Source organism: Salvelinus alpinus, chromosome 4 (assembly GCF_045679555.1).
Source record: "Salvelinus alpinus chromosome 4, SLU_Salpinus.1, whole genome shotgun sequence".
Taxonomy (NCBI): domain Eukaryota; kingdom Metazoa; phylum Chordata; class Actinopteri; order Salmoniformes; family Salmonidae; genus Salvelinus; species Salvelinus alpinus.
Window position 1 is genome coordinate 40,038,208 of NC_092089.1, and position 50,976 is coordinate 40,089,183.

The 50,976-nt window shown below is 44.3% G+C and overlaps 1 protein-coding gene across 1 annotated transcript; it reads right to left on the minus strand.

The window, feature by feature from the left end:
* Positions 1–520: 520 nt before the first annotated feature.
* On the minus strand, positions 521–42,525 carry lars2 (leucyl-tRNA synthetase 2, mitochondrial). The gene is made up of 21 exons (XM_071397022.1): positions 42,380–42,525; positions 37,856–38,118; positions 34,587–34,718; positions 30,307–30,398; positions 30,127–30,187; positions 29,899–29,988; positions 29,086–29,229; positions 26,427–26,534; positions 25,255–25,414; positions 22,128–22,232; positions 21,127–21,242; positions 20,619–20,902; positions 17,343–17,441; positions 14,544–14,681; positions 14,181–14,284; positions 10,399–10,581; positions 10,022–10,191; positions 7,807–7,884; positions 7,620–7,731; positions 3,313–3,440; positions 521–906 (listed from the first exon to the last, which is right to left on the minus strand). The coding sequence occupies exons 2-21, from the start codon at positions 38,105–38,107 to the stop codon at positions 727–729; spliced, it is 2,736 nt and encodes a 911-aa protein (XP_071253123.1). The 5' UTR covers positions 38,108–38,118; positions 42,380–42,525; the 3' UTR covers positions 521–726.
* Positions 42,526–50,976: the final 8,451 nt, after the last annotated feature.

Consider the following 50,976-nt stretch of genomic DNA (forward strand, 5'->3'; position numbering starts at 1 on the left):
CACTGAGGCCAGAGGTCCTGGTTCTGGAATGCTCATCAGCACTTCTGTTCGAACTGGAAGCCACTGATGGAGAGGCCAACATGAGTGGGACCTAATCACATCACAATATCAGTATTTATCAGTGGACTCTACGTGGCTTAACCCTCACTCACCTGTTGAATAGCTGGGGAGAGATGTTAGAGACACACTGGAGCCATATCACCTCGTAACTATGCATGACCGTATATTAACAAGGTGACTTCAGATTGCAAAACAACCCTCTGCACTGGAGTAGAGTCTGGTGTCACCATGGTGACAAGGGGAAAGTGATACACATGTAATCCAGTCTGAAAACACTTCCAGTTTCATTGTATGATTCCTGGTATCACAACTGACAGGCGGATGTCCAATTTCACTCATCAGCTTTTCATGATGCTAGTTTCAGCACTATGTTCTGTAGGTTCTATAGCACATACTGTGTGAGCACAAACACCACACTTTCATCTTCAGCTTTATACATTTCACAAAAGATCAGACCAAATGCAAAATATATCATTTTATTCACATCCTAAAGATGTTTTTCTTTTTTAAACAAAAATGTCTGTTCATACTAGTTATTGTTTTAATTTTCAAATAAATAGTCTTTCATCCCTCCGTTCACATGATGTCCCCGCCTTCAAGTCTGTGAGTGGCTGCGGTCTTCTGATTGACACGACAGTCCACCAATCAGCATCCAGGATTGAGTGGTCACTCCTCTATGAGGAAGTTGATGAGGGCGGTCCTAGGGGACAGAATGGCCTTCTTGATGGTCCGGTCTCCTAGGAGACGCTGTCCCAGCTCGCTCCCCAGAACCAGCGCCTGTACATGCTCCGTATCCTGGGCCACCTGTCGAGGCACCAACACCGTCCCACACACCTTGTTGTTGATCTGAGAGGTGAAAGGGAGAGATGGAAGGGAGGAGGAGAGAAAACCCAAAAGGTTAAGAGCACAAACCTGATTACTTTGACCTCCTCCCATAAAATATTCCACATCACTAGTTAACATTGAGTGAGAGCAAACTTTGGTCCAGACACATTAAATAATGTACACTGACTGAGACAACTCTTAGTGGAGGCTGTGGCTGCATCGAAAGCGCTCGAATTACATCAGGGACTATAGAACATGCATATGCCTTTCCTCCACTCCTTTCAGTAAACTGTGTGTGTAACCTGAGCTGTCTAAAAACAACCAGCTTGTGGTGAAAATGGGCTGGGCAGTCAGATCCTCTACAGCTGAGTAGGAGGAACCTTTATTCCTCATTTCCAGTCTTTGTATGTTTGTGTATCAGTGTGTGTCTGTTTGGGTCAAGCCTAAGCTTTCTCCCAATTATGAGTGTGTGTATTATGTGTGTGTGTGTATGGTATCTGTATATTTGTGTGTGTTAAGATAAGCTCATAATTAATCAGTGCATGTGTGCACTTTTGTGTGTGTGTGAGAGAGAGCGAAAGAGAGAGTGCACGTGTGTGTGTGTGTGTTGGCCTGCTCTGTGGGCCAAACCCAGGCCTCAGTCTGTCATTAGAGTCCCAGTGAGATTGAGGTTAGCGCTGCTAGGCTGGGGAAACACACATCAAGGCCTCAGATTGTCAGAGTCCCAGTGAGATTGAGGTTAGCACCGCTAGGCTGGGGAAACACATCAGGGCCTCAGACCAGATCCCAACCAACACCAGCATCATCATACAGGTGCCAAAGGATCAATGGGAGAAATAGTATACGTTTGTGTGTCTGTGTGTGGGGGATGATCGTGTACCGTGGAAAGGTAAACAGTTGTGTGTCCTTAATGTGTGTTTGAAAGGATTACAGCTCCCTCATGGGACAGGCCATGAGAGGAGGAAACCATCTACTTCAGATGAGCGCAGTCTTTAGCTGGCTATTATCCATTATCGGAGTCAATGTTTAGACATGTGTGTGTGTGTGTGTGTGTGTGTGTGTGTGTGTGAGGACTCCGATTCCCCCCATCAGGGCTCTCTCAGAGACTTCGATCTTTGAGCAGCTGGCTCTGTGACCCCGCCCATCACAGCTGGACTGCCTGCTGATTGCCTAGGCATCCTGGGCTGCACGCACACACACACACTTTCCCTCTCAAGCCATATGATCATAGGCTCTGTGTAAATTACAGACAGTGAGCGCATGAATGGGGCTATGGCTGTTTTGGTTCAAGGGAGTGCGAGTGCAATTTTGAGTATTTACACAAGAGTATGCCTGTGAGTGTGTGGGAGTTCTATTTTCTTTCAGTCTGTATCATTTTCTGTAGGGGTGTGTGCCTTGGCATGTGTATGGGCATGTGTGAGAGTGAAAGGGGATTGAGTGTGTGAGAGGTGTGTGTGTGTGTCAAATCAAATCGATGTTTATTTGTTGCGTACACAGATCAGCAGATGTTAAAGCAGGTGCAGGGAAATGCTTGTGTTTCTAGCTCCAGAAGTGGAGTAAGTTTCTAACAGTACAACACTAACACACAAACACACAAATAATCCCCCCCAACAAGAAGAAACGAGCATGTCATAGTTCGGAATATAAACACGTGATGTGCATAGACAGTATGAACAACATACGTAAGGCCAGCAGGCTAGTCTTTTCTTCTTTTTTAAATTTTAAATTTTAAATTTTATTTTATTTATTGGTGCGTGACTGTTATTGAAAGTTGTATTGTCAATCCTGTTTTGTATTTAACGCCACTTTAAATGTGTACATGACACTGCAACAAAATTTCCCCATGGGGACAATAAAGTAAGTAAAAAAAATAAAATAATAATAAATAAAATTAAAATAAAAAAGTAAAAAATAAGTAGGAAGGTATGTACAGCAGTAGTTATATGGATGAGCTATGTTGAGAATACAGTATGTACCTATAAAGTAAGTCATCAACTAGCTTTATTTCTCAGCGATCCAAATAAATGATTTCGGAGCAATACGATTTCAGAACAATAAACATTATAGTGACCAGTGTTCAATGACTATGTACATAGGGCAGAAGTCTCTAAAGTGCAAGGTAAACATCTGTTGTTCTGTCCCTGAGCAAGGCAGTTAATCCACTGTTCCCCGGACGCCGAAGTCGATTAAGGCAGCCCCCCGCACCTCTCTGATTCAGAGGGGTTGGGTTAATAATTTTATTTTATTTTATTTGACCTTTGTTTAACGAGGTAGGCAAGTTGAGAACAAGTTCTCATTTACAACTGCGACCTGGCCAAGATAAAGTGCGGAAGACACATTTCAGTTGAAGGCATTCAGTTGTACAACTGACTAGGTATCCCCCTTTCCCTTGAGTACCGGGTGGTAGTGTGAGTTTGACAGCCTCACCCGTACAACCAGCTCCAGGGTGTCAGGGGTCTCCAGGTACAGAGGGTCTGGGGTGGGCCAGGGCTGCTGCAGCACGTCTCCTCCGTGGGAGAGGAGAGGGCTCAGGGGGTTCCTCACCTGGCTCAGCCCTGAATGGAGGGGAAGACAACAAGTCACAAACTAGCAATCAACCAATCAAATTTGATTTTTATAGCCCTTTATTGTACTTTACAGACACCCAGCCTAGACGCTCCAAGTGTCAGCCACTACAAAACTTCACTTCACTGACTGACCATCTCACCACTGTGAGCTCTATGGTCATGCCTCAAGTAATAGGGGACATTCATACTTTTGAAAACTCTATGGAGCATTACAGGAAAGCTGTCAAGAGCTCCCTACAGATTGAGGATTAACAACAGTCCTTCTGTTTGCCCACCCACCGCCTCCTTACGCTAATGTGGGGGGGATCCACAGGGGGCTTCCATGAAGGATATTAACTTACTCTAGTCCTTTCTGTCTATGAGGGAGAGATAAAGAGAAAGCAAGCGAGAACCACACACACATAGTTTATCTTGTCCATGTTCATCCCTCAGATTCCCTGTGGCTATCAGCTGGAGGATGTTGCCTTTTCCTGCCTTTTCCCAAAAAGCCTCACTCCTCCATGCCCCTACTCCCAGTCCCCCACTCCTCCCAGCCCCTAATCCCAGTCCCAGCCCCCTACTCCTTCCAGCCCCTAGCACCTACTCCCAGCCCCCTAGCTCCTACTCCCCAGCCCCCTAGCTCCTACTCCCAGGCCCCTAGCCCCTACTCCCAGCCCCCTAGCCCCTAGCCCCTACTCCCAGCCCCCTAGCTCCTACTCCCAGCCCCCTAGCCCCTACTCCCAGCCCCCTAGCTCCTACTCCCAGCCCCCTAGCCCCTACTCCCAGCCCCCTAGCCCCTACTCCCAGCCCCCTAGCTCCTACTCCCAGCCCCCTAGCTCCTACTCCCAGCCCCCTAGCCCCTACTCCCAGCCCCCTAGCCCCTACTCCCAGCCCCCTAGCCCCTACTCCCAGCCCCCTAGCCCCTACTCCCAGCCCCCTAGCTCCTACTCCCAGCCCCCTAGCCCCTACTCCCAGCCCCCTAGCTCCTACTCCCAGCCAGTGGTGGAAATTATTTAAGTAAAAATACTTTAAAGTACTACTTAAGTCGTTTTATGGGGTATCTGTACTTGACTTGATATTTTTTACACCTTTTACTTTTACTTCCTGTGAGAGACGGAATCTAAAACAAAAATCCAGAAAATCACATTGTATGATTTTTAAGTAATTCATTTGCATTTTATTGCATGACATAAGTATTTGATACATCAGAAAAGCAGAACTTAATATTTGGTACAGAAACCTTTATTTGCAATTACATTGATCATACGTTTCCTGTAGTTCTTGACCAGGTTTGCACACACTGCAGCAGGGATTTTGGCCCACTCCTCCATACAGACTTTCTCCAGATCCTTCAGGCTTCGGGGCTGTCGCTGAGCAATACGGACTTTCAGCTCCCTCCAAATATTTTCTATTGGGTTCAGGTCTGGAGACTGGCTAGGCCACTCCAGGACCTTGAGATGCTTCTTACGGAGCCACTCCTTAGTTGCCCTGGCTGTGTGTTTCAGGTCGTTGTCATGCTGGAAGACCCAGCCACGACCCATCTTCAATGCTCTTACTGAGGGAAGGAGGTTGTTGGCCAAGATCTCGCGATACATGGCCCCATCCATCCTCCCCTCAATACGGTCCAGTCGTCCTGTCCCCTTTGCAGAAAAGCATCCCCAAAGAATGATGTTTCCACCTCCATGCTTCACGGTTGGGATGGTGTTCTTGGGGTTGTACTCATCCTTCTTCTTCCTCCAAACACGGCGAGTGGAGTTTAGACCAAAAAGCTCTATTTTTGTCTCATCAGACCACATGACCTTCTCCCATTCCTCCTCTGGATCATCCAGATGGTCATTGGCAAACTTCAAACGGGCCTGGACATGCGCTGGCTTGAGCAGGGGGACCTTGCGTGCGCTGCAGGATTTTAATCCATGACGGCATAGTGTGTTACTAATGGTTTTCTTTGAGACTGTGGTCCCAGCTCTCTTCAGGTCATTGACCAGGTCCTGCCGTGTAGTTCTGGGCTGATCCCTCACCTTCCTCATGATCATTGATGCCCCACGAGGTGAGATCTTGCATGGAGCCCCAGACCGAGGGTGATTGACCGTCATCTTGAACTTCTTCCATTTTCGAATAATTGCGCCAACAGTTGTTGCCTTCTCACCAAGCTGCTTGCCTATTGTCCTGTAGCCCATCCCAGCCTTGTGCAGGTCTACAATGTTATCCCTGATGTCCTTACACAGCTCTCTGGTCTTGGCCATTGTGGAGAGGTTGGAGTCTGTTTGATTGAGTGTGTGGACAGGTGTCTTTTATACAGGTAACGAGTTCAAACAGGTGCAGTTAATACAGGTAATGAGTGGAGAACAGGAGGGCTTCTTAAAGAAAAACGAACAGGTCTTTGAGAGACGGAATTCTTACTGGTTGGTAGGTGATCAAATACTTATGTCATGCAATAAAATGCAAATTATTTACTTAAAAATCATACAATGTGATTTTCTGGATTTTTGTTTTAGATTCCGTCTCTCACAGTTGAAGTGTACCTATGATAAAAAATTACAGACCTCTACATGCTTTGTAAGTAGGAAAACCTGCAAAATCGGCAGTGTGTCAAATACTTGTTCTCCCCACTGTGTATATACACACACACACACACACACACACACACAGTATATATTGTGCCGTGTGGTTTGCTTAAAATAAGGAATTTGAAATGATTTATACTTTTGTTACTTAAGTATGTTTTTGCAATTACATTTACTTTGATACTTAAGTATATTTAAAAGCAAAAACTTTTACTCAAGTAATATTTTACTGGGTGACTCACTTTTACTTGAGTAATTTTCTATTAGGCATCTTTACTTTTACTCAAGTATGAAAATTGGGTACTTTTTCCCACCACTGCACCCAGCCCCCTAGATCCTTCAAGCTCCTACTCCCAGCCCCCAGTCCCCTAGCCCCTACTCCCAGCACGCCAGTCCTCCCAGCCCCAGATTACCAGTCCTACTCCCAGCCCCCAGCCCCCTAGATCCTACTCCCAGCCTTCAAGCTCCTACTCCCAGCCCCCAGTGCCCTAGCCCCTACTCCCAGCACGCCAGTCCTCCCAGCCCCAGATTACCAGTCCTACTCCCAGCCCCCAGTCCCCTAGCCCCTACTCCCAGCACGCCAGTCCTCCCAGCCCCAGATTACCAGTCCTACTCCCAGCCCCCAAGATCCTACTCCCAGCCTTCAAGCTCCTACTCCCAGCCCCCAGTCCCCTAGCCCCTACTCCCAGCACGCCAGTCCTCCCAGCCCCAGATTACCAGTCCTACTCCCAGCCCCCAGTCCCCTAGCCCCTACTCCCAGCACGCCAGTCCTCCCAGCCCCAGATTACCAGTCCTACTCCCAGCCCCCAGTCCCCTAGCCCCTACTCCCAGCACGCCAGTCCTCCCAGCCCCAGATTACCAGTCCTACTCCCAGCCCCCACAGCCCCTATTTCCAACCCCCTAGCACCAGCCCCCAGTCCCTCAAGAGAGGGCTTGTTTCTGCGTATTTGACAATAGGGGGATGTTCTACTGGACAGTGCGGGGGCACACTTCCTCTTCTGGCTATTTTTATACCATCAGATCACATGGGTCAACCTTTGTCCTGACTCAGCATCAGCTACATTGTTCATGTGATAGGGCTGGGGATTCTCAGTTTGGGTCAGGGGATATTTAGTCACAATCACATTCTGGAGGAGATTCCTGTGAAATTACTGTGTACTGAACTCATAGACCTCGACTTTGCATAGCTTTTCATGCCTATTTTGGTTCATCAACTCAGATTCTTGAAGTATTCACATGGGTACACCACACACAAACAAATGATCTCAATGGACTGTGATGACATCACCAGGGCGTTGCAGAGCGTTGTGTGTGTTAGATAAGAGGCCCCATCAACATGACACCCTGAGGTAACTTCCTGTTGGATTCTTTCCAAACCCACATCATCATTCCAGACGGTCCTCTCATCTCCTCTCCAGTCAGTCTCTGTCTCACTAGGAGTGTAGCAGACTATTCCTTTTCCCTCTCTGGAATGGGATCATCATAGAAACACTCACATGACAACACATGTGACACCACATCATGTGACACATCATTCATCTTTTGATGAAAACAAATATTCATATTATTGTCCATTATTAATTAATTCATTCATTAATTCCCACAATGTGTGTGTGTGGCCCACCTGCCCAGAGTTCGGAGGCCAGGTGTGGGGCCATGGGAGCGGTCATCACACACAGCGTGGCGAGAGCCTCCTCAAACTCCACACTGTGCTGCAGCACGCGAGACGACACGTTCTGAGAGTGACAGAGAAAGATGTCAGAGGTCAGATTGAACGCACACGCACACACACACACACGGTATCTACTCACAGAGAGTGTGTTGGTGAGTCCCATGAGTCGAGAGATGGCTGCATTCAGGAGGAAGTCTTCTGTGAAGTGACCTGTGACCTGGAAACACAAGACAGGTTGGTCACAGTGGCATCATATCCAGCCATACTGTCATACTGTGTGTGTGTGTGTCTCTCTCTCTGTGTGTGTCTCTGTGTGTGTGTGTCGCTCTCTCTGTGTGTCTCTCTCTCTTTGTGTCTCTCTCTCGCTCTCTCTGTGTGTGTGTGTGTGTGTGTGTGTGTGTGTGTCTCACTGTGTGTGTGTCTCACTCGCTCTGTGTGTGTGTGTGTGTGTGTCTCTCGCTCTGTGTGTGTGTGTCTCTCTCTCTGTGTGTGTGTCTCTCTGTGTGTGTGTGTGTCTCTCTCGCTCTCTCTCGCTCTCTATGTGTGTGTGTGTGTGTGTGTGTGTGTGTGTGTGTCTCTCTCTCTCGCTCTCTGTGTGTGTGTGTGTGTGTGTGTCTCTCTCGCTCTCTCTGTGTGTGTGTGTGTGTGTGTGTGTCTCTCTCTCTCTCTGTGTGTGTGTGTGTGTGTCTCTCTCGCTCTCTGTGTGTGTGTGTGTGTGTCTCTCTCGCTCACTGTGTGTGTGTGTGTGTGTGTGTGTGTGTGTGTGTGTGTGTGTGTGTGTGTGTGTGTGTGTGTGTGTGTGTGTGTGTGTGTGTGTGTGTGTGTGTGTCTCTCTCTCTAGAACAATGTTTCCCTGTGGTAAGGGATAGTATCAGGGAGGACCTCCCAGCTGCCTGTGATGGTTCATGGTGATGAATGGAAAACAACAATAGGACCAGAGGATAAAAGCTTTTCCTCCATGTCATCACTATACATGGTTCTGATAACTGGTTGGCTCACACTGTGTTTAAAAACAAGAAGGCTGTGCATGTGAACATTCCACAGTTAAGTCTTCTGGGAAAGAGAACCCTTTTTGGCACGGGCCTTTGGGAGAAGGTCAAAGTCAGAGGGTGGATCAAAGGATGGCCGTGGCTTTGGGGGGGCTTAGGGTGGGCCGGGTCATACACACGCGCACACGCACAGGGCCCTTGAACAGCACGGACTCTGAATCAAACCCCACCGGCCACACTGAGGGAGTCGGAACAGAAGACGGCTATTTATAAAAGTGTGAACGCGTCACTATTGGATATCAAATCAATTTCCATTCAGACCTGAGAGTGGTCTCAGGTTACTATATAGATCCCAGGATGAAATGACAACAGCAGCTTCTCCTGTTATGCAACGCTGAGGCTAAAATGCACAGTATGGACGTAGCCTATAATTCCTCATGGAATACGATAAGGTGCTATAGTTAACACAGCGTCATCATCTTTTCTTATTTGTATATTATTTTATAAAAATAAAAATAAACCTTTCATCCCCAATTTCGTGGTATCTAATTGGTTGTTACAATCTGGTCCCGTCGCTGCAACTCCTGTACAGACTGGGGAGAGGCGAAGGTCGAGAGCCGTACGTCCTCCCCGAAACACAACCCAGCCAAGCCACACTACTTCTTGACACAATCCCCGCTTAACCCGGAAGTCAGCCGCACCAATGTGTCGGAGGAAACACCGTACACCTGGCGACCGTGTCAGTGTGCACTGCGCCCTGTCCGCCACAGGAGTCGCTAGTGCGCGATGGGACAAGAACATCCCTGCCGGCCAAACACTCCCCTAACCCGGACGACGCTGGGCCAATGTGTGCTGCCTTATGGGTCTCACAGTCGCGGCCGGCTGCGACAGAGCCTAGACTTTAGGATCTTTAGCGGCACAGCTAGCACTGTGATGCAGTACCTTAGACCACTGCTCCACTCGGGAGGCCTCCAGTGTAATATTCACACACCACAAATAAAGGTAAAATACGTTTTCTTTTTTTTTTATAAGTGAAACCTGCAGCACTAATTGAACATTTGATGACAAGCTCTGCAGTGGGAACATAAGAGAGAGACTAATACTGGTATGACAAATACCCATTTCAGATGTCACACGTAAGAAGACCTGTATGATACAAATGTTCAATGAATTTACATATTCAGGTATAATGTCTGAGCATGATAAGGCAGTTTCAGTCGTCTACAGTGACTGCAGTTAGTGACACCTACTGGTAAAGGTGGGTAGTACAACACAAACAATAGAATAATGAAAACAAGACTTCTCTGCGTTTAGGAATGTTCAGTAACATTCTAAGGGTGTTGATATGTAGCGTGGATATTCTACCTGTTCCACGGCAAAGTTCTTGTTCTCCCAGATTTTCCTGGCGTCTGCCTGCTCCTTCCTCTTCAGCAACGAGGGGTTGGGGACGTCCCCATCCTGCCGAGCACTCCTCAGCTTGGTCACCAGCCCCCACAGACGAGACTGCCATCGCAGTACCCCGGGCAGAGCGTCCGCTGAGGGGACAACACAAATACACTTTACACCACAGACAAGACTGCCAAAACACATTATAAACATCCGTACTGGACCATTAAAAACCTTTTAATTAAACTCCCCCACAACATACAGTAATTTGACTGCAAAATAAATAATGCTATGCCACAGTCTATTGTTGGTTGGGTAGAGGTGGGGGTTGGGGTCACAGGGTGCGTGTAACTCACTCTTGACGTCCCAGAGGATGTCCTGTTCAGGGGGAGCAGCGTAGAGGATGTAAAGACGGACAGTGTCGATGCCATACTGCTGCACCACCTCCTGAGGGTCCAGGCCGTTGTGTTTCGACTTGGACATCTTCTCCCACGTCACCTGCAGCCCGGCCTTACTACCCACCTGCACCGGCTCCTCACCTGACACGGGGGACAAGGCAATGGTTAGCACTGGACACCTCTATATATCTCCAGCATACTAGCCGTTGTCTGAAATGACACTCTATTACTACTTTTGTACTGCACAATATAGGGTGCCATTTCAGATTTGCCTGCAGGTACATGTAAAAAGCAAATACTGACAGTAGAAGATAAATAGTTTTTAAAGAAAGCCTCCTGAGAAACAGACAGATAGAAACAGACAGAACGATCTTTCAGTCAATTCCTTGATCAGTCTGTTTACTCAGAGCTAGAACTCATTTGTGTGTGTGTCCAGTGTGGAAGCCCTCAGAGAGTGATATAAAGCCTCACCTCTATGAACGGAGCCAGTGTCCGTGTTTACCCAGTTGCCAAGCAACGGGAAGAGGAGAAAAGCCACACAAAAAAAGCCACAAAAAAATTCTGAGAAAGATCTGGCTTTTAACCCTCTAGTCTAGGAGTCTACGCCCTGTCTTAGCCCACGGGGGTGGGGGAATTGTTTTAAGATACCAAGGATCATTTAGCTATTTGATTTAGAATTTTAAGAAGGTATCAAAAAAATATTATATATATTTTTTAATGCATTACTGCTAGCTATTAGCCAATAGAAACGCAGTGAATGAGTCACTACATGGAACAAGAGATAGTAAAAAAACAAAAAGGAACTTTGTTCTGATGTGTCTGTCCTATATCTGAGAGATACAAGCAAGATCAGGTATTTACAGTGCCTTCGGAAAGTATTCAGACCCCTTGACTTTTTCCACATTTTGTTAGGTTACAGCCTTATTCTAAAATGTATTAAATTGTTTTTCCCCCCCTCATCAAACTACACACAGTACCCCATAATGTTTTTAGAAATATAATTATATTAATAATTATTATTCATACCCTTTAAATCAGGAATTTGTTGCTGCCAAAGGTTACAGCCTTGAGTCTTCTTGGGTATGACACCACAAGCATGGCACACCTGTATTTGGGGAGTTTCTTCAATTCTTCTCTGCAGATGCTCTCAAGCTGTCAGGTTGGATGGGGAGCATTGCTGCACAGCTATTTTCAGGTCTCTCCAGAGAAGTTAGATCGGGTTCAAGTCCTGCCATTCAAGGCCATTGTCCCGAAGCCACTTCTGTGTTGTCTTGGCTGTGTGCCTTGGGTCGTTGTCCTGTTTGAAGGTGAAGCTCCGCCACAGTCTGAGGTCCTGAGCACTCTGGAGAAGGTTTTCATCAAGGATCTCTCTGTACTTTGCTCCGTTCAGCTTTTCCTTTACCCTGACTAGTCTCCTAGTCTCTGCCTCTGAAAAACATCCCCACAGCATGATGCTGACAACACCATGCTTCACGGTAGGGATGGTGCCAGGTTTCCTCCAGACGTGACGCTTGGCATTCAGGCCAAAGAGTTCAATCTTGGTTTCATCAGACCAGAGAATCTTGTTTCTCACGGTCAGAGTTATTTAGGTGCCTTTTGGCAAACTCCAAGCGGGGGGTTGTGCCTTTTACTGAGGAGTGGCTTCCGTCTGGCCACTCTACCATAAAGACCTGATTGGTGGAGTGCTGCAGAGATGGTTGTCCTTCTGGAAGGTTCTCCCATCTCCACAGAGGAACTTTAAAGCTCTGTCAGAGTGACCAGAGGGTTCTTGGTCATCTCCCTGACCAAGGCCCTTCTTCCCTGATTGTTCAGTTTTTTTGGCCGGGCGGCCAGCTCTAGGAATAGTGTTGGTGATTCCAAACTTCTTCCATTTAAGAATGATGGAGGCCACTGTGTTCTTGGGGACCTTCAATTCTGCAGACATTTTTTGGTACCCTTCCCCAGATCTGTGCCTCGACACAATCCTTTCTCGGAGCTCTAGAGACAATTCCTTCAACCTCATGTCTTGGTTTTTGCTCTGACGTACACTGTCAACAGTGGGACCTTATATGGACAGGTGTGTAGCTTTCCAAATCATGTCCAATGAATAGAATCTACCACAGGTGGACTCCAATCAAGTTCTAGAAACATCTCAAGGATGATCAATGGAAACAGGATGTACCTGAGCTCAATTTCGAGTCTCATAGTGAAGGGTCTGAATACTTATGTAAATAAGGTTCCTGTTTTTTATTTCTAATACATTTGCTAACATTTCTAAAAACCTGTTTTCACTTTGTCATTATGCGGTATTGTGTGTAGATTGCTGAGGATTTTAATTTATTTAATCCATTTTAGAATAAGATCTGAATACTTTCCGAAGGCACTGTATCCCCTTATTTTAGGAACTCAACCACCTCCATATACTGTACTTCCAGAAATGTGTTAAACTGGTACCGGGGACCTTCAGACAAGTCTCTCAGCTTTCCACAGACGTGTTAGCTTTCCACACACGCACACATTAGCGTGTAGCCCAAATCGTTCGGACGCTACAGAGAGAAGTTGGCAGAGGAGGCTGTACCGACTTCAGATGAGTCTTGTGAGGCTTGTGGCCGTCCTAGAGCAAAAGGGAGAACACCACTGTGTTTACATTTACATTACATTTAAGTCATTTAGCAGACGCTCTTATCCAGAGCGACTTACAAATTGGTGCATTCACCTTATGATATCCAGTGGAACAACCACTTTACAATAGTGCATCTAACTCTTTTAAGGGGGGGGGGGTTAGAAGGATTACTTTATCCTATCCTAGGTATTCCTTAAAGAGGTGGGGTTTCAGGTGTCTCCGGAAGGTGGTGATTGACTCCGCTGACCTGGCGTCGTGAGGGAGTTTGTTCCACCATTGGGGTGCCAGAGCAGCGAACAGTTTTGACTGGGCTGAGCGGGAACTGTACTTCCTCAGAGGTAGGGAGGCGAGCAGGCCAGAGGTGGATGAACGCAGTGCCCTTGTTTGGGTGTAGGGCCTGATCAGAGCCTGAAGGTACGGAGGTGCCGTTCCCCTCACAGCTCCGTAGGCAAGCACCATGGTCTTGTAGCGGATGCGAGCTTCAACTGGAAGCCAGTGGAGAGAGCGGAGGAGCGGGGTGACGTGAGAGAACTGTGGGCAAAGTTGAACACCAGACGGTGCTGCGGCGTTCTGGATGAGTTGTAGGGGTTTACTTGGCACAGGCAGGGAGCCTCAGCCAACAGCGACCTGCAGGAATCCAGACTGTGAGAGATGACAAGTGCCTGGACTCTAGGACCTGCGCCGCTTCCTGCGTGTAGGCAGGGTCCTACTCTGCGAATGTTGTCGAGCTATGAACCTGTTTGATGAGCGTCTCATCTTCGAATGGTACATAAAAGTTTGCTAGGCTTTACTGTTTGGACGCTACAGACCTTTTTGTGAGAAGACTGATTTTCTGGAAGTCTCATGGTCTGACAAACACCGCTGTAGCAAAACCACCTTTCACCACAGATGCAGAAGGGCAATATCTCTTGCTTAAACAGAAATATTTTCATGGGTATTTTTTGATTATGTTAATTTGATTTCTACGGGGACGCAGAAATTGTAGGCTAAGGGTTAAGACGGTGCTTCTCCATTCTTTCTTCTAGGACCTGACAAGGAAAAACCTTTGAACAAACCTCAGGAATCCATCTGTGAGGGATGTCTACTAACTCTAACCTGTGACTGCAGGCGTGTAAAGTTCCCACCCTGCTGTGCCCACCTGTGAAGTCGATATCGTCTCTCTTCAGGTACTGTCCGCTGTCTGCAGCTCTAAACGTCTGGCCCTTGATGAGGCCCTGCACCAGCAGCTTCTTGAAAGGCTCCCTGGATTGGACATTCACATACATTTTTTACATTTTATTTCTGCAGGGCATAATTATACAAACGTTACAAAGACGTTTTGGCAATGGTGCCTTCTTCAGTTAGCTTCCACTTACTTTTAAGTGGACATTTTCACTTGATGTCAATGGGAGACTAAGTAAAAATTCAGTTTCATTGGAAGTTAGGATTCACCCCTAAGTGGGTACAACCTTTTGGCACAATAGTTCTATTGATATCAACAAGTGAACAATAGTTGCTGTACCTGTGTCCCACTAGGCCCTGATCCCTACAGAAGTGACTGAGGAAGCGTGCATAGTACAGGTGCATAACAGCATGCTCCTTCCCCCCAATGTACACGTCCACAGGAAGCCAGTGGTCTGCCAGGGAGCGCTCAAAAGGCCTGGGATGTAGAGAGGGGGGCACAAGTTAGTTTGAGTGAAGTAAACTGTTATCACTCCAATTTATATTTGGTGTTTTCTGTCTATTTGTTATTTTTGAAACTTTTTTTTTTACAGTATAGTGAGAGAATAATAATCATGGGAAGGGATTCACCAATATAGTAGCTCAACTATAGAAGCTGTTATAGTAAATACGACTACATCATGTGTAAAGTGTCTGGTCTTTGATATTATGTGTAGATATATCCTCTAGGGGGCAGCCTGGGCCTTATGCAGGCTGCACAGGTAGCTACCATAATAACATCTATCCCACAAGTCAGACGAGGGGCATCCTCCTGAAGGCACACACACACCCACGCACACACACAGACACACACATAGACACAAACATAAATGTACATCCTGATGATGAGTAATCAGAGCTCAGAGAGGAGAGGTAACCCTCCCTCTCAGATAGATCCTTCAGATAGGAATTGTCTGGTTGTAGATCTGACCAAGTCACCAGACAACAATGAGGAAGAGGATGGAAGATGTTAGTTTGGCCGGCTGGGAAAACACTGTACCTCGGCTCAAAACTCCCAATGCTCCTTAGATAATGCTATATCACTCTGTGTGTGTGTGTGTGTCACCTTACACAGTACACACAGTCCTCTCTGCCAGTGGATGATGTCTCAGGATAATTGAACTGGCTAAGCGAGTTAGACTCACTGGGCAGAAAATGACCTACCCTCCCTGTATCCTGGTGTCAGGCCAAAAAGACATGCACACGCACACCCGCGCACACACACACACAAACACACAAACCTCTTGGTGGCCCCCACCCTACCAAAACCTCAGCCCAGGCCACAGCAAGCCAACAGGATGCGCAAACAGTTTAATTGCTTTTTCAGTTCTGGTATAATCTGTCCAGCTAAGAAATAAAATAGGGAGAGGCCAGCACCCTCTTAAAGCAGCGTTACAGCAGGGTGAATCCATTTGAATTCAATCCATTTTTGACAGCATCCATTTTGATTTGTTTCAAGCAGATGCAGAAACATCTCAAGGATGATCAATGGAAACAGGATGCACCTGAGCTCAATTTCGAATCTCATAGCGAAGGGCCTGAATTCTTATGTAAATAAGGCATCTGTTTTAGATTTTTTTATACATTTGCAAACATTTCTAAACACCTGTTTTTGCTTTGTCATTATGTGGTATTGTTTGTAGATTGATAAGGATTTATTTATTTTTTCATAAATTTTTGAATAAGGCTGTAACATAACAAAATGTGGAAAAAGCCAAAGGGTCTGTATACTTTCCGAAGGCACTGTACGTTGTAGCTCAGAGCATATTTCACATCATCTGAGGTTTTTGTGCTGTGTCAGCCATTGGTTGACCACAACATACTCTTGAATACTACTATAATAATACTAATAAATGGTGGATTTCATTTCAATCATAGAAATAGAATTCATAGAATGGACCAATTTCTTCAGACCACTGCAATTTAGCTGGTACACCATTGAAATTGAATTGAATTTACATTTTAACATGAATTACTACCACAAAGATGACCGCTCATTTTAGTACATTTATCAGCCAAAACATGACACCCATCCTGTATTCAAGAGCATGTTGTGTCTCAACCGATGGCGGGTACAACACAAAAAACTTCAGATGATGTTAAACAGGGTCTAAAATACAAAATATGTGAATATCCCAAAAATTATAATAATAAATAAAAAAATAAGAATTCCATAAATTATAAAATAGTTTGACAACCCTGTTTGTAAGCATTAAAATGATATCAATCTCAACTGTTTATCTTTACCAATGATGAAGACTTGGATGTCTCCTGGTATTGTGCCATATACAACAATGAGTCAACTTTGAGCATCTTTATCGCAACTGTTTGGGCATTCAGATCCAAAATGTCACTTTCTGAGCACTTCTACAAATGGGCTAATATGTATGTAAGGTTTTGTTCGAATCAAAAGGGGTGCTGTCAAAAAGTGATTGAATTTAAATGGATTTACCCAGCAAGGTCATTGAAGGAAAGACAAGTCCTGCCTTTGGGAAATTAATCTCTTTTGTTAAAGCTCTGGGTATCGCCACCGCCCCAGCAGCTAACGGCCAGGAGTTTATAATCTCCATCAGCAGGGAATACAAGTTAACGGTATGCGTGCGTGTTTGTATGTGTATGAAATTGACTGTTTGAGAGGAAGTGTAAAAGGGTGTGCTGATGAGTGAGTGGAAAAAACATTTGTCAGTGATTAAATGGACAATGCATATTACATTTGTAATATTTCTCTAAATTCTCGTTGTCTACAAAACAGTTGTAACATCACTCGTGGAGAGTAGATTACCTAAGGTGAATTTTATCTCTACTGCGGTTTCATTTTGGAACAGTCCCAAATATAATCTCTAATCTTTCCTTTTAAATCAGTCAGTACCAGGTCCTACAACACTCCCTCTCCCGCTCTCTATCCCTCTTTCATGTTGTAGGACCTGGTACTGACTGATTTAAAAGTAGAGATTATATTTTGGGGGGGGATAGGAAGATAGATAAGACAAACAGAGAGCGATACTACAGACAGAGGAAGAGAAAATCCCAGGTCACTTGTCTTGGTTGTGGGGATCAGTGTATCTCACCTGTCTTGGTTGTGGGGGTCAGTGTATCTCACCTGTCTTGGTTGTGGGGGTCAGTGTATCTGAAATAGTACCAGGATGAGTCCACAAACGTGTCCATGGTGTCGGTCTCCCTTCTGGCCGGCCCTTTACACCTGACAAGACACAACAGGAGAGAGAGGTCAAATAGAATCAGAACAAACTTTATTTAAAGTGCATTTAAACACTGCATCAAATGTAACAGTTAGTGCTTCAACCTAATTTCTGCAGGAAGGAGATATCGCTGGAGGGAGATATGACTCCAAATGTCAAAAACAGTATAATGATTGAATATGACACGGCTCAAGTCTTAGTGGATATTTTGTCATGCAGCTACAGTAGCTAGCTGGTTTGAATCACCGTTTCTTATTCGAAGTGACACATGAAAGAGGTAAGAGTGCAGTCATTTTAGAAACTATAAACATCTCCTCCATTGTCCTATTGTGAAATTACTTTTGTTAGTTTCGTTTTGTTAGTTTAGTTTGTAGGCATAAAGTGTCCAGAGGACTGGCCTGTGTATCTAATGTGAGCTGGAACCATCTGTCTGTGGAGGTCATGTCCCGTAGGAGTTGCCACAGTGAGGCTGGAACCACTACACTACACAGCCATCAGATCCCTGCTCCTGTGCCCTGACTAAAGAGCACTGCCAGAGGGACACAGAACCGGCCAGCACCATGCCAGCTTGGTGGGTGGGTGGCTGGGTGGGTGTGTGCGCCAGCTTGGTGTGTGTGTGTGTCTGTTGAAAGTGCCATCCCAGGCCCTTTTCATCCAATCCAAACAGAGCTCTCTGTACACACTGCTCATCTGTCAGCCTCACTGAGAGAGCAAAACAGGACACTGGCAAAGGCGAGTGACAAAAAAATCAACTATTTTTTGTACCTACTTTCAACATGCCCATTGGAACTGAGAATGTGTCTCACTGTTTAATGAGTCTCCATAGAATAGAACCACCCAGTCAGAATAACCATGCCAGGAAGACAATCAGCAACACTAGAGAAGAACACTACAGCACCATACCTGGTCCCCTGTAGTACAATGTTTTTAATGGCGCAAACAGGCACAAGTTGTCACACACAAGCATATCAACACACCCTCACACTTTTACTCTGAAGGTGAGATTCCCCCTCTTCACAGACAATCACACACACACACACACACACACACACACACACACACACACACACACACACACACACACACACACACACACACACACACACACACACACACACACACACACACACACACACACACACACACACACACACACACACACACACACACACAGAGAGACACACACTATAATAAGGCAGAAGGGTTGCTTAGCAACAAGGCTAAGGTGTAGCAGGTTAATACCCAGGTGCCATTTCATGAGATCAAAATGCACCATCATACCAAAGAGCCTTTCATGACAAAATAGCTGAATAAATGGAAAACCCACACAGAAGAGGCATTATAGTATTCCAAGAATTCCATGTGGCTGCACACCGCTCTCCTGTGGTTTTCCCTCTCTTTTCCAGATCGACCATTCAGGGTACAGATTATTGTCATTTGACAGACAGACAGTTTCAGACTCCTGGGGGGCTGTGATTGCCTGGACATGTGCTATCTATGACTATGGTTCTGTCCTGTCCTGCTGTATATAGGCTGATTTCAGGAATGACTGGGAGTAGCAGAGCTACAATTCCAACCAGATAGTAAAATGAAACTGAAATTGCATTGCGGGTGTGTGTGTGCCAGATTGGGGAAGTATCCCCTCAAACAGATGTGGCATCAGAAGCAAGAACAATTTAGTTCCTTACTGTAATAGTTTTGCATTAATAGCTTTTTTCTCAAGCAAGAATTTATCTAAGACATATGGGAGTGAAGGACCTAATTGGAGGAGCCTAATGGGAGGGATATGTAACATGATAACTAGCTGCTATTGACAGAGAGGTTTGGAACTCTTTGTTATTGGTCTATTAACTTATACCGCCTGGTGATGTCACCAGGCAAGCCAAAACGGGAATCAAAAACACTATCCTGGTGTAGCAAGCTAGCTGGACTAATTACACACAGGGTTCAACTGAGGGGCCAATTCTTAGCAGTAGGCAGACAGGGAGCAGAGACAATATCAGCGGTGGAGGAAATGACTTCTCAAGGGCGAGACAGACAGATAAAACTCCATCTCCCCCACCATCTCTCATCAAACACCTTCTGTACACTCCACCCGACGGTTAATTGGACATGATCGTTGAGTTAAGTGAGTGTTGAGTGAATTTCCCCTGACGCCGTCAACAAGAGATGGAGAGACAAGGAAGAGGAGGAGGAGACCGTCCCTGGATATAGCCATCAGACCAGACAACCCCATCTCTCTCTCTGTATGACTGTCTGGCTGAGCTGTTGAAACAGTATTTCCTAGTTACTGTACCACAATTCCACGTCCAATCATGGAACTATAATGTTTTTCAAGGAGCAATCTCCCCCTGAAGAAATCCTGTTGGTGAGGGTCTTCGTCATGAGAAGCTGGGATTGCCCTGTGGACCTTGGCCAATAGTAGTGCACTATATAGGAAATAGTGTGCCATCTGGGATGCAACCGCCGTTTAACGAGCAGCAGGGAGCATTTTCACACATTTCATTGACAGTCACCGTCTGCCTGTCTCTGTGTGTGGTGGGGGCATAGACATGCCTGGCATGTAGGCCTCAGCTGGTTTATATAACCACTGTGACATCTGTCACTCATTACATAACCCTGGTGCCATGTGTGTGTGTGTGTGTGGTGTGGGCATAGACATGCCTGGCATGTAGGCCACAGCTGGGTTATATAACCACTGTGACATCTGTCACTCATTAAATAACCCTGGTCCCTGTGTGTTAAAATCTAACCGGTATTCATATCCTCGATACACAGTGGTTGAATCACTTTATCCTGACTCTTAGTACAGGTTGAAAGGGGGAACTGATTGAGTAGAAAACTGAAAACAATGGAAATAATTGCCTGAATCTAAGAGCAAGAGAGAGAGAGTTGCTGACTAATCATTGAGAAAGATATACGACCTTGAAAAAATGATTTGATTTTAATATAAGTGGAATAAACTCCATCACTTATGTTTGTGAACTAGCTATGAACTTCCAATCCAACTGACAGCACCAGCATTCATTTCCAAACTGGACATTTGACCGGATGGCATTAGATTCTGACCCAAGCTGATGGGTCCTGGTCAAGTGCAGTGCCCTACGTATGGAATAGAGTGCCATTTGGTATGCAACTGAAGTGTTCTCACACCTCACTCACTGTCAGTGTGTTCTCACCTGGGACAGGTACAGCTGATCCAGTCATCAGCGTGCTCCAGAGGGGATGCTCCCTTCCCCGTGATGGACGGTAGTTTGGGGAGGGTGACTGGAAGTTGCTCCTCAGGGACTGCCACAGGACCACAAGACCCACAATGCACCATGGGGATGGGCGTGCCCCAGTACCGCTGCCGGGAAATCAGCCAATCCCTGAGCTTGGTGCTGGTCAGGTGGCCGCCCACTTTTCTCTCTCTGGCCTTCTGGGTGATGGAGTCAAAAGCGTCCTCCCTGCTGAGGCCTGTGAACTACACAGAAGAGGGGGATGGACAGAGAGAGAACAGGATGACAGTTTAGATGCTCAAACACACATGAATTCAACAAAACTCAACTATTTGCCGATACTTCATTCAACCATAAATAAGGTTCTTCCATTAATAGCCATAAAACAATAAGTAGAATGACTGAAATGCTGGTTTACTGGTAACGTTGTGTAGAGTGACAGTGTGTGTTGCTGTGTGTCCAGACAGACCTCAGCAGAGTTGAGCAGTGTGTGTCCTCCATCCTCCTGGCCCTTCAGGACTGGGCTCCAGCTCAGACCCAGAGCCCTGGCCACAGAAGCATCCTCCACACGGCTGTCAGGGATACCTGCCAGGGACACACACGATACATTTGTCACACACACTTGCACACCACCATGTAATTTTATAACACTAATTTCCTGCAATTCTACACATTTTGCAATAGAGTGGAGGCAAATGTTCGCAGTTTTGAATATGATAACTGATAAACAATGAGCCCCACCGCGGTCGTTAATTCAACCTTGCTTCCTATAACTTTAGATAGCAGGCCGCAAGACTAACTTACCAACCTACATTTTTTTTGCTGACATGGGCTAATTGAGTGACTGCTGATGCACAACCACATTTCGAAAATACACCTTGTGTATTCTATTATTCTAACTCTCAACAGTAAGTTGAGACCCCGACTGAGTTGAAATTGCTCCAAGGGCCTACAAAAAAGAGGGGGCCGTGGGTTGCTGAGATATGGCTAGTTCCTCATGGGTATTGCCCTCCTTGTGGACTCGTGGAGTGAGACAAACACCCAAAGCACCAAGCAGGGAACTCCTTCTAGAGAGTTAAAGTTACATCATTCCAACAGCAGCCAAACGCCCAGTTTATGACAGAGACACACTGCAGGCTCAAGGACACACTGGCACAGTGGCATCTACAAACGTGTACAGGACACAGGGAAAGGCTAAATGTGATTCATTACATTTTCCTAACCACCGTGCTTCTACATCTGCATTGCTTGCTGTTTGGGGTTTTAGGCTGGGTTTCTGTATAGCACTTTGTGACATCGGCTGATGTAAAAAGGGCTTTATAAATACAATTGATTGATTGAAATTTGATTGAAATAGAGAGACGAATAAAAGCACAAGAACAAAAGCTCAGAGGTCAATAAAACACAGTGAGTACATGAGTGTATGTGCAAGCCATGTGGACGTTCAAACCCACAAACACATCCACATACCTATGACAGAATCTAGATGACCTTCAAACTGCTGCTTGCTGGAGATCACCAGGGGAAGTTCCTGACCGGTAAATAGGTTGTGGGCGGTGACCTCTGTCAGGCAGTCTGGGGGTCAAAGGTCAAGAGTCAGCAAGGGAGAGCTTCTCCCCTGGTGCATCATTATCAACAATCAGAGAGGGAATAGATAAAGAGAGAGAGAGAGAGCGAGAGAGAGAGAGGGCAAATAGATAGTGAAAGAGAGTGAGAGAGGTGGGGGAGTGAGAGAAAGAGAGCGATTCAGGGGAATCCCAATAAAAACACACAGAGGCAACAGGAGAAGAGCAAACACATACAGTTGAAGTCGGAAGTTTACATACACCTTAGCCAAATACATTAAACTCCGTTTTTCACAATGTCTGACACTTAATCCAAGTAAAAATTCCCTGTCTTAGGTCAGTTAGGATCACCACTTTATTTTAAGAATGTGAAATGTCAGAATAATAGTAGAGAGAGTGATTTATTTCAGCTTTAATTTCTTTCATCACATTCTCAGTGGGTCAGAAGTTTACATACACTCAATTAGTATTTGGTAGCATTGCCTTTAAATTGTTTAAATTGGGTCAAATGTTTCGGGCAGCCTTCCACAAGCTTCCCACAATAAGTTGGGTGAATTTTGGCCCATTCCTCCTGACAGAGTTGTGGTAACTAAGTCAGGTTTGTAGGCCTCCTTGCTCAAACACGATTTTTCAGCTCAGCCCACAGATTTTCTATAGGATTGAGGTCAGAGCTTTGTGATGGTAACTCCAATACCTTGACTTTGTTGTCCTTAAGCCATTTTGCCACAACTTTGGAAGTATGCTTGGGTTCATTGTCCATTTGGAAGACCCATTTACGACCAAGCTATAACTTCCTGACTGATGCTTTGAGATGTTGCGTCAATGTATCCACATAATTTTCCTGCCTCATGATGCCATCTATATTGTGAAGTGCACCAGTCCCTCTTGCAGCAAAGCACCCCCACACAACATGATGCTGCCACCCCCGTGCTTCACGGTTGGGATGGTGTTCTTCGGCTTGCAAGCTTTCCCTTTTTTCCTCCAAACATAACGATGGTCATTATGGCCAACAGTTCTATTTTTGTTTCATCAGACCAGAGGACATTTCTCCAAACAAGTACGATCTTTGTCCCCATGTGCAGTTGCAAACCGTAGTCTGGCTTTTTTATGCCGGTTTTGGAGCAGTGGCTTCTTCCTTGCTGAGCGGCCTTTCAGGTTATGTCGATATAGAACTCGTTTTACTGTGGATATAGATACTTTTGTATCCGTTTCCTCCAGCATCTTCACAAGGTCCTTTGCTGCTGTTCTGGGATTGATTTGCACTTTTTCGCACCAAAGTACGTTCATCTCTAGGAGACAGAACGTGTCTCCTTCCTGAGCGGTATGACGGCTGCGTGGTCCCATGGTGTTTATACTTGCGTACTATTGTTTATACAGATGAACGTGGTACCTTCAGGCATTTGGAAATTGCACCCATGGATGAACCAGACTTGTGGACGTCTACAATTTGTTTTCTGAGGTCTTGGCTGATTTCTTTTGACTTTCCCATGATGTTAAGCAAAGAGGCACTGAGTTGGAAGGTAGGCCTTGAAATACATCCACAGGTACACCTCCAATTGACTCAAATGATGTCAATTAGCCTATCAGAAGCTTCTAAAGCCATGACATCATTTTCTGGAATTTTCCAAGCTGTTTAAAAGGCACAGTCAACTTAGTGTATGTAAACTTCTGACCCACTGGAATTGTGATACAGTGATTTATAAGTGAAATTAATCTGTCTGTAAACAATTGTTGGAAAAATTACTTGTGTCATGCACAAAGTAGATGTCCTAACCAACTTGCCAAAACTATAGTTTGTTAAGAAGAAACTTGTGAAGTGGTTGAAAAACAAGTTTTAATGACTCCAACCTAAGTGTATGTAAACGTCCGACTTCAACTGTAACATATCTTGGAGGGTATACCCATGCACAACTGTCTCTTTCTCTCTCTACACACACACACACACACACACACACCTACCTCTATCTGGACATAAAATAAACATTGATATACCTGTGTTGCACTGTGTTTCAGCTTAGCGTGAGCAAGCACTAAACTCAACATCAACATGGACTACTAACAGCCAGTACTTCTCTATACTACACTGAACAAAAATATAAAAGCCCCATGTGGAGTGTTGGTTCCATGTTTCATGAGCTGAAATAAATAACACAGACATTTACCATTCACACAAAAACCTTATTTATCTCAAATTTTGTGCACAAATTTGTTTACATCCATGTTAGTGAGCATTTCTCCTTTGTCAAGATAATCCATCCACCTGACAGGTGTGGCATATCAAGAAGCTGATTAAATTTCAACGTCATTACACAGGTGCACCTTGTGCTGGGAACAATAAAAGGCCACTCTAAAATGTGCAGTTTTGTCACACAACACAATGCCACAGATTTTTCAAATTTTGAGGGGTCGTGGAATTGGCATGCTGACTGCAGGGATGTCCACCAGAGCTGTTGCCAGAGAATTTATTGTTCATTTCTCTACCATAAGCCACCTCAAATGTTTAATGTTTTAGAGAACCGGCCTCACAAATGCAGGCCACGTGTATGGCGTCCTGTGGGCGAGCGGTTTGCTGATGTCAACATTGTGAACAGAGTGCACCATGGTGACGGTGGGGTTATGTTATGGGCAGGAATAAGCTATAGACAACTAACATAAGTGCATTTCATCGATGGCAATTTGAATGCACAGAAATACCATGAAGTGATCCAGAGGCCCATTGTGAGGCCCATTTCTTTTAAGGTATCTGTGACCAAGAGATGCATATCTGTATTCCCAGTCATGTGAAATCCATAAATTAGGGCCTAATAAATGTATTTCAATTGACTGATTTCCTTATACGAACTGTAACTTAGTAAAATCTTTGAAATTATTGCATGTTGCATTTATATTTTTGTTCAGTAAAACGTGCCATTGCTCTGACAGAGTCACAATGGGCCACATACACTAAATATTTACTGTAAGCCACTTTGGATAAAAGCGGCACTTAAAAAATGACCCCAGACTACCAGGTCTGGACAGTGGTTCCTTCCTACCTCTGCCTGTCTGCAGGACTCTCTCCAGGGCTGAGCGGACTGGGCTGGTACCATGCAGCAGTCTGTGGGAGGGGAGGATGGACAGGTAGGCAGCCCCAAACACTGCCTCTGGGCTGGAGGTGTAGCCTGCTAGAGTCTCCCCCGTCTCCTCCCCATTCACCTGCATGGAGGAAAGGATAGAGAGACACACACACAGTTTATGGATAAATACATGACAGGAGAGTAACTTGGTTACATTTGTTGTTGAGCAGGGTAAAGTAGGATAGTTAAAAAACGAAACAACACTAGTTGGTAAGAAAAAAAGAACACTGTAGTACGCAATATTTAGCAATTGATCATGTTTTAACGTTAATCAGTTAACATGCTATCGCCTGACAGAAACTAAAAAGGAGCCCAAAAATACAGAATCCTAATACAGCTACTCTAGGAGTCATTTAGTACAGAACACCCTTGACAATGTTAAAGATGTAACGGGACTGGTTCCTGCTTCCCATCTACAAAACCACCGCTGGCACTACTTTTAATTACCCCACTCTGCCTGGTTCTGACTGATTTATGAGAACCCCCCTCACTCTCTCGCACACACACACACACACACACACACACACACACACACACACACACACACACACACACACACACACACACACACACACACACACACACACACACACACACACACACACACACACACACACACACACACACACACACACACACACACACAGAGAGAGAGAGAGAGAGAGAGAGAAATTCACAACCCCCCTTTACCAGAAATTTGATTACAATTTTAATAAGGAAGGAAGGCATCAACCGAATACATTTCCTCCGTCTGTTGCAAGGAGTTCTATGACTGGGGTGACTGGAGCTCACAATGGGCTTTTAGCGAAACCATTTTAGAATGTCAATACTCTATTCAACATTCTAAAAGTGCATTTGGATAGTTCAATGGAAATAAACACACAGCCACTATGTTTGATTAAATTGCTGCTTGCAGAGAGACGACTGGTGCTGCTAGCTGAATGAGAATGATGTAGCAGGTGAGAATCTCTGCGCTAATCCTAGTGATAATCCTAGAAAACCTTCAAAAGTTTATACCTGGAAGACTAAGTAGTCTAAACTAAACCAGGATGGACTGACAAGAAGGAACAGATGAGACATGTGAGTCTAACCTTGAGGTGGAAGTCAAAGTAGCAGCCGGTGCAGTCTCCAATCCAGTTGGCCTGCATGGCCTTGACCCCGTACCACTCTGGCAGCTCCGCCAGGGCGTCCAGGAGGGGCTGGGAGAGAGAAATACATCATAAAAAATGTTAAATCATATTGACGCTAAATAAATCATAAAGACGTGATATCATATTGTAATGTCAGATGTTTAAGTTTAAGTCCCAGATCAGCACATAATTTACTTCTCCTCTTTACCCTGAGAGGCTCTTCCAAAGCTCAGCCAATCTCCTGGCACAACACCAGTCTACCTCGTCTCACATTATGTAGTCAAAGAGGGATTTTAGAAATCCTGACCTCCACACGCCCTACTTATGCGTTTATCGCAAAGCAAATCACTCATGACTCAACAACAGTTTCATAACGAGAGAGAGAGAGAGAGAGAGAGAGAGAGAGAGAGAGAGAGAGAGAGAGAGAGAGAGAGAGAGAGAGAGAGAGAGAGAGAGAGAGAGAGAGAGAGAGAGAGAGAGAGAGAGAGAGTGAGAGAGAAAGAGAGAGAGAGAAAGAGAGAGAAAGAAAGAGAGAGAAAAAGAGAGAGAGACACACACACACAGATTTTTAAAAGGAAGCTATGCATAACAACAAGGGGCAGGCCAGAAAGTCCCAGCTGGGTTCCGCTTCTGTCTGAATTGAGAATATAAAAAGAGAATATTTAACCAGAGACGTAGGCCTATGGCTGGGCCAATTCCAAGGGTTTCCATGGCAACCTAGCAAAGCTATAAAATTCTATATCAATAAAATGAGGATGGCTAAGGTTTTTTGTGTGTCCGTGTCAATGTCCGTGTGGGTGGGCGTGAGTGTGTGTTTCCCTGCATCTTTTGGATACATGAAAGATTTGATGACACATGCACGTGAATATACCTGAGGCTGCCTATGTAGCAATCTAGCAAAGCTTACTAGAGTGTGTATGTTTGTATGCCTGTGTAAAATGATGAATGTATGTGTAAAGTCTGTGTGAGGCTGGTAATTGAAGTGAATGCCATTGTGTTGATTTACATGACACTACAGTGTGATGTGTTCAAATGAGTGAGTCCATCAGTGTGTGTGATTATGCATGAAATAGAAAACATCTATTGTCAATGTAATTATTAACTGTGTTCATCATGTGTGTGTGTGTGTGTGTGTGTGTGTGTGTGTGTGTGTGTGTGTGTGTGTGTGTGCGCGTGAATCTCAGAGATAAAGTGGAGTGACAGGGTCATACTGCTGAAGCCTACTGGTTAATGTGTGAGTGACTAGTGTATGTCTTTACCAGGGGAAACTGGAAATGTTAGCAGCATGCATGCACACATCAATCAACCCTTATCAATCAAGGCTCTAGCAGCACAGGGAACCTGACCTTCTGGCCCACCAATCAGACCGGTTTGGAAGGCTTCCACTCAGAGCCTCTCAGTACCCACCATTCCTCATCTGGAGAGGTTTGAATCAGCACACCTTCAGTTACTCTCACTCCATGTGCCCAGGTTCAAGCTGCCTCTGTGTGTGTGTGTGTGTGTGTGTGTGTGTGTGTGTGTGTGTGTGTGTGTGTGTGTGTGTGTGTGTGTGTGTGTGTGTGTGTGTGTGTGTGTGTGTGTGTGTGTGTGTGTGTGTGTGTGTGTGTGTGTGTGTGTGTGTGTGTGTGTGTGTGTGTGTGTGTGTGTGTGTGTGTGTGTGTGTGTGTGTGTGTGTGTGTGTGTGTGTGTGTGTGTGTGTGTGTGTGTGTGTGTGTGTGTGTGTGTGTGTGTGTGTGTGTGTGTGTGTGTGTGTGTGTGTGTGTGTGTGTGTGTGTGTGTGTGTGTGTGTGTGTGTGTGTGTGTGTGTGTGTGTGTGTGTGTGTGTGTGTGTGTGTGTGTGTGTGTGTGTGTGTGTGTGTGTGTGTGTGTGTGTGTGTGTGTGTGTGTGTGTGTGTGTGTGTGTGTGTGTGTGTGTGTGTGTGTGTGTGTGTGTGTGTGTGTGTGTGTGTGTGTGTGTGTGTGTGTGTGTGTGTGTGTGTGTGTGTGTGTGTGTGTGTGTGTGTGTGTGTGTGTGTGTGCCCATCCCATGGATGAAATAAATCTCCAGATAGGGTAATTTCAACCCAGAGGGTAGCTGGTAGTGGCTGGTAGTGATTATGAGACCCTGCTGCTGGAGACGTGGAGGTTTCTCATCAGTCAGACTGGCCAGGAACGGCGAGGCCAGCCTGGGAATGACACTCTCAGCAGGCTGCTGATTACACAGCCAGGGCTGGGTTCAAGTAGTATTTATTTTCTTTCAAATACTCTGAGCATTTGATTGACCCAGTCTGAAGTGCCAGATGAGTGGGCTTTGCAGTTTGCACTTTTGGAACTATTACATTGAGTGATCTTACCTGGCACAATGGAACCAATCACAGCTAAAGTATTTGAAAGAAAACAGATCCAACTTGAGCCCAGGTTTGTTCCACAGCCAGGGCTGAAGCGGCTGCCATGGTTTCTGCAGTGATTGACATCAGAGGGGTCTACCCCCCTTCCATTCTCACACAGCCTCTAATGTAGCCAGCCAATCAGATTATGCCAAAAGGCGCAGGTGGTGAGATTGATGTGATAGGACGCCCTTTGACCCTTGACGGGCTTATCACCAATACACCCTCCATGCGCACGAGACACACACACCTACCTTGGCGTAGTTGGTGGTCTTAATGAACCACTGCCTGAGTAATTTCTGCTCCACCAGAGCTCCAGACCTCCAGGAGCGCCCGCTGTCATCCACCTGCTCATCAGCCAACACCGTCTGGTCCACAGGGTCCCAGTTCACCACCGCCTGGAACACACACACACACCACACACACACACACACACACACACACACACACACACACACACACACACACACACACACACACACACACACACACACACACACACACACACACACACACACACACACACACACACACACACACACACACACACACACACACACACACACACACACAACAACAATTACTACAAATACACACAGACAAAGACAGACATAAGCCAACATCACAGGAGCTGATCAAATCAGAGAAAGAGACAGATGTCTACTGATACAAGTGCCAAAATACCTTGCATCTGATTAAACTACATGACCCCTCCACTACAGCACAGATTTTCCGATTCTCTGTAATCTACTACACAAAATGTGTTTTCCTCACAAAGCCACAGGAGGCTCCATAGTTACTGAAGACTGTTCCCCAGGCCACTGAGCTTCTGTGGCCTGCCTGAGAGTGTGTCATCCTCCTGGGGTGTGTCTCCCTCATCCTGTCTCCCTGGAGCTCTACACACGGCCCATGACAATACCAGGGGCATGACTGCATCACATTAGTCCAAAGTGTCTTCATCTCCTCGTCAGCAGAGATGGAAAGGAGATGAAGAGAGGAAACCACTTTGAACTATTGAGACACAGCCTATGACAAGGATTGGACAGACTCAAGACCCCCGAATCTACCTCTTTCTGATAGGCCAGTCCTGCCTTGAAGAGCTTGACAAACAGCCACTGGGTCCACCTGTAGTAGTCTGGCAGGCAGGTGGTCACCTCCTGGTCAGAGGAGAGGGAAGCAGAGGGATCCACAAGATGATTCATACACACACGCACGAGAGAAAAGAGAGTCATCCACCCACACAGAGCCTCCCACTGGAAGGTTAGAGGTGGTGCTCAGCTCCTCCCATTACTCACCTTGTCCCAATTAAAGCAGAGCCCTAGGCTGTCGAGCTGCTCCCGCATGGACTGGATATTACTGGGGACGGAGACAGACAGGGGAGAGGAGGATGTTAGGGGGAATGAGAGAGAGAGAGAGCGAGAGAGAGAGAGAGAGAGAGAGAGAGAGAGAAGTTTGTGTCATATCTTGTACTGTACCTCTTAGTCCATTCCTCCGGGTCAAGGCCTCTCTCGATGGCAGCGTTCTCTGCTGGGAGTCCAAAAGCATCCCAGCCCATTGGGTTTAGCACCTAAAAACAGTTACACAGAAATCAGTTACATATCATACCTGGCTGTTCTTCCCTGCCCATTGGGTTTTACACGTTACACACAGCCCCCAAGATAACAGTTCAATTCAATTTAAAATACTTGATTTGTCCCCTTAGGCCAGGCATTTACTAATACAGCTATAGCTGTGCTTCAGACAACAGACCGGCACAGATACCATATGTGAACATATCATACCTGACTTTTCAGTATAACCCCTTTAACACAGGCCGGTTTGAGAGTGCTCAAGCACATCCCTAGTAAAGAACATCAACTACAAGGCCCGAAGGCTGTACAAGAGCTTTTGACCGTAATACTGTCGTGCATGCATCTTTAAACATGCACAAACAGTGTCTACCTTTTCCATCTCATTATCCATAATCTCTCTTCTATGCCAACCAGCGTGTAAGGCAGAGAGGTGAGGGAACATAACATCTAATGCATGTAGAGTGGCTGTGCACAGGCCCATAAAGGCCTAATGTTGTAATGTGAGTTATACATTAGAATAGGAGGGGAGGGAACATACTGGCGCTGGTCTGATTGGATGTGTTAAATGGAGGATGGTAAAAGGAATCAAGGCCTCTCTGTTTGCATCATCATCATCATCATCTATATTTCATTCACACTAGAATGGGGATGTTGTGTTGTAAGGCGTTGTACTTTGCAGCACTAACAGATGTGATCAGAGGTTTATACAGGCTTCCAGCTTTTGCTTGCTTGCTTGCTTGCTTGCTTGCAGTCAGTCAGTCAGTCAGTCAGTCAGTCCCACCCTTCTCCTCCTCATAATGTGTTTTCTCACTTATTTCCACTTCTTCATACCAGTGTCTCCCTCCTTCCCTCCGCTTCTCACAACACTATTAAGAATTGATAACCTCTTTTCACCCTTCACTATTCCTTCTTGATCCTTCACGTTTCTTCCACCCATACCCTTACGGAAGAGAAAGAAAACAGAGGAGAGGCAATGAAGGCAGGAGTGGAGAAGAGAATGGAAGAGCAGTGGAGAGAGAGAGAGAGCGAGAGAGAGGTGAGGGGGACAGGAGAGTGGAGAGGGAGTGTGTATCGACTAACGAGTCTGACGCTTCAGACAAATCGGTATCCTTGGTAACTGCCTGGGCCTAATTTGTAAAGCCGAGTGATGGATGATATCAGTCTAAGTGAGCGCCTTCGTGCCGAGGTAAAATATACAGACATTGACTAGAGAAATGAGTACCTGTAGATCTAGAAATATAAAGTCGTCCCTACGGTCATTAAAATAGATGTGCTTGCCGTGTTAATACACTGTTTTTTCAGTTTAAATGTGTCCACTATCTATTGTAGTGAGGAGAACCTTTGGCAGACCTGTTGTCGAGAAGAGATGAACTCCTGACGGACAGGACAGGCTGTCTGCCTTGGTTCATTTCTCAAAGTTACATCAGCACAAAGAGACTGTCAGAGGCAAACCATCATCCCTTTTTAACAGTCGATGCTCCACAACAACCCCAGGGCCAAAGTCAAGTCTCTAACTCCCCCACTACGACTGTATTGCCTACATTTAACCTATGGATAACCTATGGATAGAGGAGGAACTAAGAGAGAAACCTGCCCACAGAGTGGACTAAGATGTATATTAGGGAGTGACTTGTCCATCCAGGCCAGCAGGACAGCCTGACAGACAGGAGTTCCAGGGGAGGGGGCTGATTTTGGGCATGCAACACATTGGCATGGCTATGCTAAAGTGTATGTGTGTCCACCCACACACAAATCCCAAAAGCTCTGGTTCCATCTGTGAAGAGATGAGCTGCAGGCTGAAAGCAGAGCAGAGCCAGAGGCAGTATAACCACTAAACATCACACCACAACTAGACTACAGGGAAGGGATTTTACTAAACATCACACCACAACTAGGATACAGGGAAGGGATTTTACTAAACATCACACCACAACTAGGCTACAGGGAAGGGATTTTACTAAACATCACACCACAACTAGGCTACAGGGAAGGGATTTTACTAAACATCACACCACAACTAGAATACAGGGAAGGGATTTTACTAAACATCACAACTAGGCTACAGGGAAGGGATTTTACTAAACATCACACCACAACTAGGCTACAGGGAAGGGATTTTACTAAACATCACACCACAACTAGGCTACAGGGAAGGGATTTTACTAAACATCACACCACAGCTCGGCTACAGGGAAGGGATTTTACTAAACATCACACCACAACTCGGCTACAGGGAAGGGATTTTACTAAACATCACACCACAACTCGGCTACAGGGAAGGGATTTTACTAAACATCACACCACAACTCGGCTACAGGGAAGGGATTTTACTAAACATCACATCACAACTCGGCTACAGGGAAGGGATTTTGTCTCTACAAGTGTAATCTCCTTGAACGAATTAACTAGTTGAAGACAACTTGTTCTCTCTCTGGTGTGTGTGTGTGTGTGTGTGTGTGTGTGTGTGTGTGTGTGTGTGTGTGTGTGTGTGTGTGTGTGTGTGTGTGTGTTCACAGTAAATGGATTATCTTTCTCTCTTGACAGTTGCTGACAGACAGATATCGCCTTGGGCAGCAGCGTGTAGCTGTCAATCCACGACGGTCCATACGACAACTAAAATAGTGGTTAGGAAGACAGCATTATAGCATTACTGCTGGTAGCCCAGATACAGCCTACATGCTAAGAAAATCCATATGAAGACAGAAATGTAGCCATTTCTCTCTGAGTGGGAGGGAACAAAACCCTGCTGCTTACAAAACAATGACAGGCCCGTTGTGCCACACTCACACAACACTGACATCACTTTGTCAGGCTCCATTAAAATAAACCCCTGAGGATTCATCCAAAATGGCACCCTATTCCCTATATAGTGCACTACTTTGGACCAGAGCCTATGGACCCTGGTAAAAAAAAAATAATGCACTATAAAGGGAATCTGGTGTCATTTGGGACGTAGCCTGAGAGAGGAGGGCCTACAACACAACACACACCAAACGGGGGGGGGGTTGTTATTGTGACAAAGGAGAATGGCTGGAGTAATGGTTTAGAACAGTATACAGTACAGAGGAAGGGAGGGTAAGAGGGGGGGGAGAGGGAGAGAAAGAGAGAGAGAAGAAAAGAGAGAAAGAGTGAGGTAAATGAGTGAGGGTCACAGTGAATTATTTAGTAACCATTTCAAGCTATGGGTGACTGGATGCATTAGGGGACACAGTGACAGACAGCCCCTGGTCCCGAATGGTGTCTCTGGGGAGTCATTTGTCACCACTGGTTTGTAGGACACCAACGGTCTGATCATCATATCTCTTAAACACCAACACACATCTTTCACACGTTTCTATGAGGAGGAGAGTCGTCAACACATTAGAATGGATAGTGGGAGCTTGCTTCCCTCCCTGTCTTACCCCTGCAGAAACACTTAAAGGCAGATGTCTTAGAGGGGCTCACCAACTGAAAGAGTCATTGTTTTGACATTAAACCTTTTTATGCCGTAATCACATCTGGTAATGTGCCATGCGTAGGTAGTCCCACTGAAAAGTGGTCTTGTGGCTAAGAGCACTTAGGTAAGCACAGTGTAGCATAGGGCCAGGGACAATGGGGGCACTCTCAAAGCTACAATATGCAAATCCTTTTTCAGAAAAAATGGCAGCCCCACTAGTTGATGCTGGGGAAATGTCCTTTGAAATGACAATTGAACTCATTCCCAGATCCCAGTTCGACCTTTTAAGAGTGGCGTTAGAAGGCAAAGGCAGAGCAGCATCTCTCTCAGTTTAAACAGCCTCCACACACACACCTCCTGCAGAACAGATGCCAACTGTGATTCAGACTAGACAGAACATCAAGGCCGTAATGACGATGGATCAGGGCTTCCATTACAGAGAAGATGTAAAGAGAGCGAGAACGGACGGTGACCTTGTGGACTGCACACAAAGTGCTTCACAGCTGTATGCTTCTACGTGACTCACCTGAAATCGTGGCAGTACAGTTTGTGTGCATGCATAGAGAGCGAGCGAGAGAGAGAGAAAGAGAAAGCCATAGAGACAGACATGCATAGAGGGGTGGAAAGGAGAAATGATAAAAGTTACCAGTATGGGCAGCTTAGCTTTTCACAGTTGTATCTCCAGCTACTAATCAGGACCAGTCGCTTTGGCTAAAAGAATCTGCTAAATGGTATATATTATTATTACCTGGTGGCCCCTCATCCTCTGGAAGTGTCCGATGGTGTCACTGATTGTGTAGACCCGTACATGGCCCATGTGGAGACGGCCGGAGGGGTACGGGAACATAGACAGGACATAAAACTTCTTCCTACGGGAACTCTGGGGAATACAACAAACACATGCTCAGGGAAATAGATTTCATGAGGCTTGTGAGAGCCTCACAATCAATAATTATACAAAATGTTTGACAGGAGCTATCCCTACAAATCTGTGTCTGGCAACATGTGATTAGCGCAACGAACACTGTAGGAATACCAGTCGTATAGTTTATGCATTGTGGGTTTGTAACAATGTCGTGACAACATTGGATGTCAGGGTCAGCTGCAGTACTATTTGCCTTGGAGGACTGTTGATGGTACATGCCAGTGTTATAAAAATTATTGAAAACAAAAATTTGCTTTTTGGTCTTAATTTAGGGTTAGGCATTAGGATTAGCAGTGTGGGTGAGGTTAGGGTTAGGATTAGGTTTAAAATCTGATTTTAGGATTTTGTGGTTAAGCCCCTAAGGGTTATACAGCCTGGGTCAGTGCTAGACTACACTTCTAGCTCCTGGATTCTTCTGTCTGTATGTCTGGGTGCAGCTGCAGCAGGTTTCCAGAGTGTGTGAGGCAGCACTGATTCCCAGTGTCTTTGAGAAAGGCCAGCCAGGCCAGATAGCCCCTCACTCTGCCATCAATCTGGACTACACACAGTCTCCGTCCCAAATGGCACCCTATTTCCTACAAGCCCTGGTCAAAAGTAGTCCAATACATGCAGGTTAGCATTTTTCATCATGAATCTTGTTCTGGAGGCAGCTCTGCATAGTGGTCACTAGCTGGCACAGCCACACAAAGTCATAAAATCTGATTTCAAACTTAATCTTAACCCTTACCTCACCCACACAGCTAATCCTAATGCCTAACCCTAAATTAAGACCAAAAAGCACATTTTTGTTTTCATACATTTTTACAATATAGCCAATTTTGACTTTGCAGCTGGCCTATCTAAGGGGCAATCGCTCAGTTCTGCCTCCATGACAAGACTCATGACAATAAACATTAACCTGTGCAATAAATAGGAAATAGGTTGCCATTTGGGACTTCACTCTGTATGAATCACCCAAGGCCAAGAGGGGCCTGAATAACTCAATGAGCTCAGACTGACTAAACAACCTTTACATAGGCAAAAACAACGGCTCAAATTATCTTGAAGGAGCTCATTGATGGACTGAAGACTTTTTGTGTGGAAAGCCTGGGCTGAATGATGATGCATTGTGGGTTTGTAACAATGTCGTGACAACATTGGATGTCAGGGTCAGCTGCAGTACTATTTGCCTTGGAGGACTGTTGATGGTCGTGACAACAGTAACCAAAAACAGAGACAGACAAACAGGAGACTGTGAAAAGGTTACTTCATTACTAAGCATATTACGCCTATGAGTCAAGAATATTAGACAGTAAGAGAATGATTTAATGAATGTTTGAGTCTACGCAAACCAGAAGGCCTCCCAATGGGAACACTAAGCAGGGTTCAACCAGACACACACAAACTCAAAAAAATAAATGTCCTCTCACTGTCAACTGCATATATTTTCAGCAAACTTAACATGTGTAAATACTTGTATGAACATTAGATTCAACAACAGACATAAACTGAACAAGTTCCACAGACATGTGACTAACATAAATTTAATAATGTGTCCCTGATGAAAGGGGGGGTCAAAATCAAAAGTAACAGTCAGTATGTGGTGTGGCCACCAGCTGCATTAAGTACTGCAGTGCATCTCCTCCTCATGGACTGCACCAGATTTGACAGTTCTTGATGTGATATGTTACCCCACTCTTCCACCAAGGCACCTGCAAGTTCCCGGACATTTCTGGGGGGAATGGCCCTATCCCTCACCCTCCAATCCAACAGGTCCCAGATGTGCTCAATGGGATTGAGATCCGGGTTCTTCGCTTGCCATGGCAGAACACTGACATTCCTGTCTTGCAGGAAATCACGCACAAAACGAGCAGAATGGCTGATGGCATTGTCATGCTGGAGGGTCATGTCAGGATGAGCCTGCAGGAAGGGTACCACATGAGGGAGGAGGTTGTCTTCCCTGTAACGCACAGCGTTGAGAATGCCTGCAATGACAACAAGCTCAGTCCGATGATGCTGTGACACACCACCGCAGACCATGACGGACCCTCCACCTCCAAATCGATCCCGCTCCAGAGTACAGGCCTCTGTGTAATGCTCATTCCTTCAACGAGAAATGCGAATCCGACCATCACCCCTGGTGAGACAAAACCGCGACTCGTTAGTGAAGAGCACTTTTTGCCAGTCCTGTCTGGTCCAGCGATGGTGGGTTTGTGCCCATAGGCGACGTTGTTGCTAGTGATGTCTGGTGAGGACCTGCCTTACAACAGGCCTACAAGCTCTCAGTCCAACCTCTCTCAGCCTATTGCAGACAGTCTGAGCACTGATAGAGGGATTGTGCGTTCCTGGTGTAACTCGGGCAGTTGTTGTTGCCGCCATCCTGTACCTGTCCCACAGGTGTGATGTTCGGATGTACCGATCCTGTGCAGGTGTCATTACACGTGGTCTGCCACTGCGAGGATGATCAGCTGTCCGTCCTGTCTCCTTGTGGCGCTGTCTTAGGCGTCTCACAGTACGGACATTGCAATTTATTGCCCTGGCTACATCTGCAGTCCTCATGCCTCCTTGCAGCATGCCTAAGGCACATTCACGCAGATGAGCAGGGACCCTGGGCATCTTTCTTTTGGTGTTTTTCAGAGTCAGTTGAAAGGCCTCTTTAGTGTCCTAACTTTTCATAACTGTGACCTTAATTACCTACCGTCTGTAAGCTGTTAGTGTCTTAACGACCGTTCCACAGGTGCATGTTCATTAATTGTTTATGGTTCTTTGAACAAGCATGGGAAACAGTGTTAAAACCCTTTACACTGATGATCTGTGAAGTTATTTGGATTTTTACAAATTATCTTTGAAAGACAGGGTCCTGAAAAAGGGATGTGTCTTTTTTTGCTGAGTTTATAAACATAGCAATAGGCCCAGGTACTAATGTCCCATAATGACTATGGTTATTCTGAAGGATGCTTAATTACCAGAGTATGGTTGAATATTAGGCTAGATTATAATTGGAACTAAAGCCAGGGGTGTTTTAAAATATTCATCTGACAATCTTTCCCAGAAGCCTCTACTAAGGGCCAACAGAAAGCAAAGAGAGAACTTAAGAATTGCTGCCAACTCACCTCCTCCAGCGTATCCCTCCGCCACTGCTCCATGATACGGGGGTGCCACCACTGCTCCACCCTACGTCTGGTGTCTGCTTTATAGTCCCTGTCCCAGACCCCTGTCTCGCTGAACAGGGTCCGAGCCCCGTCTCTGGGGCAGGGGGAGAGGAGGCGGGGCAGGGGGGCACGATCAACCCTGGACCTGGGTCGCCCCAACCCCAACAGGCCACTGCCACGCGGGCAGAAAGACACTCTGGCTGCCATCTGCATGGCTCTGTTACCTAGGTAACAGGACAAGGTTCTATTAGTCAGTGCTCTGCTCACAAGAAAAGACAGCAGAGCACACAGAAGCTGCAGCCAAAGCCTCAGTCAGCTTGTACCCATTCTTAAGGAAAATAGGCTGCTAGGAACAGGATGAAAATAACAGTCTGGAGTTTGATTCTGGTTAACAATAGTTGTTGAGTAATACCTGTTCATTAGCACAGTAATAGATGTTCAATAACACCTGAAGGCATCAGGTCATATAAGACTTTCACGCAAAAACTTTGCTGAAAAAAGGCACACAAACACAGTCGCCAAGGTAACCCAATAAGATATTATAGGGTAAATCCATTTGAATTCAATCACTTTTTGACAGCACTCCTTTTGATTTGAACGATATCTACCATACATATTTGCCAATAGTAGAAGTGCTCAGAAAGTTACTTTTTGCACCTGAATGTACTCAAAGTTGACTCATTTTGCATACCCCACCATACCATGAGAAATCCATGTCTGCGTCACTGTAAAAAATAAACGAGGTTGATCAAATTTAAAAGCTTACAAACAGGGTTGTCAAACTATTTTATAAAGTCTGGGATTTTTGTAATTTTATATGTATTATTTATTATTCATATTCACATATGTTGTAGCTTAGACCCTATTTTACATAATCTTAGGTTTTTGTATTGTGCCTGCTATCGGTTGAGAAAACATTCTCTTGGATAAAGGGGTGGGTGTCATGTTTTGGCTGATACATTTACTAAAATGGGTATAAAATCTATTTTAAACTTTCAAATGGTACCACAGAGATGGTTGGAGGTCCACACATCAGAGAATGTTGACTTGAAATATCAGTTGTTTTATATTATACTGTCAATCCTCCATAGAAAACCTATTGAACTCATAGAAATATAGACAACAGAATAGCCATGACCATTTAAGTTGACATTCGACGGTGGGTGGACTGGCAGTCATCATTGTGGTAGTAATAAGATGTTAACATTTTTATTTCATTTAAAATGTCAATGGTGTACCAGTCAAATTGCAGTGGTCAGAAGGGATAGGTCCATTCTAGGAATACTATTTATATGATTGAAATGAGACCCACCGTGTATTCTAAGGCATTTTGTGTCTAAACAGATGGCAAGAATAACACAAAATCCTCAGGATGGTGTGAAATAGGGTGTAAGCGTCAACATATGCAATTATAATTTGTTGAAATCGTCAATTGTGTTTTATTACAATTGACGTTCAATTTGTATATGTATATATATACAGTACTAGTCAAAAGTTTGGACACACCTACTCATTCAAGGGTTTTTCTTAATTTTTTACTATTTTCAAAATTGTAGAATAATAGTGAAGACATCAAACTATGAAATAACACACATGGAATCACATAGTAACCAAAAAAGTGTTAAACAAATTCTTCAAAGTAGCCACCTTTTGCCTTGATGACAGCTTGGCATTCTCTCAACCAGATTCACCTGGAATGCTTTTCCAACAGTCTTGAAGGAGTTCCCACATATGCTGATCACTTGTTGGCTGCTTTTCCTTCACTCCAACTCATCCCAAACCATCTCAATTGGGTTGAGGTTGGGTGATTGTGGAGGCCAGGTCATCTGATGCAGCACTCCATCACTCTCCTTCTTGGTCAAATAGCCCTTACACAGCCTGGAGGTGTGTTTTGGGTCATTGTCCTGTTGAAAAACAAATGATAGTCCCACTAGGCGCAAACCAGATGGGATGGCGTATCGCTGCAGAATGCTGTGGTAGCCATGCTGGTTAAGTGTGCCTTGAACTTGAAATAAATCACAGATAGTGTCACCAGCAAAGCACCCCCACACCATCACACCTCCTCCTCCATGCTTCACGGCAGGACCCACACATGCGGAGATCATCCGTTCACCTACTCTACATCTCACAAAGTCACAGCGGTTGGAACCAAAAATCTAAAATTTGGACTCATCAGACCAAAAGACAGATTTCCACCGGTCTAATGTCCATTGCTCATGTTTCCTTGCCCAAACAGGTCTCTTCTTCTTATTGGTGTCCTTTAGTAGTGGTTTATTTGCAGCAGATCGACCATGAAGGCCTGATTCACACAGTCTCCTCTGAACAGTTGATGTTGAGATGTGTCCGTTACTTGAACTCTGTGAAGCATTTATTTGGGCTGCAATTTCTGAGCTGCAGTTAACTAATGAACTTCTCCTCTGCAGCAGAGGTAACTCTGGGTCTTCCTTTCCTGTGGCGGTCCTCATGAGAGCCAGTTTCATCATAGTGATTGAAGGTTTTTGCGACTGTACTTGGAAGAAACTTTCAATGTTCTTGAAATTTTCCGCATTAACTGACCTTCATGTCTTAAAGTAATGATGGACTGTCGTTTTTCTTTGCTTAGTTGAGCTGTTCTTGCCATAATATGGACTTGGTCTTTTACCAAATAGGGCTATCTTCTGTATACCAGTACCAGTCAAACTTTTGACTGGTACTGTATATATCTAAAAATAAACGTATATCCCCTACCTTGTCACAACACAAATGATTGGCTCAAACGCATTAAAGAAAGAAATTCCACTCTTTAACAAGGAACACCTGTTAATTGAAACGCATTCCAGGTGACTACCTCATGAAGCTGGTTGCGAGAATGCCAAGAGTGTGCAAAGCTGTCATCAAGGCAAAGCGTGGCTACTTTGAAGAATCTCAAATATAAAATATACAAATATTGATTTGTTTAACACTTTTTTGGTTACCACATGATTCCATATGTTTTATTTCATAGTTTTGATGTCTTCACTATTATTCTACAATGTAGAAAATAGTAAAAATAAAGAAAAACCCTGGAATGAGTAGTTGTGTCCAAACTTTTGACTGGTACTGTATATATATAAAAAATAAACGTACATCCCAGGGTGAGAGAAGGACAATATGAAAATCTGGATACTGCCCAACACTACTTTCTATCCACTTCTGCCATGCTGGGCAAACAAGTATAGAAAGTTGTTTAAATCCAAAGGGATGCAGTCAAAAGGTGATTTAGATAGATTTAGCCTACATTATTATAATAATAACACAACAACCTAGGGAACAGAGGGCACACTCACACATAGACAGTCAAGTGACACAGATGCTGCTGACATGACACGTCATGAAAATATTTACCAAGAAGTGTTCCATCCCACACAGCATATAAGTCAAGGCCCTCTAGTAATTTAAGTGGGTCAGACGTGTCAACCTACAACTGCCTCTAGTAATAGGGTATTTTCCTGGTCACTAAATCATCATTGCAAGACTGCCATAGAAGACATCGAGTGGTTCTCACTCTATACAGTATGCTAGACTATATCCCTGAGCTGGTGGGCTGTGCCTATGAAGGGACCCCCTGGGAACTTCTCTAAAGAGCCTATAGCCTAGTGGTAGTTAGCTCGTACATATCTATACAGAAGGTGGCACACTGATAAACTCAATTAATCTGTAAGCCTACTGATATGGATAACTTGAAGGAGTTGGTTTCACATAAGTTATCTATCTGTGAGAATTCAACAAAATGTTTAGTACCTCCAAATATATCAAACAAATCACAAAAGAATCACTACATGCACAAACAGTATATGTCAGTATCTTTCATGCACGACCAAGTCAATAATATTGAAACATTTGAAATTATGATTGTCTGCAGACTGTAGAGCAAGTGTTGCTTGCTCACCAGCCAGCAGCATTCATTCTCCTCAAACACCCACTCAAACCATAGATAGAGACATCTGCTCTGCTGTAGCCGAGCTACTATAGTCTCTATGGGACATCAGTGCAATGCCACAAACACACTATCCTCCAGCTAGAGCAGAGAGAGATATATAGAGAGAAAGAGACATAAACAAGGTTGTGTCTGTGCATATGAGAGTGTGTAGGAGAGAGAGATAGAGGATGAGATGTTTCTATGGTTACATTGACCCTTGTGAATGTCATATCTTTACCATGGAGAGCCTTGCATACACCTTGAGAGATTCAGGCGATGCAAATCACGTTGTTCCAAGTTCACATAGGGTAAATACATTAGCATTTGTGTAAGATATTAATGTTATGTGCTTGTTAGTTATTCAAGAAATGAATCACGAATACAGTTAATAAGAAACATAGCTAGCTAAGTTAGATCGCGACTCGAGCTATCCATTCTTGACATGACACTGACAGCCACATTAGCTAGCTAGTGACATTTGTAAGCTAGATGCATTGTTGAACGTCTGTGAAAAAATTACTTTGATCACAGGGTTTGAAGTTACTCACTGTGTTCAATTTCCAAATCCTTGCATTAAGCGATATGACTTTTATCATGATCCATTATCTATATCAGATTAAAAATGTTATTGTGCACGTAAAGTCGTGCCCCTGTTGCCATAGCTCACACCTCCATGTGCGCCGCCATGTTTGTTTTTAAAAGCTTTATTGACAACTTCCTCTTAGAACATTGTAACAGGCGGGTTCCAAAGTACTTTACTGATAAACACTAATGTGTTTATAAACACTTTTTTTAGTTAATTACTATGAATGTTAAATTAAGAGGTTAAATATACATTTGATATATCATTATGTGTTTTTTTTATACATGTAGGGATTAATGGGTTCTTCAGTTGTCCCCATAGGATATCCCTTTGAAGAACCCTTTTTGGTTCCAGGTAGTACTCTTTTGGTATTAGGTGGAACTATTTTGGGTTCCATGTAAAAACCCTTTCCACAGAGAATTCTACATGGAACCCAAAAGGGTTCTACCTGGAACCAAAAAGGGTTCTCCTATGGGGACAGCCGTAGAAACCCTTTTGGAACCCTTTTTTTCTGAGTGTAGAATGTTACGTGTCATCTGTGTGGCAAATCAAATCAAATGTATTTAGATATCCCTTCTTACATCAGCTGATATCTCAAAGTGCTGTACAGAAACCCAGCCTAAACCCCTTTTGCAGGACCCTAGACTTTATTTTATACCCAACAGTCATCCAAAACGGGTCTGGTCTGTTCCACAACTCAACTGTATGGGCAACCTGGTGAGTTAGGGGATCTCTCTTACAGTGTTTGGCTATCTCTCTCTGCAGCTGTGCTCATATATTTTGTGTGTGACTGTGTGTGTGTGTGTGTGTGTGTGTGTGTGTGTGTGTGTGTGTGTGTGTGTGTGTGTGTGTGTGTGTGTGTGTGTGTGTGTACGTGCGTGTGTGTGCATGCGGGCGGGCATGTGAGTTCATCTGAGTTCCTGTGTGTGCCTACCTGACAAGACATCTTGTCAGGTAGGCAGGTAGGTTCCCAAAATAAAAACATATCAGTTAACTGAAACCAATCAAACATGACGGATAAATGTATATGCAAATGTGAGCATTTTGGATACTAAGAAATATAAAAGTCTATTTGAAGTTTTGGATGAAGTTAGATGGGATAGGAGTGAGACTATTTTCTCAAGGTCAGCACGTCCTAGTTTCACAGTCAGCTCTACTTCTTGTTTGTTCATTGTTGTCAATGTGCTGTGAATCTCCTTCAAACAACAAAACTTTTCTCTGTTTCACTGTCATAACAGACACCATACCCACTGATACAAATTCAGTATAGGCATTCTCAGTGTCGCCTTGATGCAATTTTTCCCATAGTTGTGACCTCAAAGGGAAAAGCTTGCAGTTGCATTCTCAAATGACATGGTTTCTGCCCACATTGTCAACCTGTTTTATTGGATGATATCCTCAGAAACCAACTGAAAGAAATACATAGTCACTTTGACAATAACAGTCAGCAATGACCAAGATATATTGTGTAGTCAACCACAACTTCTGTCTTCTAATTTAGTCTGTATTACATTCAGTGAGTCTGTATTACATTCAGTGCGTTTGTATTACATTCAGTTAGTCTGTATTACATTCAGTGAGTCTGTATTACACTCAGCGAGTCTGTATTACATTCAGCGAGTCTGTGTTACATTCAGCGAGTCTGTATTACATTCAGCGAGTCTGTATTACATTCAGCGAGTCTATATTACATTCAGTGAGTCTGTATTACATTCAGTGAGTTTGTATTACATTCAGTGAGTCTGTATTACATTCAGTGAGTCTGTATTACATTCAGTGAGTTTGTATTACATTCAGTTAGTCTGTATTACATTCAGTGAGTCTGTATTACATTCAGTGAGTCTGTATTACATTCAGTGAGTCTGTATTACATTCAGTGAGTTTGTATTACATAGGTTATGGAGTATTTTGTGTCAATAAAGGGAAATTGTTGACTTTAGGCTACACATAAGTTATTGTTCTCATTCCAATTAAATAACTTGGATCTAACAGCTAAATATTGAGCTATACATGTTAAAAGTTCAAACTTTACACTACAGCATTTGCTTTATTTTATTAATTGCAATGTTTGGCAGGCACGAGACGGTTCTGCTGGTTACCTTAGCAACCCTTTTATCTCCACGCCAGATTATTTTCAGTTAAAGGATTTAGATTTGTGGAACGGGGAGTTAGGCGAACCAACAAACACACACACACACACATACACACACACACATACATAAAGGCTCTCCTCAAACTTGTTACAGAGTGAACGATACAAAATCACTAACAACTACACAAAAACTGAAAGGCCTTCTGTTATGTCTTGCAGTAGCACGTGCCTCTTTGATGTCGACTTCCATGGTAATATGATGACTGTACAGAGTACGGACTAGTGTTTCCATGCACTCCATCTCCATTACAGAAGAGATAGATCCAACGTGGAGGAGGATGCCTCATCTAATCAGAGGCATTTCTCTATGAGCGATCCCCTGAGCATGCACCTTTGATCTGACTGACTCGCATACAGAGGGAAGGAACACAGAAAAAGGGAAAAAGAAGTGAAAGATGGAGACGGGTGGGTGGTGGAGGTCTGGTGTGGTGTGGTGGGAAGGATAGCGAGCGGCAGAGAAACAGCACAGAACAGAAAGGCTCTGCACTATCCATAGTCTGACGTCAGTGTGCTAAACTAAACCTGGGGTGCCGTGGCTGCTCTCCTTTCACGTTGTATATCAGAGTCAAGAGGACTGCGTCCCTGCCCAGGGCACAACTCACAGGATGTGGTTATGAGGAGAAAAAGATGGAAGCGGAAAATGGGGTTTTGACACTATTTAAACAGTTTTCTCCTACTGCCCTTTGAAAGAATAAGCTTCCTTCAACTGATCACTGATGAATGAATGAATGAACAGGACACTGGGCGCATAAGTACAGTACTTATGTACTTGATACATTCATGAAGTTCAAAATTCTCCTTCGATTCAAGGTGGATTGAGTACTATTCTATCATCTGATCTTAAAAACAAAGAAACGAGGCCAATAGGAGGATTGTTATGAAACTATAACAGGATTGCCTATGAGCTGTATAGATAGACAATGGGTTGTAGTTAGAAAATTGAGAATAGGATGGGTTTGTCTGAGGGTCACTAATCCTGATGTCAATCTCCATTGATGTGCTTTGATGTTGTGGTTCAATACAGACCCTTAGCTAAAGACACAAGGTGAAACAGCCTGGGAGTTCACATCACAGTGTGAGGGAGTTATCTGTGTGGGCAAGGGATTTATCTTCCTGGACTCTACTGTTAAAATAGAAAGCCTCAAAACACTATCATTGTGTAGTAAAACCATAAATAGTGCACTTGAACTGAGATCTGGTGTTTGGAGGGTGTTTGAATGTAAACGCAATGTAAGTGTTCTGATAGACTGAATGGATTTCAAAACAGAATGGAAGGACCCTGAAACACCAAAGTGGTTCTACAATCTGAATAATTGTGTTTTTAAGAGGGTGGTGTTGTATTTTTAGGAGTGTTGTGAAAACCCTTTTTGTGTTTCAGTGCATGTAAAAGGCAGCATCAAAACACAGAAATAATGTTTTGTTAGACTGTTTCTCTCATTCAATCAAATGGTTTTACATTTTTAATTGGTTTCTAGCATAAATATTGATTGATCATTTTCAGTCAATATTTTGATTAACATTTTAAAGAAGACTATGAAATGAAAATTGTTCCTATATGGTAGACTTTGGGACTTGTTATAGGCCACAGTTGCCAGGCCCATTGTGAGATTATAAATAATGTTACAATCAAAATGATTTAAGTTATAGCAGAGGTAACACTGGTATTCATGTGAGAAGGTACAGTTGAAGTCGGAAGTTTACATACACCTTAGCCAAATACATTTAAACTCAGTTTTTCACAATTCCTGACATTTAATCCTAGTAAACAGTCCCTGTCTTAGGTCAGTTAGGATCACCACTTTATTTCAAGAATGTGTAATGTCAGAATAATAGTAGAGAGAATTATTTATTTTAGCTTTTACTTCTTTCATCACATTCCCAGTGGGTCAGAAGTTTACATACACTCAATTAGGATTTGGTAGCATTGCCTTTAAATTGTTTTACTTGGCTCAAACGTTCCGGGTAGCTTTCCACAAGCTTCCCACAATAAGTTGGGTGAATTTTGGCCCATTACTCCTGACAGAGCTGGTGTAACTGAGTCAGGTTTGTAGGCCTCCTTGCTTGCACAAGATGTTTCAGTTCAGCCCACAAATGTTCTATGGGATTGAGGTCAGAGCTTTGTGATGGCCACTCCAATACCTTGACTTTGTTGTCCTTAAGCCATTTTGCCACAACTTTGGAAGTATGCTTGGAGTCATTGTTCATTTGGAAGATCCATCTGCAACCAAGATTTAACTTCCTAACTGATATCTTGAGATGTTGCTTCAATGTATCCACATCATTTTCCTCCCTCATGATGCCATCTATTTTGTGAAGTGCACCAGTCCCTCCTGCAGCAAAGCACCCCCACAACATGATGCTGCCACTCCCGTGCTTCACGGTTGGGATAGGGTTCTTCGGCTTGCAAGCGTCCCCCTTTTCCCTCCAAACATAACGATGGTCATTATGGCCAAACAGTTCCATTTTTGTTTCATCAGGCCAAAAACTATGATCTTTGTCCCCATGTGCAGTTGCAAACCGTAGTCTGGCTTTTCTATGGCGGTTTTGGAACAGTGGCTTCTTCCTTGCTGAGCGGCCTTTCAGGTTATGTCGATATTGGACTCGTTTTACTGTGGATATAGATACTTTTGTACCTCTTTCCTCCAGCATCTTCACAAGGTCCTTTGCTGTTGTTCTGGGATTGATTTGCAATTTTCACATGAAAGTACGTTCATCTCTAAATTCACCCTCCTTCCTGAGCGGTATGACGGCTGCGTGGTCCCATGGTGTTTATACTTGCGTACTATTGTTTGTACAGATGAACGTGGTACCTTCAGGCGTTTGGAAATTGCTCCCAAGGATGAACCAGACTTGTGGAGGTCTACAATTGTTTTTCTGAGGTCTTGGCTGAATTCTTTTGATTTTCCCATGATGTCAAGCAAAGAGGCACTGAGTTGGAAGGTAGGCCTTGAAATACATCCACAGGTACACCTCCAATTGACTCAAATGATGTCAATTAGCCTATTAGAAGCTTCTAAAGCCATGACATCATTTTCTGGAATTTTCCAAGCTGTTTGAAGGCAGTCAACTTAGTGTATGTAAACTTCTGACCCACTGGAATTGTGATACAGTGAACTATGAGAGAAATAATCTGTCTGTAATCAATTGTTGGAAAAATTACTTGTATCATGCACAAAGTAGATGTCCTAACCGACTTGACAAAACTATAGTTTGTTGACAAGAAATTTGTGGAGTGGTTGAAAAACGAGTTTTAATGACTCCAACCTAAGTGTATGTAAACTTCCGACTTCAACTGTAGATGTGAACACCACCTTAGTTCATTTGAACAGTGTGGGAGGTTATATGAGATCAAAGCAGGAGGACTGTGGGTTATTTCAATGGCTGCAATGAACCAGGAATGTCATTTTATTGTGGTTGTGGGAAGGTTGTTTTTGGTTTGGAGGGAACACACAGGATAACTGACTCAGTGGTTGGGATAAGACTCTCTTTTACCCTTCATTTATTTTTCTCTCATTCTCTCCATCTTAGTTTCACAATTATTACATGATTCCACTTCTTTAATTTGCAATTTAAGTAATAGATCTCAAACCAATATAGTAAAATAACACAGCTATCTATTCATCAACAATTACTCTGGGATGAGCTAATGACTGACAGATTTGATCCACTCCCTCTTTGCCTTTGAATGTCATTTCAAACACTTTCTCTGATGCCTGTTTTCAAACTAAAGTAATCTCTTCTGCAAGCAGAAGTCTACCTCCACCCACACCCCTCCTCCCTCCCTCCCTCCCTCCCACCTCTCAGGATCAACCATGACAAACAACCCATGTTAATCACACCCTCTCGCCATGTTTCGGAGGGTGGTTACAGTTCACACAGACACACACACACACACACACACACACGTGCACAGAACCAGAAGACAACCGATCACACAGCATCAGAGAGAGAACGTTCCTCCTCTGTGTGACTGGATAGAGGAGAGGATGCGTTGGGGTGGTGGGTGGAAGGTGATGGGGGGGGGGGACTGGTCGGTTCCAACCTATCAAAAGGTGACCTTTTGGGGGACGGCCGTGTGATTCACGTCCACGTCGGCCACACTGAGAAGTGGCAGCATCGGCACAGGCAAGAAGCAATCTCACACCATCTTGGCTCCCAGAGTCCAATGAGGAAGGGCCTGATCAGCCTATGGCTGTGACCATTGTTCAGAGGGTTTGATAAGTGTGATGTTATTTCCAGGGTCTATTTCACGTCGACAGCCCCTCAGCAGGCGCCCGGCCGGCCGTGCACTGTGTCCATTGATCTTTTCCCAGAGAAGACAAAGATAGATAAAGAAGAGGAACACCGTGGTATGGTGAAGATGGGCGGTTCTGAAAGGCAGAAGGAGTAGAATTGTTAGTTAGAGACCATAGAAACGTCGGGGACACCGACATCCAAGCTCATTACCATGTCAACTGTAACATTTCCCTTGGTTTTCAAGCAAGTGTGTTAACTATGACCCCGGTGTTCTTATTTGTCAGGTGGAACAGCAAGATCAGTTCTATTTTGAGAACAATTACTTCTCAGAAGCATTGTTATACAGTTTCTTACTTTTCATTAACAGTGGTATGCATTCTGACAAACCATCATAGTACTATATTAGGAAACTGCATAACAATAAACTCAGATACAAAACTGAACAAAAAAGTAGTTTGGTACTAGTGCCTATACGTCACATGCCAGTACTGTCACGTTCGCCGTAACGTGGAAGAGAGGAGGACCAAGGCGCAGAGTGATAACAATACATCTTCCTTTTTATTTAAGACGAAGACGAAACGACACTGACAAACTAACCAAAACAACAAACTGACGAACGTGAAGCTACATAAACAATAAGTGCAGACACAGGCAACTTACACATAGACAATCACCCACGAACTACCTAATGAATATGGCTGCCTAAATATGGCTCCCAATCAGAGACAACGATAGACAGCTGTCTCTGATTGAGAACCAATCCAGGCAACCATAGACATGCATACACCTAGACTAGACACTTAAACCAACTAAACCACAGCACCCATAAACATACAAAAAAAAACTAGACAATACAAAACACATACATACCCCATGTCACACCCTGACCTAAATAAAATAATACAGAAAACGAAGAAAACTAAGGCCAGGGTGTGACAAGTACATGAGAAGTTTCTAATCAAATCCATAATTCACCCCAAACTATATTGCCCCATACTAACCCTTTCAGCCAACAACAACCACTGAATCTCCTGAGAGGGCCTTATTAAGAAACACAGAGACATTATAGTTTGTATCGTTCCTCTGATCTTGCCCAGTGCTATTATAAACAGGTCGACACGGGAGTTAACATCGTCTTGTTTTAATCAGAGTCTTGATGTTGAGTGTCTAATAAACTGTGTTGCTTTGCCTCATCAAGACTGGTAGTTCTGTTTCCTGTGAGAGAAATGAGCACCTCCACATACAGTACATAACAACACAACGCTTCCTTCCTTCCTCCGCCCGCCATCCCGCACGGCTCCTAACAGGACTCCTCGGTAGTTAACGCTACTAATTAGTGCTCCTCTCTGCTATGGATCCATCTGCAGTCTCACAGACACAGGGGGAGGAGGAGGAGGGAAGATTGTGTGTACCCCGATTTCTGCAGATCGAAACATTTTGCTACTCACCACAATCACGGTATATGTTGGGGGCATTTGAGTCCGCCTGTCCAACTTCTCAATCTAAATAGTAATCCTTTTGATTTGATTGGTTTATTTGAATCCCCGTTAGCTTTCACAGGGGCAGCAGTATTCTTCCTGGGGTCCACAAAAAAAAATACTGATAGACAGTCACACAAGGACAGTCACACAAATTTTAAATACATCGATATACAAACAACACAACAAAAAATAATGTATGTGTTAGAGTGTCTGTGTGTGTGTGTTGGTGTGTCAGTCCCCTCATTTATAGTGGTGTTGTCACTGTTGTTGTTTTTTAAGGCATGTACAAATGTAATCATATCAAACCTCTCATTCACTGTATGAGTACACAACCACACCAGCCACATTGTCTCACGTCAGATAGCGTCCCTCCTCCACGACGCTCATCCCTCAATCGGTGCAGGTGGAATCAACGTGCTGATGTAAGACAATGCACCAGACATGCAAGTAGCTATAGAAACTAACATAAACCCTAACCTGAACACACATCCTACCCAGAGGCACTTTACGTTTCTCCTAAAGATAGAATCAGATGGATATTAATAATATAACTCCTCTCTAAATCTCTCCACTTCTAAATTGTCCCTTATCTCAACCAATAAGTAAAGGTCAGCTGGTTACCATGGTGATGGGTCAGGGGACTTGCCTTGCCATTGTTGGAATGAAAAGGAACAGCAGAAGTAAGAAGTATCA

What these genes read in the sequence shown, in the direction of transcription:
- lars2 (XM_071397022.1), bottom strand. Translation starts at nt 38,107, where the DNA reads ATGCAGATGGCAGCCAGAGTGTCTTTCTGCCCGCGTGGCAGTGGCCTG. An exon ending in AGAGGATGAGGGGCCACCAG is followed by an intron (nt 30,399 to 34,586) that starts GTAATAATAATA and finishes AACTGTTTTTAG; the next exon opens with GTGCTAAACCCAATGGGCTG. An exon ending in CCCTGGAGCTGGTTGTACGG is followed by an intron (nt 907 to 3,312) that starts GTGAGGCTGTCA and finishes TTCACCTCTCAG; the next exon opens with ATCAACAACAAGGTGTGTGG.